Below are 55,954 nucleotides of genomic sequence, written 5' to 3'. Positions count from 1 at the left end.
CGCGGAATTTTACGCTCAAAAATCCCAAGCACTCGTTGATCAGCTTCCTTTAGCGTCCACGATTCATATGACCGTAAAGGGCCACCGGGAGGATTAGTGTTCTGTAGAGCGCCAGTTTTGTGCAAATTTGCAAACTCACATGTCACGACTGTACCAAGGTATATAAATTCCTCCACTACTTCATATCGTTCACAATCTAATTCCACCTCGGTACGCAATCATGTACTTCGTTTTGACGGTGTTAATGGCAAGCCTCGTGGTAAACCCCAATCTCGCCGCGCTTCCCTTTTAAAAGACCTGAAGGCCTCTTCCTCTGCTCTACGATTGATTCCGATGATATCGACCTCATCCGCAAAGCCAAGAAGCATGTGAGATTTCGTGATGATAGTTCCATTCCTTTCCACGTTTGCTTTTCGTATTGCACCTTGACCAAACTCGTGTTTTAGTCTTTGACCTTGCGGTCAGGCATTAATATTAATATTTTTTGAAACGATGGTTTTACAATTGATGGAGGGACGGTAGGGGAAAGTAATGAAAATTTTTTGGGAAAGGAAGGGGGGGGGGATAATAGGTAGGTACGCTTAACAAGTTGTCGTTGTGACTCCTATCTTTTGTCCAATGCTGGAAGGTGCATGGGTAGCAGATTATAACCGGATTTGAACCCACAACACCTGCCAGGGCGTGTGGCACCCTGGTACCCGTGTACCTTTAAACCATAGAGGCGCTGGACAAAAGAAGACTGTGCAATCCCCCTTATTAATGCAGCGACCTATCTGGTTTTTGGGTTATTTTTAGACACACAGGTTGCGAGAAGTTTTGATCTAACTTGTTTTTACTTTCAGGACGACGACACTATGCAGGCCCTTACGACTTACAAGGTACAAAATTTATGAGCCTCAGACCGTCATCATTGGTCGATAGATGAAGGCTATGTCTTTCAATGACTGTACGGAAAAATTTCTCCCTTCCGATCTGCGCATTTTCACGTCATGTTTTAGGCGCTCTCCATAGGTCCTCTCGAGCCTGTCGTAGAACTCGTACTTAGCATCATCGGATTTATCGTCCGTCGGTGCGTAGACGTTGATTAGCCTGTAGTTGAAAAAATTGCCCTTAATTCTCAACAAACATATACGGGCATCCACCGGATAATTCGTTGCTTTTGCTTTCTCAACACTACGAAACCGACTATATATTCTGCTTTTCTATCGCCACTGTAGTAGATGTGGTACTTGAAAGAAGTACCTGCAGTAGGATCTACTGCACGGAACTCCCTTTTTTCCGGAATTTGGGCATCGAACTTCCTGTATAGCAGTAATCCCACTCCGACTCTCGAGCAAGCAAGCCAGCTTGCACCGGTTCATGGAGTTCGAACATTCCAGGTACCATCCCGCTGATGGGTCTGCCATCTTAGGAATTGCTTGCGGGATACTGCATTTCATAATCAGCCGCTCGCTCCGAGACGTCGATAATTTAGCACGCACATGTACTGCCACTACAGTCCCTATAGGTAATGAACTGAGTCCATCACCGAACCCGCATAGGGAGCGTATGTTCGTGTCGGTGTGCAAGCCATGGGACCCGATCACTAATCCATACATTGCTTTCCTGCCGACCTGGGCTGGGAGTTCATATCTCCGGTGACGATTTTGATGTCCCGTGGTGAACAGCTGTCGTAGATCCGTTGCCTTGAGCTGCACCTAGAATGCTTCCTTCTTGTCGGATGGTGGATGGTGTCAGTGATTGGTGGAGGCTATTCGCATGGAATTTAGGGGCTGGCATTTTGCTGTTGGTGGCTGACGGGACTGAGGAAATTGCGAAAAACCAGTGGCTACGGGGAAGTGTTGCTTATTTATTAACAGGGTGGTATGTCAGGCATATCTCGGTTTGGGCGGTTTGTTCAGACATTGAGAGCATGAATCCTGTAGGTTGAACAATCGTTAATCGGGGAACTAACCCCCAGGGAGGAAAACAAATCGATTCGTCTCTTGTGTCTTGCAATTAAACGCTGAAAATTGCGGTTTTCTTCAGACCTTGGAAAAAACCTACTGCTTACTAATAAATCAACGGTTGTAGTAAGATGGAAGAAATACTTTCAACAATTGTTGAATTGTAATGAATATATAGATCAATAGAAGCTGGGGAAGGATTGCACTGCATTTAAACCAGAGGACTAATCATTGGGGCCAGTTCTGCGATGTGAGTGGCGAGACAGGCCAAAATCCATGGCGCTGCGCTGCCATTCGCATTTACTGCGATATTATGTGAATTACAAAATTATCACATCATTCGATTCGATTAATACTGAACAAAATGCAAATTAAAATTTGCCTTGTTCCGTCACTCGTCTTGCAAAATAAGTTCCATGAATCAAATTGATTGAACTGTTTTTAAGTTGTTAAAATGCATTTGATTTGCTAAAAAACATTAGTGAAAATTGTTCATCTAAAACAAAACGTTTGAGTAGTTTTCGACGATCCAAGAAAGTTATACGGATAAAGATATATTGCAAATATAGTTGAAGTCCTAATTGAAAGTTTTGATTTGCCCGGGACCGAATAAAGAAAATGTGCAAAGTTCGTAGACCTACAGTTTTATTTCCTGTATCACTGTGCTTCGTAGTCTAGTAATAATATTTCCGAATAACAACCGACCGGATAAAAATAATACATTTAAAACGTTCGCATAACTTATTTGAACTCCACATCGATTTTCTCTTCTTCCGGGAACACAAGATCCGTTTTACCGGGATATATCGAGAGAAAGTTTCCCTCTGTGTCGTGTAGACGAACTTGCTCGAGAGTGAGTTCCATTGGCTTATCGTAGTTCACGACTGTAACACCCTTTCCCTTCGATTTTTTCTTTCCTTCGGCATGGGACCGACTGACCTGAACATCTAGCAGTAGCATCTTCTTAACCAGAGCCAACATTACCCGCTGACAGCACTCCAGACTGACAGAGCTGGTTACCTCCAGCAGCAGATGTTTGGTTTCGGTGGATACCTTCGTTTCGTCGCAATTGGTCAGCGGAGGTAGGCTGACTACCTTCTCTGCATCCTTAAAGAACACGAACACTTTGCCTTCCAGCAAATTAATAAATTTATATATACCCGAGTAGGTGCTTCGTTTCTTCTCCTTCCGTATGGCTTCGGCTTGTTGGCGTAAATCTTCGTAATATTTAGCTGCAGTAACTTTGGCTTTCGCGCCCAAGGGCGTTATTTCAATAGTTTCTGATAAATCCGCTTGGTAGCTAACATCACCTTTGATTCTGGTTAGGTCATGGGTCGCGATTGTGGCTAACTCCCTTTTGCCGCACTCGTTGTCATGAAGATCGTTTTGTGCCTGAAGAAATCGCTTCATGTTTGTGATAGCATAGTCACGAACGATACAGTGGAGCACATACGGCCGCAAAGATTTGGCTTCCGCACTGATGCTCACCTTGCGAGATTCAGCCGATGGCTTAAATACAGTTATCTTCTGACGAACATCAATGACGATTGGTTCTTCAGGTTCGTCGGGTGAATGGCAAGATTCGTTACCAACGCTGTCGCTTTCCGATGACACGTGCCCATGTTTTTCAACGTAGTCCAAAACTTGCTTGCTGCGACACTGCTCAACGAGCTTTTTGAGACGCTTGTCCTTCAATGGGTTATCTTTGAGGTTGATTTCTGCGAAAAAATTAAATGTTTAACATTGTCAAACGTTGGTTAACTAAAGCATTACCTTTTAATTTGGTACATTTGGTCAAAAATTTAGGAACCAACTCGATTTTGTTGTCTGCTACATTCAGCACTTTAATGCCAGCTTGATTTGAAAAATTGGACGGGATTTCTCTGATCTTGTTTTTCTCCAAAATCACCTAAAAGTATCACGTTATAATATTGAAATTAAATCAACATTAAATACATATACCTCAGATAGATGGTGTACGTCCTTTCCGCATGGAAAAATCGGAAATTCCTCCAGTTCATTTGCGGCCAGATTACAAATGCTGAGATTGTCCAACTGACTCAGATCCACATGTTTCAACTTGTTTCCCGATAAATTAAGTGTAGTAAGCTGTTTCAGCAAGTTTAGTTCAGCTGGCATCGATCCAATCTGATTCCCTGACAAATCCAGCACTTTCAGTGCCGTTAGCTGACCAAGTTCTACCGGAATCGTACAGATTTTATTTCGAAACAAAAGCAGCGATTGTAAATTTTTTAGCTCTCCTACTTTAGGAGACAGTTCCGCCAAAGGAGTATCGTTAATGTCCAGCAAATTGAGGGCCGTCAACTGAAAGACGGCTTCATCCAGCAAACCATCATCTGCCTCAAACCGTTTTCGAACAGCTGCTCCCGACAGTTTCAATTCACGGCGATTTTCTTCCTTAGCGGTTTGTATTTCAGGCCACATATTGCGTCAGTTCTGTAAAATACGAAAGAACATTATGTATGATTGTGAAATAAACTCATAAAATTTATCTGTAGAAAACTTACAACAAAATGCGCAACTATGACGTGATACACCCGTTACCACGCGTTGTAACGATTTTATATTTTTATAATAACATGGAATCTTGTCAAACTTAAGGCCCAAACACAATGCATACGGATTTTACTCATTTTACTACGTTGCGGATATTTGACAGAAAACCAACGGAAAAACTGTCAAATTGCCGCAACGTAGTAAAATCCGTATGCATTGTGTTTGGGCCTTTACTCTTTTATAACTTCTCATCACCCAGAAGCAGTGATGTCAGATTTTTTTTAAATTGAAACCGTCTAAACCAGGGGTGTGAAATTGTCTATCCAGCTTTTTACGAGCCATAATGGCGAACGTGTTCGTAATATTTGAACAGCATTTTTGACATTTCTCTAATAGAGCTTTCTGACAGCTCAAGCACCCACACTAGCGAACACGAAATACGCGTGTATATACATGATATTTGCCTCATTTTGAGGAAGAGCTGATGCCTGTTTGCCTCATTTTCAAGCACCAACACACACTTGAATGGAAAGGTCTATCCAGCTTTTTACGAGCCATAATGGCGGACGTGTTCGTAATATTTGAACAGCATTTTAGACATTTCCCCAATACATCGCACGTTTTCTTTCCGCGCGTTCACGGTAAAACTAAAGGAATGTACGGAAAGAAAACGTGCGTTGTATTGAGGAAATGTCAAAAATGCTGTTCAAATATTACGAACACCTCCGCCATTATGGCTCGTAAAAAGCTGGATAAGGCTGTTTACGACGACAGTTTATGGTTTATATTCGAGCAGTGCAGTTTGTTGTTGTTTACATTGTTATGAAGAAGAAGAAGGAAACACTTCTGGTACCCGCTCACACTTACACGGAATCGCGTAAGCAATTTTCAGAGAATTTGTGACATCAAAACCAAATATATTTCTGTCTCTCTTTTACTAGTACATGTTGTCGTTACCAGTAAGTGTCAAGATCATAAACAAATAAAAAACATATAGTATTAAACGTCACGTAAAATACTCTATTGAGCTTGCTGACGTTTATCGTACACACATCGACGCGCGATTTGTTGTTGCTGTTGTTAGATTTTACATTGATTTTACACGTTTGTTTTTGTTTTCCCCCAGTTATACCCCGGTAAAAAAACATACGTTTGAGTGATAAACGATAAGTTTTTGTAGCCTTTTGCACTGGGCTTAGCAAGCTCTATCCAGCTTTTCACGAGCGATAATGGCGGATATTGAGCACAAGTGGGCACAATCTTTTGACATGCATTGGAGGAGCGTCGAGTTTGCCCTGACGGAGTTATCCCGCATTTTGCACCTTACTGGACACCGCAGTCTAAAAGTGCGACTGGCACAAAAAGTGCGACAATGCGAATGCTGTGAGTGAGAAAGAGAAAGAGTAACAACTGCAATGTTTCTGTTTTGTTTTGTCATATACATTGGCATTAGAGAAAATAATCTGGATTAATCCAGGTACAGCTGCAAAGCACAATACTATGGATACATTCATGATTGTTTGTTGTTCGAATGTAAAAATGTAAACATTGTTCAATTTTGCAGATCAGCTAAAGAGGAACATAATTGAACGGACAACAAGTTTTATGGATTGTGGCTTTGCAGTTTTCGCAAATTTGAGGGAGAATGTCCAAATACGCAACGGAAAGTTTCTTATCAAATCGAGACGCTGTTCGAGAGCAAACTTGACAACGGCTCGACCAACATAAAGTTAATGTTTGCGTTAATGTGTTTTGAATGTTTAATTCGCACGATTGTAAAAAAGTATTCTGAGCCAGTGCCTTCAGCAAATTATGGCCGCAAACCACTATAAAAGTTTGAATCCGTTTAATTATGTTCCACTTCTGCTGATCTGCAAAATTAAACAATGTTTACATTTTTACACTCGAACAACAAACAATCATGAATGTATCCATAGTAACTCCGTCAGGGCGAACTCGACGCTCCTCCAATGCATGTCAAAAGATTGTGCCCACTTGTGCTCAATATCCGCCATTATCGCTCGTGGAAAGCTGGATAAGTTGTTTTACAGTCGTGCGTGTCTTCATATACAATTCATGACTGTGAATTATAAAGCAGTATACGCGATTGCAATGTTTGATTATATCTTAAGGCTCCCATACACGTACGCATATGTTGGGTTGGAAATGAACAAAATGTTGGAGGGTCATTCCGGTCGAGCGGCGAGCCGAACATTTTCTTCTGTCAGCTAGGTTCGTGGCACTCACACTCCGGCGAGCGTATTGGACGAGCATGAATTCACCAACATTTTCGGCCAACATGTACGTACGTGTATGGGGGCCTTTAGTCATATATTCAGGAGTATTTAGTTGCGTGTTATAAAAACTACGCAAAATAGAATTACAAATAGTTGTTAAAATTTTCGCAGGTATATCGCCTCCACTTTGGTACATATATTTTCTTATATGGCGTGAAATATAAATTGTTTGTTCAGATATGATCTCGTATATCTCAGTTGCAATCGAGATATACAAACCAAATGGTTTACTGGGTGTTAACACAAACAAACGGTACGTTGCTCCCCAGGTAACCAATAAGCATTAATATAGGCAGTAAATCAATCGTTTATTAGCATCCCTGGCGTTTTATACTGCAGATTGCTGCTTATCAGCCTTTTGACTGCATAACTGTTGTAAATTGGCATCCACAATTCTATTTAAATTCTTGTCGGTAACTAGCTGCAAATAAGCTTTGTCAGCACTATAAGAGGGCTAACAGTAAAGTACCCAGATAACACAAAATCGTAATAGAAAGTTCATAATAAATCGTTTTCATGTCAATTTCACATTGGAATTGTATAATAATTAGAGTATGTCAAATCGAAGTAAACAATAAGTTGTTTTGCAGTCGTGCGTGCCTTCATATACAATTCATGACTGTGAATTATAAAGCAGTATAGACGATTGCAGTATTTGATTATATCTTAATCATATATTGTCAATTGCAAGGAAAATTGTACCATCCAAAGTGCGATATCGCTCATAAAAGTGCTATTTTGCATTAGATCGTTTCGATATCTTCGGCGCACTTATTGCTTGGAAGATAACGAAAAAGTGCGCCGAAGATACCGAAACGATTTAATGCAAAATAGCACTTTTATTAGCGATATCGCACTTTGGATGGTACAATTTTCCTTGCAATTGACAATATTCAGGAGTATTTAGTTGCGTGTTATAAAAACTACGCAAAAAAGAATTACAAATAATTGACAAAGCTTTCGCACGTATATCGCCTCCACTTTGGTACATATATGTTCTTATATGGCGTGAAATATAACTTTTTCGTTCAGATATGATTTCGTATATCTCAGTTGCAATCGAGATATACAAACCAAATGGTTTACTGGGTAGCTGCATATCTTGCCAAAATAGCATTTAAGCAGTATTTAAGGCAACTTAAATGTTTATTGGATTGCATTGCAATTGCATTGGAAATGCCTATCCAGCTTTTTACGAGCCATAATGGCGGACGTGTTTGTAATATTTGAACAGCGTTTTTGACATTTCCCTAATCCAGCTTTTTACGAGCCATAATGGCGAACGTGTTCGTAATATTTGAACAGCGTTTTTGACATTTCCCTAATCCAGCTTTTTACGAGCCATATGGCGGACGTGTTACCCAGGTAACCAATAAGCATTAAAATAAGCAGTAAATCAGTCGTTTATTAGCATCCCTGGCGTTTTATACTGCAGGTTGTTGTTTATCAGCTTTTTAACTGCATAACTGTTGTAAATTGGCATCCACAATTCTATTTAAATTCTTCTTGCTGGTAACTAGCTGCAAATAAGCATTGTCAGCACTATAAGAGGGCTAGCAGTAAAGTAGCCGCATATTTTGCCAAAATAGCATTTAAGTAGCATTTAAGGCAACTTAAATGCTTATTGGCTTGCATTTAAATTGCATTGGAAATGCTTATTGGTTACCTGGGTAGTAATATTTGAACAGCATTTTTGACATTTCTTTAATACATCGCACGTTCTCTTTCAGCGCGTTCACCGTAAAATTAAAGGAATGTACGGAAAGAAAAAGTGCGACGTATTAGGGATATGTTAAAAATGCTGTTCAAATATTACGAACACGTCCGTCATTATGGCTCGTAAAAAGCTAGATAGAATAAAAGCCATAAAAATCCCGAAGCAAATTTAAAACAACTATACTGCACTGTAATACAAAAAGCGATTTGAAGATAGAATTAACAAAAGGGCGAATGTCGCAAGCGTAAACAAACCGAGTGAGGGTTGATTTTCCAATTGAGATTGCTGACAGCTACCGTACGCACACTATGCCGCGTATACGTACACGCAATTTGTTGTTGCTGCTGTTGGTTTTTCCATGACGTTTTTCAAACTGGGGGAAAACAAACCACCAACACAACCGCAAATTAGCAAGCTCTATGCTGGTCCAGCAAAAAGTAACTCTCACTCGTTTTGTTTACATTTGCGACATTCGCCCTTTTGTTAATTCTATCTAGATTTGTGAAAACGGCGAAAACAGCTCAAGGGCGAAAACACGAACACACTTATTCTCTCTTTTTAGCTATTGCACTCTGTCACACGGGTTTAAACCAGGCGTATGAAACTGAAGGGTAAAGAAGTAGCTAACATCTTTTTACGCTTCCTACACGTCCGACACAAAAAGAAAAAAGCAAAAAAGTAACTTTGTTCGGGAGCTTACCAATACAGATTCATCCGAGGCTGAAGTTAGAGCGGGCTACTCACAAATACATTTTGTCCGAGGCAAAGTTTGTTGTGGGCTAGATGAGATGTTGGCTACACGAAAAATGTATGGGAATGACATTTGTGACAGTGGGGTGGTTTAAACAAACAAACCAAACGATCCGCTCACACTTGCATAAAGCTCCGTTACAAACTGTCAATTGTTGGAGACAACAAAAACAAAAATGTTTCGCTCTCTTTTTTCTTACGCAAAAACCGCAAAAACAACAGCAGCCTGAACAGAGCGTTGCCTTCTTTCGTTTGACTAACGGAACAGGCAGCAGCCCTGAGCAGATTTTAGTCCGCTCTCATTCATTCGTCAGTCAAGTTGCAAAAATAACTTTGCGGATGAGTTTCGCGCACGTTTAAATACCAAATAAAGAAGTTTAGTGAATAAATCTGAATTCCATTCAAGTGAGGATAGCTGCAAAAATCGCTACTTTGTTGCGTGTGTTGAACAGTGCTAAGGAAAAATGCTTTTGCTCGGTGGAATTTCGGTTTTGCAAGTTGAATAGTTTGATTTCCAGCTTCGAAGAGCTGTAAAAATTGATTGCCGAGAAGGTTAAAAGTTGAAAGAAGCTGGCGGAAGTGCGTAGTAGGAAGCAAACTGAGAAGAGAAGCAAGTGGCAATCAAAATAGTGGGATGTTTTTCACTGTGACCTCGGTCTGTGCCGTTGCGAAGTGTTAACAAGTTCTTTATTTGCTGCGCTTTGTGAGTGTTCATTTTTTTCCTCTAAAAGGAATTAGTGTCGGAAGGTATCCGTCGAAGATCTTGTGAAGCGACAGTCGGAGCTGGAATTTATAAAAAAAAGTAACACGGTCTCATCAGCAAGCAATTGAAGTGTAAGTGTTGAGCCAGTTAAAATCGTCATAAATAATGTGTCTAAATATACGAATTTTACGGTCCTCTCGGGATGTTTTCAATTTTGGCATGGCTGAACGAAAGCAGACGGGAAAAGTAACAAAATGACGCCGACACGCTAAAAAGCAGAAAAAAATGAACCACTGTTGCTGGGTTTTGTTTATCGCGTCTATAGGTGGTACCGTGGGGGGTGGGAGGGAACCCCAAACATGCGGAAAAGTAGTTCCTGCTGCTGAGCTTATTTATGCTGGTGCTTTTGCCCCATGCCCCATGATTGCCTTGCCGATGCCGTGCAATGCACATAGTGCGCCTAGTCAGTCGGTCGGTTGGTGCGTTTTCAAGGCTAATCGTTGCTTGGTGCATCGCGACAGAATTCAGCGCTAATAGTTTTGCCGAAGGTGATGTTATGTATTTGACGTTCAGCTGTGCAATTTTACGTATATGATAATGATATTTGGATAGGAAACATGTTGGATCGGTTGTGTAACAATTTTAAGTTTCGCAAACTATCTGCGATATGGGGAAAGTGAATGTGATTACAACAAGCTAAGAATCCAACTTTTTTCGACATGATTTTATTCCGAGACGATGTTTTATTCAACAAGCTAAAGTATTTTATTCAAATTATATTTTTTATGCATTCACTAATTTAATAATCATCGGATTATACGAAATAAGTTTTCATTCGATGATGCACATAGTGAGCGTTTTTTATAATTCGAAGTTAAACATGTTTAGAAACATAATTTTCTTTCTAATTCCTAATTTTCGGCCATCAGACTAATCCGTGCTCAAAACATTTGAATATTTAATCAAAATCAGACTCTAGGTTTGCTACCAATTTTGATTAGAAACCTTAGAAGTGTGTTATGAATAAACTACAATTTTGCTTTTGTTGCAGCATTACTGTAGAAATCTTACCAAATTGTATCTAAAAGAATATATGCTGACTACAGGTCTGGAGCACCTTCTAAACTTCCCAGAATTCTATGAACTTACAATAGATTATACAGCCTCAAATGTGCTGTATGATGCCCAACTGGAATAAAAGGGAAGTACATAAGGCCAGCTACTCACCAATAGCGATGAGCCACTAAGATTAAGGCCACACGTCGTCCAAACGATCTTCAAAATCGACATCAAAAAGGCTTTTAAGGTAGTTCAGAATACCAAAGAGAAGGTCTTCCTGATATCCAAACAATATTACAAAAGAATATCCCGAACTCTTGACGAGATCCTTTTTGACATAACTCAAAACTGGACGTATCATTCGCTGCATTGAATTATTCCTGGCTTATGTCAAGCACCAGATATAGCACCATGTCGAGCTGAAGACCTCCTGGCCTTCTCTCCAGACTGCGGATACCCAACGAGTACAAAGTACAAGTTAACCGAGGTTGCTATTGATTACCATTACCATTTGGCTGGTAAACGGCTGGATATTGCGTACCATTGGTGACCTGCGCATTGGGCGTTTAACAGATTCTACAGTGGTTCATAGCCTCTTATCCAGCAACTCCTAGTCTCACCTCCACGTGGACCCACTCGGGATACGTGCAATCTAGGTGAAGATCCCATAACCAACCCCTGTGGAAACCAAGGTCGTATACTAATAGAGAAGGAGGGTTCTTTCAAGCTACGTTGGTCCTCCAACGATACATTGTGGTTAGTAGCGCATCTTGCAAACCAGCACCACTAAAAAAAGCGAGTGAAAAAACGTCTTTGGATCCGATTACGAAGTTTTCCGTTGTAATCGGAACCCTAACAACAGCCGCAAATCTATGAAGCGAGAGCTATCGAGGAGGACTCATGGAACTGCGTAGAACAGGTTTGGGCAGCCATCAAGCTGAGTGATCGCTTCCTTTTTAATGTGCCTTATACATCCCACCTGATCGGGTCCGCGATAACGATCTAATTGACGCTCACTGCCAGTTAGTTAACTCAGTTATGAGGGACGCTTCGCCGCTCGATGAGATAGTTATATTGGGCGACTTCAATTTGCCAGATATCTCGTGGAAACCCGCCCATAGCGGTTTCCCGTATCCTGATTCTGAAAACTCAACGATCCACGCCGGTACAATAAATCTTCGTGACAACTATAGTGCTGCAATGCTTCAAGCTAATCATGTCGTCAACGAGAACAACCGTTTCTTAGACCTCTGCTTTGTGAGTCACAGGACAAGTCCCCATTCGTCTTAGCGGCTCCATGTCTGTTAATCAAGAGATTTCCACACCATCCTTCTCTGATCGTCTGCATTGAAGATAAACTCCTTCAGGACTTCGATGAGTGTCCAGCTGCTATCTCACATAACTTCCGTAAAGCTGATCAACAAAGCATCAATGATTTATTGTCCAGTATTGACGGGGCAAACACACTAGAGATCCTGACGACGTTGAAGCCGCTGCGCAGACCTTCACTCATGTCTTGATATAGGCTATCGATCGACATGTACCGAAAAGAAGTCTCCGCAGTATTTCTCATCCCTCTTGGCACACAAATCTTGGTGCTCTACAAAAGAGAAGCATTAAGACGATTCACGAAGTTTCGCACGCTTTCACTAAAACTCCACGATACGAGGATAAACAATTTATACAGGCAAGTCAGTCGCCAATGCTTTTCGCGGTATCAACGCAGTATTCAACAAAGATTGAAGCATCACCGAAGTCTTTCTGGAATTACTTAAACGAGCAATGTAGAGTCAGGGCTCTCATCATCATTGATATCGATGTCGAGATGATTTCGATGGCCGTAACCATGCACCGCTTAGTTAGTTTCGAGGTACGACGCTGGTGTAACAAGCCAGTCGTCGCATGTTCGAATCTCGGCTAGGCGGTTCTGCTAGATAGAGTCAGTAGGATTGTTGCGTACCTATCCTATACTCTAATAGTCGGCTGTGAAGTCTGTTGATAAAGAAGGGTTAAGTCTTAGAAAAGACGTTTAAACCCGAGATTTTGCTTTTTTTGACCATGCTCAAGTCATCCTTCAATCCTGGACCCGAAGGAGTACCTTCCGTATTCCTGAAGAGACACATGGAAATTTACACATATGTTTCCTGTACACAAAAAAGGAAGTAAACGAGATGTAAACAACTATCAAGGCATCACATCGTTGAGTGCAGTCTCGAAACTATTCGAGCTGGTGGTCATGGAACTTCTGCTTTCCCACTGTGAGCAATATCTAAGTGCTGATCAACATGGCTTCACCTCCCAGCGTTCTACCACTACTAACTAGCTGTGTCTTACATCATACATAACGGAGGGTAAGGCACAATGAACTCAAGCAGATGTTTTATACACTGACCTGTCGGCAGCCTTTGACAAGATAAACCACGCCATCACAATTGCAAAACTACATATATTGGGTGTTAGCGAAAATCTTTTGCAATGTTTTCGCTCGTATCTCACCGATCGACAGCTGGTAATTGCCGTTGAAGATTCTCGATCCGATAGCTATCCAGCTTCATCAGGTATACCTCAAGGAAGCCACCTAGGTCCTCTGATTTTTATGGCGCGTACAAAATAAATGCATAAAGATGATCCTGAACCTGCCCTGAACCTGGACGAGAACAAGCTAAGGGCATGAGCTCACTGCCCTGGATACCTTGAATGATCCAAGTTATGAATTCATTAGGTTAGGGCTTTAGTTTTAAGTTGGATAAGTAAGTACGATATGTTTTTAAAAATCCGAACAACCAAAAATGTTTCAACATTAAAAAATATTAGGGTTATAAAACAAACTAAATCAACCATATTGCCAACCAACCAACGCGCCATAGATTGTGATTGCAATAAAACGAAAGTTTTCTGCAGAAGAATCATCCAAGAGACAGAAACACTTTTGTCAGAGTACTAATACATTTGGGACTATCAGAGTAACCAGTTGCCTGCACGGTTTCCCCGTGAGCTCCGTTTTCATGGCCCAGCCATGTCTACAGGGTCAACTGATACATGTGTAATCGAATATCGATTTGTACCACCATTCTGTGTTCAGGTGCATTTTGGATTTTAAACATTTCGTGACTCGCAATCGCGAAACAATCTTCCATCTATCTTTCTGTTTGTACTTTTATGTATGTATATGTCTGAGGGACATCATTTTGCAGCCGATGTTGATTGCTGGGGAGTTATTTCCTCTACACATTTACCTCTTTTACCCATCACCATACTTGTCCTATCTTAGTCTGGCCGATGTCGTCATCAGCAACTATTTGTTACATGCATCCATGATAAAAAAAACAGTAGGCCTAGCATTTTCACAGGAAAACAAATATGTCAAGGACGCGTGTTCTAATAATAAAGAGCGACCCGCTCGGCCTTCTGTGCACCGCACTCGGCTACACTCGGCACGGAGTGCCATTTGGCGTCCTTCCTGCTTCTGTCCCATTACCAGGAGGCGAAGGTTACGTTATCGCTGTCCCTGCATTACGTGGACAGTCAGTCTACGTGTATTACATAAAGGGTAAAATGAAAATAAAAAATGCAAAATGCTCTATTGCAATATTTGCGTTCTATTGATTGTCCCTGCAAAGACGACTGTACTAATCTGTCACGATCCCCGTGCATGTAGCAGATTTAGTTTATTCTGTCGTCATCGTTAGGTTGATTCCAGTTCAGATGCAATATGAAACGGTGCTTTTTTCGAATCACTAATTATGCTTTATTTCAATCGTTTTTAGACTTCTGATTTTTCGCGTATCTCCTCCTATCTGATGTGCCTGATTGGATTATGAAATTTTTATATTTGAATTCCCGGTAATTGCACGGAGCTCTCGTTTGCACTACCGCCTCTATACGGCAGCAGAATGTAATATCAAAAAGCTATAAAAATTCTTCCGTGTGTGTCTAGCGCTAGCGCTAGCCGCGGACGTCATCGTCATGGGACGCGGCTGTCTGGTTACTGTTTGCAGAAGCTGAATCTCCGGATCTGTTTGCCACTGTTTGCGAGTAGTAAATCAAATGGCTATAAAACGTCCATCTAAACTGGCAAGTGGGCAAAAAAAATGGATGGATGAAATATGGTTCCCAATAGAGCACGGATAAAAAATCACAGTAGAAACGGAAACACCCTGGAACGTTTGTTCCACTTTACTTTTAAATAGTTGAAGTGCTCATGAACATTAGTTCGGATACATTTACAGACATTATATATTTGGAAAAATTCTTTGTTTTCCTAAACTTGTTATTGTTGTGGAATTATTATCTTATTCCTCGTGAAGAAACTATAGTTTCTACCTGGGAAACAACTTTCATATTCTCATTGCTTGTCAGCAACCTGCATTTTTTATCTATTTTAACCTGTTTTTGTTCAACGTTGTTCTGACGCCGGAATTATCAAAAATGCCAGTCTGTTTTCTGCGATGTGATTCATAACATTGGGTGGTGGATGAAAGATCTGCATGGTTGTCTAGATAAATTTGAAAGCTCAAAGCTCTACATACTATTAAAAACTGCAGTCAAAACTGTTTTGGAATTTTTTTTTCTATTTAAAAACTAGCTAAGAAAATTATAAGACATTAGTGCCATAAAATCTGTTTAGACATTGGTGAATAGTTCTGCAATAACCGCAACTAGTTTAAACTGAGATTGTTATTTATTAATTTCTGACGACGCCGAGTCTAGGGCTAAGATTATAAATTCTGCTCACATGATAACACATGATGCAATATCTTCGAATCAAATGAAACGTTTTCTAGGAGAAGGTTTATAAGTATGAGGATGTTGAATTTAGATTATGAATATAAAAATAATTACTGTTCAACTCGGTTCTAAGAATTAAAATGAATTGTTTTACTGATGGGAATACAGGCTTTAAGGTGAAATGAATCGTCTTCGATTCTGCCAATTTCAAAAGCTGTTTTTTTGTTTGAAACAAAAATTTTGTTCATGAAAATATATTCGTTGTGTTCGGATTGGCAAGAAAAATGCAGTGAATACACTTCTGTAAACACAACTCCGCTTTTGGGCCCAAAAGCTGCTTCCGAAATTGGGCTCTCCGACGAAAAGTTGATGACTGCTAGTTTCCCGTTAATGGTGGTAAAGCAAAGCAAAGCCTAGGTGCTACATTTCGTTATCGAAACTTAACCTTCTGTTTTATACGACAGATTTTGCAGCCAGCTGTTAGAATATAGGACAATTGCAGGGCCAGTTGCTACGATCCTATTGATTACAACAGTCTCTCCCAGCCGAGATTCGAACATACGACGACTGGCTTATTAGGCCAGCATCATACCTCGAGGCCAACTGCGGGGTCATTAATGGTGGTAGTCAATCTACTTTTAACTATCTGACCCGATGAACTTCGTATTATTAGAAATTGAATTGAATACAAAACTGTAAATTTTCAATTGATCAATTGATCAATTGATTACCATTTCGTAGAATGTATTCCAACAACTTCGTAACATAGAAATGGCAATCTGCAGAAATTTTAAAATTTATTGCTGAATATCTGTCCGTTGGAAAATTCCTGCTGAAGTTTGGTTTTATTTAACGTTCATGAGCTGGAACATCTGAGAAAATCTGGAATTTAAGAGAAGTTGCTGTTAACCTGGAAAAGTCAGGGAATTTCGTTTCGTTGTATTTTGGAAATATGTATACATGTTTGTGTACCTCTAAGTTTTACGGGGCAAGAAGACACGATATTACGAGACTTGTGTCACTGAACAATAACGCACAAGTTGCAATCAATTTTTGATAGCGGAGCTTTAAAAAACATGACAGGGATATCCGTGGCCGGAATCAGGTTCGATTTTTCATTGTTGACACTACTAGTTAGAACGTGAGGGTTAAAATGCGCCCAAAACTCTGCGTTGTGAACAACATTCGGTACCGACGACAGCCTCGGTTAAATCTCGCGCGGCTGAAGTAGCCAGACGTCGCCGTACACTGGCGTAGTGTTGACTCGAAGCTATGTTGCCGAATGAAGTCACTCTTGAGAACTGTTGGAATATCATCAAAACAGACATTTGCACTATAGTGGAGATCTCCATCGGGCACGTGGCACGGAATCAGCAGAACGGCTGGTTTCACGCTGAATGCAGGAGGGTGATGGATGAGGAGTACACTGCGCGGGCAGCCAAGATGCACAGAACGTGGCAAGATATAAACAGAAGAAGATGAAGTGAACCCAAATCTTCCGGGAGTATGCGGAGTTGGAGCGGCTGCATTGTTCGTAGGAAACGCGAAAATTCTACTAAACCGATCTCGCAAAACAGCAGGTGCGACGACGACCTGAATGACACCCAACCGGAGAATTTATCAAGCCGGTTTCAAATAAAATATTCACACTGCAGCAGCCCCTCCAAAAAGGCGTGTATACAGAATTTCTACGCAACATTTGTTCGTTGATTTCAAAGCTGCATATGATACCGTCGACCGAAAAGAGCTATGGAAAATCTTGAAGGAGAGTGGCTTCCTCAGGAATGGTACGCGGTGTTAAGTTCGGATTCCGGATTGATTGTTGAGTTCATTCGAACCACACAGAGGCCTTCGTCAAGGTGATGGTCTCTCATGCCTGTTGTTCAACATATCGCTACAAAGTGAACCGAACGGATATCAACAAGCAGGGAATGATTCTCAACAAATCTAGCCAATTCATCTGCTTTCCAGGTAACATGAATATTATCGGTTGCATCTGTGGCGATGGTTGAAGAGTATACCAGACTAAAGCGCGAAGTTGAAAAGATTAGGGTTAAATAATTACGCGCCCGGTGAAACTAAAGCAAACTAACGCCGCTGGGATAGCAGTGTAACAATCGACGACGATGAGTTTAAGGTAACTGACGAGTTTGTCTATCTGGGCTCACTGGCAGGCTTGCAAAAACACTTCAAACTCACAAGAGCAGTTCCATGGCTCACTCTGAAAAAATTTTCATCTTCATCAATACTGAAGTGCAAATGCAGCGAAGAACATATGCATCATGCCTGCTACGTTGTGCTACCATATCGCTCTGAGTAGAAATAAAAAGCTCCTCCCGATTGCCTTGAAGTGCAAATTCAGAGTTTTCGGGAGCGAAATATTTCACGCTCACACAAGTCAGCTCAAAAGCTATCAAACTCAAAATTGTGCATCTTGCTAAAGTTGACTTTGGGTAATATGTGCACAAATCACGAGATGCAGAAATTTAAACTTGTTTATTGAAATCATGACCTTCATCAAAATTAACCGTTATGTGCTCGACAAGCGTACCCGGGTACCACAAATTAAAATGCTTGAAACTTTGGCAATTTTCGACCAATTTGAATTCTCTTAGTACCCAAAGATTCACGAACATATCCACTTCTAGTATGGTGACAACAGAGTCGGAATTGGTTCAGCTGGTTTCCGGAAATCTGATATTACGAGGATGTGTTCCGGAATTAAAACATTTGTTATGTTTTGGATATAATCATAGTAATATGGGCAGCAAGGTACCAAAGTTTGAAGAGTAGTATTTACAGCAAGTTCGAAAATCCTCAGAGAGCAAAACTCAAGCTGAATTTGCATAAATTTATCATCACATTATGCGTTTTATCGCTATAGTTTTTTTATGTTGTTTTGTGAAATTCTGCTGCAACATTATTTTACCAAATATACTTATTTTTTACTAGCAACTTTCAAGAATGATCTATGGACTAGTACAGTTTATGTTTATAATATTCATAGTTCAAAATGCCAAGTATGCTTTATCACCTTAATTTTTTTTGATAGGAATTGCAAATGTACGTTGTATATAAATGTAAATCAATAAATTACGATTTTCTTATACGAATGTTAATCATAAATTTACCTTCAAATTTATTTTTGCAATCATTTTTCTATCAGTTTTCACTATAAAAGCAAATAATGGTTTATGAGATGAGAACGGTCAGACCTATAAACCAGAGCATGTAGAGATATAGAAGCAAAACCTAGGTGGTACATTCCAATGTTAACACTGAACCTTCTGTTTTTATACGACAGATTTTGCAGCTAGCTGCTAGAGTGCAAGGTAATTACGGCGCCAGAGTTATAATAATTTGACTCTAACAGCCTCTCAAACCCGGGATTCGAACATACGATGACTGGCTTGTAAGGCCAGTAGTGACGTTAATCATAGAGGTGGGCGAGTATTAGCAATAAAATGTTAACATCACTAAATTATCTGAGGACAATTACAACGAGGGGTGAAAGTTGAGCGATCGATATTGGACACTTTTGATAAAAACCGGTATTGGCAAATTTATCCGAGATTAAGGAAATAATGTTATTTTTCAATAATTTTTCAAATTTCAACTTCTAAATTTCTGTTTAGAATAGTAAAACAACAGTAACAATTCATTTCTCAAACCAGAACGGATTTCAAAATACCTCATATTACAACGGAAGGTAATTTTTCATTGCTTTGGAATAATATGATGATTGGTACTTGGAATGCCTATTTTGCAACGGTTTCCCTTAGGGCTTCATGCGGCCATAGAAGTATTTGGCTGGCAACACCGGCAATAAGGGTATACAAATTTAAAAATTTACCCCTGAAGATCGTTTTTCATGGTTTTGACTCTATCTGATGATTTGTCCACGGTAGGACGATTCTGGAACAAATTTCCGCGGGACTTTTATCAGTAATAAGCAAAGCCATGGGTATAAACGTCCTGTTGAGAACTTGACCCTTATTTATCGACAGACTTTGCAGCCGACTATTAGAGTACAGGACATTTACGGGGCTAGTGCAATGATCCTACTGACTCTATAGCAGCACCTCCCGGCCGAAATTCAAACATACGACGACTGGCTTGTAAGGCCAGCACCGTATAGTTCGATCATAAATCATCAAAATGTCTCAAAACAATGATGAATTTTGATATCCATATTGTCGGTATTCTATCCAAAAACATCCATGACAACGCGGATCCCTACGGGAACCCGTTGCAGAATGGCCATTCCGAGGACCAATCATCAAATTGTTTCAGAGCAATGAAAAATTACTTCCCAAAATAATTTCAAGAAATTTGATGCTTTTCATAATCTTTGTGTTGTGTAGATTTTCAAAAAATAGCTTTCGTATGAAACATAAAAAGTGAATGTAAGTAACTGTGCGTAAATAAATAAGATTTGAAGAAGTATCTTCTAAAGCAAATATTCCATTGAAATTTTTCAATGTGCAATCCTCAATGTGTAGTAAAGCTGCTCTTCAAGCGCTCTTCAAATGGAATATTTCATGAAGTGCAGTTTTCCAATGATTCGGGAGCTTCGTGTTGAAACACTTCAAGGCTCACTATGAGGTTAAAAATAACGAAGTGTTTCGTTGCCATGCTCGCCTCAAATACAGCACATGAGTGAGGCTCTTGCAAGCCTGCTCACTGGTAACGGCGGACAATCACATCGGCCGTGAAATTCCGAGGCGTATTTTCAGTGGAAGCCATGCTTAAGTGTATAAAATGGTCCCTGTACAACACGCTCATTAGATCGGTTGTTCTCTACGGGCCTGAAACCTGTACATCTCGAGAAGGAGTGCGCGAGTGCTCGGAGTTTTAGAAAGACGAGTGCTAAGAACGATCTTCGGCGGTATACAGGAGAACGGAAAATGGAGGTGGATGACGAACCATAAACTCGCACAGCTTTTCGACAAACCCATTGTTCAAATTGTGGCTAAGGTCGAACAGATGCGATGCGTAGGGCATTGTACTAGAATGGGGGAAAACTACCCTGAAAAATGGTGGCGAGCAAGATGGTTACAACCGGTGAAGATAAAGCGAGAGACAGAAACAAGCAAGAAAACTATCTAAAGAATACAGTTGTTTTTTTTTCATTAGTACACCTAGAATAACTTGGAAAATTAAGGAAATTTTCATTTTCGTTGGCTAATCGACACCTTAGAATTGTTTAATTCTAAAGGTATAAGATGATATGTTTTCACTGACCGAAAAGCAGTCCGATCAGCACCAAGCTTACGATTTATGCTTTTTGACCTAAATGCGTAATTTGATCACATTTGGTGTAAATCTAACAAGGTCTATTGCACGCTTGATCCATTTCTCGGTTACCTCACGTCTGTGGAATGGCAACCAATTTATTGAATTGGAGCCTCAGTTGAGGTTACTCATGGTAGTACCTAAGGTCTTTTGTTGTTTGTTGGGTTTGGGGAAAATCTTGACGCTCGGGTTCTTGGTCTTAACTTCATGATAGACCTTAACGTTCTCCTTTATCCGACGTAGGAAGTCTTTACGGCACCGGGTGGGTTGATGTGATAACTGGTATTTGGAGAAAAGTTTGAGTTTTCATCAAAACCAAAACCAAATATTTTTTTTCACAATTTTTCCTTGAAAATGCTATTGATATAATTATTTTTATTTTATTAATATGGTTCGGAGTTAGATCCTTTTTTTGCATCCAGATATTAAATGACTCAAGCTTCATTCGCCGGAATCTCAATATTCAATAGACAACTACCTATTTATCAATTTGTCACCAAAACACTGAAGAAGGTGGTGAGTTGCAAACGAAATACGCATACTCGCCAAAATATTTGTTTACCGTATATTTTCCGTTATGAAATATTCTATAGTGAATATTTTTGTGTGCGAAGTATTTGTGAACTGAATATTTTGTAAATTCCGTAGTAGTTAGTAAATTAAATGAAGGAAACTCTCCTTTACATTTTAGATTCGTTTAAAATACTCAAAAAAATCTCAAAAAAACGCGTTTTCTATTCAGCAAGAAGCATCCGCAAAACGGTATCGCACGTCTTAGAGTTATCACTTTTTACTAGTACTCTGTGGTTCAAGTGTTACGCGATATCTGATTCTTGGCGGCTCAGGAGAAAAATTGGATTCGGATTCGGATGAATTCTAATATTCTTTCAACGCTTCGTGCTTCGTTAGTGTCTTCTTCAAAGGAAAAATTGCTTTATTAATAAAGACCTCTGCAAATGATGCTTGTTGAGCGTCTCACGATTAGGTAATCAACTGCGATCAGGCTACGTAAGAAGATTATCATTATTACCAATGCATTAATCTGCCAGTTGGTCTCAAGATGCGACGCTGGTCTAGCAAGTCGTATTTTCGAATCTCGACTGAGAGAGACTGTTAGAATCAATATGATCGTAGCACTAGCATCCGAAATTATTCTGTACACTAACAGTTGGATGCGTTGTCAATCGAAACAAAAAGCAGAAGGTAAACTTCCGAAAGCGAAATGCAAAAACGAGACTTTGATTTGCTTGCTATCAACATAGACGAAGAGAAATAGATATATATTCAACATTTTCGCTATGAATCAAAAAAGTCAAACGCAACAGCCATTAAAAAAGATAATCAATAGCTCACGTGTAAAATATCATATGCCTGCGGTATGTTCTCGATCTGCTAGACATAACTCATGAAGGTATGTGATTCGAATTAAGGTGAGAAGATATAAAAATAAACACACAATCCTTTTCAATCAACTTCGCTTTATTTACATCTCTCTTGCATTCACGCATGCTGAAACTGCTGACTGACTGGAGGAGGCGAGGGTTGCCGTAAATAGCATATTATAAACACCCATTGCTGTTCTATTCGACAGCAGCACCGACCGACTGACTGATATGCGGGGGGATCGCGTGGCCTTCCATGAGTCACGATTGAGTGCCTCTGGAGCGTTTGAACTTGACCGTGCACCACCGACCGTTGCTGGTTGTACAGGTGCGCATCGTACAGCCCCCTTGCAAGTTTTATCTGATAGCTGATATTGTATTTGGATGATTCGTTCTTCAGTTCTACTCTACGACCGACACGCCGTTCGTCAGGGTCGCTTTCGACGGAATCTACTGCTGTGACGGATGGCACTGCGGTGACGAGGTTTGTCTATTTTTTTTCTCTTTTCTGCGTGCTAAATTCCACACTGAATATAACCGCAAAAACAGATCACTGTCAGCTGATGTCTTTGAGGATGCCGTAGACCGAAGCGCACACAGACGTATCAGCATGACGACCGTGACGATGATGGAATACCTCCGGTGGCGGTATGTGTTTAGCTGCGTTCCGGTTGATCAGTTCTTGTCTTTTTTGTTCGTTCGTTGTTTGGCATAGAGAGTTACGCCTGTTTTTTTTGTATGAGATTCAGAATTCGCCTCAGTTGGTTGTCCTCTGCTGAACTTTGCTACTAAAACATACTACAGTTCTAACTGTCTTTAAACCTGAGTATTGGCATATAAGTCAAATTTACAAGTAAGTTTATCCGACGTGGAACGGATGAATTTTTATGTGCCTAACTTATATTCCTACCAGAGTTATTCAACCGGTGACTGCAATCTAAATTTATATTTTGAATTTGCGTGATATTGTGTTTCCGTGTGCAATATAGTTACCTAATATGGCATCTCGGTTGGCAATGTGTAGAGTACTAAGCAAAATACAATTGAATACGGTCGGTTCTCCGGTGTGCAGCAGCGGAAGAAGGCAGCCGATCAATTTCCTTTCTGGGACTGTCTGTCTGTGTGCTGAAGGCGCTTGTGAGTGAACGCTTAGCTGCTCGGCGGACGTGGACTCGGGGGACTTGGGGGAAGCAAATTAATCATCGTCACCAACGAAGCGCATATGGAATATTTACTACCGAACTTCGCAAATATCATCAACGACAACAGTTACAACGAAACTCGGTCTCTATTCTAGTAGTTGAGTCAAATTTTAGAACGAATACAATCGCATTTTTTTATATTTGACTGAGTCTCTTCACAGCACTACGTTTTGGATATGGACGGAAATCATTCGCTAGCTATTACGATGATAAGTGCGCAAAAGTTGCTACTGCTTGCCGTGTACTATTTTTGAAATTGTTGTGATATTGATGTTGTGACCGCCTTCTGCTGTTAATTTATTCCGAGGCACTAGACTACAATAATCTTGGTAAAATAATCAATAGAAATTGCGAATAACGTGACAATGACATAAATAGACATCTGTGCATCTGGCCATTTTTCAAGTAAGTAGTAGTCAGCTAGTACGAAAAATACTATGCTCGTAAGTCCATCGAACCATGAGCAATATTGTACTAACGAATATATTGACTATGTAGCTGACTATGGAGCTATGTAGCTCTTAAGGCGCGTTTTATGACCAAAATCGATCATATAAACCGTAATAAGAGTACAAGAAAACTTACATTGTTACTTGGGATATGCTCCAGTGGTTAAAAAAACTATTTTTTTTCATCGCATCATAATGGATGATGAAAATGGATTAATCACAGCAACTAAAAAAAAGAAAGTCATGAGAACCACCCAGTGAGGCTTCTTCGTTGTCAAGCCAGTGAAATATTCACCCTGCGAAGCTGGGTGCTGTGTGTTTAGTCGATGTTATCCATTATAAGCTGATGAAACTACCACTGGAAAACGGTATCGTATTCAATTGATGCCAATTGAGCCGAGTAATGTGCGAAAAATGGCTACAATATGAGTAGAAGCACTAAAAATTGATTTTACAGCATGACAACGCTCTGCCTCACATTGCCAACCCTCTTAAAACCTGCTTGAATACATTCAGCTATCCTCAGTAATCCTATTCCACCCGTCGACGCAGTCGTCGTCGTTGTTGTCAGCTTAGAACTAGGATGGCTCATGTTATTTCAAACAGTCGTCTCCATTCAATTCGCTCTTAAACCACTCGTCATTAATTTATCAGGCTTCTGAGAATTCGCAGGCCGCTTTCGACCTAGTCGAGTCATCTTGCACGTTGGGCCCTCTGTTCCTAGTTATGTTGCGGTGGAGTTCTAGGAAAGAATCATTTTTGTTGCAACTGTCGTCCGTCATCCTTATGACGTGTCCGGGTCACCGTAGCCTACCGTCCTTCACCAGATGTACGGTGGGAATTTCTACGAGCAGTACCTGTGACTCGTGATTCATACGCCTCCGCCACTCTCCGTATTCAGCTTATACTCCACTAAACATCGTCCGTAGCAACTTCCGCTTGAACACCGCAAGGGTGCGTATGTCCTTCGTGCGTAGTGTCACACACAGCTACCGGTCTAATGAGGCTTTCACACATTGTCAGCTTCGTACGGCGGCGAATGCTTCTTGATCGTAACGTTTTGCCCACCCCGTCGTATTCTCCAGATATTGTACCATCTGATTATTTATTAGTTTCGTTTAATTGCTGATGGACTGGTTGAACAGTAATTCCACTTATGAATGGATTTCACGCCACTCGTTTATGTGGTTGGGTGTACCATCTCTGTACCAATTTTGAATGATTCATATGTAACCATTTTGTCACCATAAGGTTGCATTTTTAAACAAAAAACAGTGAGAACTTAGTTGCGCGCGTTATATTTCATGTTTAGCAGGTTGTAGATTTCTTCATATTTTTCAAACGTAATTGCACAGAAAAGATGGGCTAGTATCGAGTGACCGAAACACAAATGACCGAATAACAAATAGCCGAAATCCAAATGGCCGAATTTCAACAACTATCACAGAAGGTCGAAATTATATTTGGCCGAGGGGCCAGTTAGCATTCACGCCGAGGACTTGGCCTCAAATCTTAACCCCGTAGGAGTTACGAATGACCCAAGTTGTTAACGTGACTATTATCTGATAAAAAAACCAAAAATATTCGGCCGAATCACGAAAGGCCGAATTTCAATTTGGCTAAATCACGAAAGACCGAACCGCTAAGCTCCTCCCTCGAAAGGCTCAACATGAAAAGACGAATTTTCTCGGAAGACCTAAATAACTATTCAATAAAAAACATGAATTGAAATAACTGCTTACAAGTAACTTAAATCGAACAAGAACACAATAAGCAACGCAACTATTAACTTCAAAATAAAAACAACTTACGGTTACAGTAGGTTACGTTCCGCGTAAATTAAAATCGCGAAAAAAAACCGCGTAAATTCCGAAATTTGCGGAAAAAACCGCGTAAATTCCAAAATTCGTGTAAAAAAATCAAAATTTCGCGTAATTTTTTTTTGTAGATTTCAACACTACGTTAAAAAATAGACTAATTGAGCACATCAACGTAAATTTCGAAAATCGCGTAATACAAATTTTGTAGATTTCTTTTCGAAAACTAGTGCCACAATTGAGTGCCCTTAGTGTGTAGGAGCTGTGGTTTCAACAAGACGGCACAACATACCACACCGCGCGTTAAACAATTGATATTTGTCGAAGTGGTCTCCAAGATCATGCGATCAGCGTTGAACCAATTTTTGTGTGGTCTGAAGTCTTTAATGTACCCCAGTATTGAGTCGCAGACGATTCGGGCCCAGACGTTTCTTTTCATCACATTACATTGCTGATATATGACCTCCATTGTTGTATAAAGGAGATTCCTTAGGTGTTTGCGCGCCAGCATAATTTCAGAACTTATTATTAAAAACAATATTTAATAAATTCAAGGTCTTCTCTTTTCCCAAAAAAGAAAGAAATTTCCCGATTTGCTCGGATGTTTATTTTAAATGTTTCTAAACTCTTGAATCAAGTGTCGCAAATCAAGTTTTTTTTATGAACATGCATAAAATATTTCTCAGGAATCTAAGAAAATTATTTATTTTCTATTTATTATTTATTTAAAATCGGAAAAACCATTTGCTAATTCTTAGATAACTTTTGAAATATTATTTTCTTATTTGCCAATTATAAACTGTGATAAAAGTTTTACTTTTTTTTTGTTATTCTAGAGCTCTGGCCGAAAAACTCGATTTTTCACATTTACAAGTATTTACTTCAAAAATTCATATCTCAGGCACCAAATATCGCTGAAATTTGTAACTTTTTATCGTAAGACGAAATTTTTAAGAATAATGCGTCAATTCAATTTACGATTAGAAGTTAACATACAAATAAGAAAGAATTTACGCTTAGAAGCGTGGTGAAGCTAGTTGTATGATCGTATGATTAACGTTATCTCTTCATGCGTTATCTGAACTGTGCTAAATTTAAACCAAAAACGCTGGTAAAATCTTGTGAGGCATGAAAGGTCTGGTCACACCTTTCATTGCATAAGATAGTGGTTCTGGTGCCACTACTGGTCCATTAGTCAATGTCCTGATTGTAGTCGCCTCGTTCGAAGCCGTGTTTGTGAATGTCGAACAGAATTTCGGAAATAATGTTCCAGCACAAGCTACTTATTATATCCGCTCTTCGTCATTGAAAAAATCTTACAATCAATCGAATTGGCGTGTTCCGCTTGACTGTGCTTCCATATTCATTTGAAATCAAAAGGGTCAATTTGTGTTAGCCGTCCTTTGTAAAAGACTGTATTCAATCATTTTGTACGGGAGCTGCACATCCGCACATACTTAGTTTTTTGTGATAAATCATGAAACGTTTTATAATGAAATTTAATTTTATGTATTCATTTAATAACTTTCTTTAAAAATAGAATTCTGCTTTCCAAAAAACAACAGCAACAAATTTATGTAAAAGTGCTACAGTGAGGTTTATTTTTACAATAGACGTCAAACACTAAGCGACTTTTATGATTTGTTCGGTGGAGAAAGTAATTTTAATTGCCCAAATTTCCAACCTCACGTATTATAAATGGGTATCGCCTGAGAAAATAAAAGGTTCTATTTATACGGCGACAGCTACAGGTCATAAAAGTCATTATTTTACTATAATTTTAGACTGTCCGTTCAAAAATAGTCAATCAAATGCACGCACTCTTGTTTAAAATGGATTGGGATGGATCTAGATGGAATTGGTTGCAAAACTGCCTATCTAATGTACTTATGTGGGCAGCTATAAAACCCATACGGTGAACTTTGAATGGGTACTTTTGGAATATCGCAAATTTTAATCAGTATTGTAAATTTTTGCCGGTACTTTTATCACGGAATGGGCGCTCGCTCGTTGTCAATTACTGCTCAATCATGCCACTGCGCTGACTGTTATCAAACTTTTGTAACTTAGCACGGTCAGCTTAGCCCGATGTACCGTGCATTGTCAGCAGCTGGTTATATGATTTTCCCATTGACATTCACTCAGTCTCTCCTATAGTTAGTTAGTCAAGTGCAATCCTATGCGTGGCACCTAAACCATGAGTCAGCCCATGGGAAAGTAAACAATAGCATCGATTCTGTCTGCTAGGCGATGGAGTGCGATGGGACGCCGTTCTCCATGATAAGCCTATTAGTCATCACGTAGTGGCGGTGGTGGCGTCGTGACGCTCTGCGCTACTGTCAGCGGAAAATCGTTACTTTGCACCAATCAGCGTGATCACATTGCTCTACGACGAGAATGTTTCGATCGGAATGCCCCCCTTTCTAGTGTAGGAGATAGCGGCACCACCAGAATTATCGGCGAAAGTATTTGTTCAAAGAATTGCTGTCCTGATTGGGGTGGTGAGCGGAATAAACATTGACGCGTAAATTCGATTTCGCCAGCCAGTCAGCACTCAATAATCACGTATTGTGCTGTTATTATTGTGTCGTAGATTTACCTTTGTTATGGTGGAAAAGTTGCAAGTTGTGATGTTAACTGAATGAAGGTGCTCGATATAACATGCATGAAAATGTAGTCTCCGTTAGGTTGGGGAGTATTCACCCTGCTAGATTTCTACAATAGCTTATGGCTTCCGGTCGCTGTCATCGTTTGTGGCTAGTTTCCATTCATGCACAGTTTGAATCCATAATCGTAAGCAATCTAAATCCAATCCAATCGAATACATCGTTTTGTGAACTCAATTTCGCATTGTATGCTGTGCTGTGCTGCATACCAAAGGATATCCAACGGTCGCTATGGGTGAATCGTCGCTTGTCGCGCCGATTGACTGTTATTGGGTCATTCAACATTGTTCTTGCGATGTGCCATTTGCTGGAAATTTACACATACAATATACACACTTACACAGTCAATGAACCAGTAAATTTTGATTAGTCTTGGCATTACCATCGGGAAACCATACCGTCTGGTTCGTTCTAGTTCGAGGTGATAAAGTCGACGACGTTAGTAGCAGCAGCAACAGCAGCAGCATAGTCGTACTGTTAGTTAGGTGAAGTCGTGATGGCATACGCGCTGTTTCCTATCGCTTCAACTAACTTTGTAGCGTGTCATGCCAACCACCCCCATTAGATCGGGCCCCATGAATACGTGTGCTTGGTGTATTCAAGCAGATATCTATGAGATATCCAATTGCGCTCGGCCTGTGTAGTCATAGATCCGAGGAGCCATTAATTTACGAACAAATAGTGCACTTGCGGCGAGTGCTCTAATTGAGTCATCAAACAGTGTAGTTGTGGTTCAATTCTGTCCCGCTAATTATTCTAACTTGGCAGTTAAACCGATCGACTGCATAGAATGTTAATTGTTATTGACTTCTACGAGGAGCCATTTTTACCAATTCTTAAAATTGAATAACCTTTTACTTGTAAAACTAAATTCTTCCGAAATATCCGCAATCTAACAATATAAGCGCCTTATTCTGTTTGTTATAAAAACCAAACCCCTGACAGGATGCCATGTCTTCGTAGTAAGAATCACATCTCTCTCTGAATGCTTTACACAATTGCTCAAACTAATAAATGTGCACTTAAACTATAGTTTAAACTCTTCTGTTATCCGGGACAGGATTAGTGTGTGCTCGAAAAAAAAGGCGTTACAAACATAACAATATACGTGATACAACATTGTTACATCATTTGTTGGATGGATTTAATGAATACTCCAAAAGTTCTTGTGCTGATTTGACTAAAACACACTTAGCTTCCGATCCGTGAACTTTGATTTCACTGAAAAGCGTTAATATTCGCATATTATTGAAACTACGCAACTGATTTTATTTCTTAAATTCGTTGTTCCGTTTTAAAATCCGTCCATCAAAATTTTTCATCGTCCGAACTAAAAATCACAACAATGTTTACGAAGCTAACGCGCATGTATTTGTGTAGGATGGCATGACAAATGTTGTTCTGCAAAATCTCTACAGGTCATGCAAGTTTTCCCGACTGCAGAATAACGACAATGCGTGGCGTGAGTTATTTTCGTTTTATGAATGACGGAAATTGAAACGATTAGTCGACATTTTCTTCTTCGTCGCACGAAAAAACGTAGGAAAGGTAAGTGTTTTTAATTCAAATCAGCAGCAGAACTTTTGGAGTATTCATTAAATCCACCTAAGAAATGATGAAAATTAGAGTGGCTTTCCTTACTACGACGGGAATTAGAAATAAACCCTACATTTCGACTATCTTCGTTAAAGTGAATCTAAAATATCAGGCAAAATAGTGTTTTTCGTCGGAATTATAAAAAATCTGGTTAAGTACCTCTGATTTGCTCTCAATTAGATGTAAAGTGATGCACTAATAAGCGCACCAATCACATGTATAAGCATGTTTTTCGTTTCCCAGGCTCGCTACAAACATTTTGTAGTTTTGAATTCAAAAGCCGGGTCATGAAATAAGGAATATTATTCCGACAGTAAGATTATCAGCAGAAAAAGAATTTTCACCCATGCCAAAAAAATCCTAGTCGAACAATTAAGAGCACAGGAGATGTTGTCTAAAAATTAAAATCATTTTGGCAACATGAGCGTGACTAAAGAATGGTTTCGTTTAACATAACGGTGTTGCTTCCTAGTGGTCCAGTGAATGACGGTTTGTTCCTTCTGGCTGCTTTTCTCATATAGTGAATATACTTAGAAATGCAAAGTTAAAGCACATAAATTCCACATAAATTAATACGACTTTGCATGGGTGAAAGGATTTTTCTGTTGCGTAACTTTTACTAGCAGATCACGGGAGCACCCATGGGAAATCCCCTTTCTTCTGAGGTTTGATTCAAGGAGCATATTTCAAAGATGAATAAAGCGAAGACAGCTTCAAAAGTGATTTACCATATCATTTTAAAATCAGAAGCAGCTGAACACAGTCTTCTTTAACAATTATATACCTTAGCATGTCCACCTCTTCCTCCTCCTCTAACAGCATAGAGCCAGAGCAGCTTGTCCCTGTTAAACTCGGTCTTGGACTACTTGTTAACTATTCGTTGAGCATCTTGACACTCGCAGGTCGGCTAGTACTTGGTCGAGCTCTGTTTTTGATGCCGGCGGCGTTCGTGAAGAGCATAGATTTCGCTGCACATACTTCCGTCATTCTTACGACGTGACCGACCCACCGTTGTCTCCCAACTTTCGCCTTGTGGTTCATGCGCCTTCAACACTCTCCGCTTTCCGTTTGTACTCCGCCAAAAATAATCCGCAACACCTTTCATTCAAATACAGTAGTTGCACGTATATCTTGCGTAAGCAAAGTACAGCCTCATGTCCGTAAAGGACTACGTCAGCTTTGTGAGGCGGCGTATGCTCCTTAATCGAAACGTCTTACGTTGGGAAAAGTAGACCAGGGCTTCCAGGTTGAATGCGTCGTTGAATCTCCTTACTCGCGTTATTGTCCAGAGACCTCAAATTTATGAAGTCGTCAACCATTTCGAGCTCCTCATCGTCATGGCCACTGTCCGTGGGAGACGAACCTTGTTTTCTGTAGAGCTTTTTCCTACATACCATCTACTATATTTGGTTTTTGACGCATTGATTTGTGATCAAAGCTTACTCTTAATTCATATTTGGTCCATTTCAGTCTCCTTGTCCCAAAAGATAAGGAAATCTTTATTTTGCTTGAACCAATTTGATGTCCTGGTACCTAGTGGTAAACCGTGTTTAGAAACGCAAAAAAAAAAAATTTTCGGTCAATGGTGGAAAACTCCATAGAAAAGTCAGAAAAGCTGTGTAATACTTTTTTGAACATAGCTTTTCCAAATTTTCTATGGCGGTTTTTGCGGCATTTTATCGTGAAATATCAATTTTCTCCAGATATTATCTTTCCCGGATTTACTCATTTATCCAGGTATTGTTAAAATTTCATAAACCAAACTTTGCTACAGGATGCTTAGTTAAAGAGTTTTGAATTTTTAAATTGGGTATGCGCGTGAGTATCGAGACCTCGAACCTTTTAGATATTGCTTTCGTTTGCGTACAAAATTTCATAAAATTATTCGCAAGTCCTTTCACAGAATGATTTACTTTCGGGACATCAAATTGATATAGGTTCAAACAAATCAAATGCTTCTTGACTTGTTGGGACCGGAGAACTCTATCACTTTTTTTCTGAAATGGCAGTAACAAAACGGCCGAAAGGTCCGGCTTTTATCTGCAATTTTGCCGAAGAGAGCATTCAAACTCGTCAAGACAGTGCGACGTTTTTAAGATTTTCAATTTTGTCCAGACCCTTTTCGAAAATAAAGCGGCACTCCAATTGCTTAAATCAATATATTGAACTGCAAAAAACAATCTTTTAAATTTTTCATTGAATCGAAAAAGGAATAAAATATGATTTTGTCGTCTTTTACGAAGGAACGCTTTTATCAAAAACTGTTTAAAGCGTGGTTTTCTGGTAACGCAAATCAGCTAATTAAAATGTCGGATCGCATTTAAAAAGTTTGAAAGTATAATACTTTCACTTCATTACCCAGAACAAAAGCTACATATTTTCGTACGTAACCTCCATGTTAGTTAGAGCTCAATTTAAGTTGAACAATTGATGCAATTCAGTCATTTTTCTTCTTCCGTGCCAGGACTGTATTATTACCATAAACCCGGTCCACAGGACCTAAACTATTATGTTTTCGCGTATCTTATCATAGTTCAATATTGACTTCCCACAATCCCTGCCTCCCATGGCCACGTGCATTATGTATACATTGGACAATGTATTCATAGCTGCATCTGCATCGTCTGGCACCTGCACTGCATGCGCTGTTCGCTCTGTTCAGCCTTTGGTCGGCCACAGGGCATTCCATCGTCGGCTCTTACTTGCACACGTGGTGGTGACAAGGTGCTAACAAACCCCACCTGTACACCGGCTTCGTCCCGGCGTACGTCCTGACTAGCTGTTCTGTTGCAGCTATTATAATATTTCTCCACCACACTTTAATATACGGCACAATGGCGATTGTTTGCCGTCCCTCATCGGGGACACTAGGCGCCGCAATGTGGTTGAATTTTTCATTCGATTCGCTAAATCTTCTCGACACGACAGTGGAACGACGAATTTATCACACCCAGGAGAACACGAGACATACGGCCCGGCCTGGCTGTTGCCGGCTTGTTCCGTTTCCGCCCGACGACCGACCGACCAGCTGAGATGGGAGTGGGTACATAATAATGCAGTTTCGACCGGTGGTAGATAAATGGAAAACTGTGCATCGCGTGCTCGATCACAGAGAAATTTAGCCGATTGGGCGGTCAAAATAAAGCAAGGCGAAACATTAATTTTGAATGCATGTACAGATTTTCAATTTTTTTCCGCTGCATTTTAGAAGTATACAATACAATACTTTAGCTATAAAGCAAGTGATAAACTAAGGTTTTTATTTGGGAAATTTGATAAAGGGACTTCCTTTATTTACGGAAAAATTTCATTATTTAGCTTTCATTGTACCAAAAGCCAGAAGAACTTGGTAGAATTTATTGAGATATATTTTTGGCGATTTTTAATTTACCTCTTTCAACAATATAAGTGGTGAAAAAATGGAGTCAATCACATCCTTGCGTTTCGTCCAACTGTGCCTAATTTAAGAGACCCAAAAGCACTCTTTTTTTGGAACCCTTGATGGAAACAAACGACCTGCAATGAATCAATGATGGAAGTGTCACCGGTTTGGTTCGCTTCGCTATCGCTTGTTTTCACCGCTTGGACACCGAAATAGAAACAAAAAGCCTACCACCATTCGCCGGTGCATAGAACGAAAACAACAGCAGCATACCGAGGTGATGGCAGCAAATATGCTCGACCGTGCGGTTGCAGCACAGCAGGTAGTAGCATATTGTCTTTTCTTGAATATCCTGCAGGGCAAACCGACCATGATACCGGTTAGATACTCACTCCTGTCTACATATATGCATGCACAACAATAGTAAATGAAGGCAAGAAGGCCGTTTTGTGGTGGCTAAGTCTGATAGTTTTGTTCTACGCTTCATGCTGCTGTTATTGAGTTATAATACGGTCAACAACCACTAATTAACTTCTGCAATAGCAGGACATTTTTCGAACCGAAAACATTTAACACGAAGTTTTTAACTGAAACGAAAGCTGCTTTCCATTATCTTCTATCGAAACGGTAGGTTTTTTTTGCGGAATAGTAGAGCAATATAATTAGTATTGATAAGTATTGTAAAATGATTCATATATTCTTGCTGGATCTGCAACTTATTCTTTGTGGTATGCGTATGGATGATTCATGGCTTATCAGATATGGCGAATTTTAGCGTTGATAGGTTGTTTTTCTTGCTTACTCAAATGAATGGACTATACGCCAAAAAACGTAGATAGGTTGCTAAGGTAAATCGATTTCGTTTTAATTTTAATTGATTTTGTTTCGCTGAACTATGAATACCAAATTTGACTTGCTTACTTTAATATCGATCCTGTGCCGAACGAATTATGGTTCTCCAGTGCTCTTGGATACCAGCTGAACGTGCATCACCCTCTACAGTGCTCATCCACCGGGTGCGGGGTCTGCTCCGGAATCTTCGGCCCCATCCTGGTTCTCTGCTGAATTTGGCTACTTTTTCCGAGCTTTCTGCAGCCTGCAACATCGTACTACCTTCACAATATCAGCAAATTTTTATACTTGATAGAGCTCGTGGTTCATGTGTCTGCGTCACACTCTATTTTTTTCTGTCACCAAGTATTGATCTTCTTACTTCAGTCCATCCAACGTCATGAAAGCGACTGAGGTCTGTTCGGTATTCTGATGCATGAGTTTGATCGATCCACCATCGCATTAATCAGTTTAACTAGTTTCACCGAAAAAGCATATTTCAAGATTATCTGCCTTGTGGAAAATTGTCGTTTGACTGAATTGTACGTTGCCTTAAAGTACACAAACAGATGATGAGTCTGCAAGTTGCACTCCCGATGCTTGTCTACTAATAGGCGCAGAGGAAACATCTGTTTCGTCATGGAGAAACCCTCAATAAAACTAGTTTGATATTTACCGACGAAGAACTCTGCTAACGGTCTCAGTTTACAAAGCAAAATACGGGAGAGCACCTTGTAGACATAAGTGAGTAATGCTTTGCTTAGTTTTTGGACTGGAGTCGAAGTCCTTCTTAAGAATACCAAATCATACTGCCAAAATTTACAAATCTTGTAGTAAATATTCAATTTGCTCGAACCACATAACCAGTGATTTTCGTAGCATTGAACGTTGAAATTACGGTGCATTTCTTTTCCCTTTAATTTTTATATAGATTTTAGTTTCTTCATTGCAGAACGCGGCACTGCACTTTTCACCAACATCAATCTTCCCTCCATATTCCGCTATAGCAAAAGGTCATTTCAAAATATTATCCACATAACATTTCTCGATTTCCTTCAAAATTAATGCATGGGTTTAACAATTGCATTTCAACTATGAACCAAATTATTTTTTGTTAAATGGAGCTATTGAACCAAATTCAAGAATATTAATCTTACAACATCTGCATCTGCACGCATTGAATGGCAAATAGGCTTATAACTTTGCATAGCATCACAAGCAATACTTACTTACTTACTTACTTTACTTTTTCGGCGACAATCCGCTTATCGAATCCATGCCGAATTCAGGAGCCGTCTCCACATTACTCGGTCTTGGGCTGCCACTCTCCAGTCGCCCCTAACACCCGCTGTTCTAGCATCCTGCGTCAACAGCGCTCATCCAACGGGTATGGGGTCTGCCTCGAAGTCGTCGGCCTCTGTCGGGTTCTTGCTAAATATTGTTTTCGCTGGTCTCTCATCCGGCGTCCTTGCTACATGGCCAGCCCATTATAGCCTGCCGTATTTTAGTCGCTTCACAATATCCGCATCTTCGTACACTTGGTATATTTCATGATTCATGCGCCTGCGCCACACTCCTTCGTCTAATATGCCGCCAAGAATTGGTCGCAGGATCTTAGGCTCGAAAACACCAAGAGCTCGTCGGTCGCTCTCTTTCAGCGTCCACGCTTCGTGGCCGTAGAGTACTACCGGGAGAATTAGCGTCTTATAGAGCGCAAGTTTTGTACGGAGTTGTAGGCTACGGGACCTCAGCTGGTTACGTAAACTGTAGAAGGCCCTGTTGGCAGCTACTATCCGCCTTTCTACTTCACGGCTTACATCGTTGTCACATGTCACTAACGTACCAAGGTATACAAATTCATCGACCACTTCAAAAGTATCTCCATCTATCACCACCGCAGTTCCAACACCCGAAGGGCTACCACGCTCTCTACCAGCCACCATATACTTTGTTTTGGTAGAATTTATGATAAGCCCTATCCTCGCAGCTTCCTCCTTAAGATGCGTGTACGCTTCTTCCACATCTCTACGGTTAACACCGATGATATCGATGTCGTCCGCGAACCCTAGGAGCATATGAGATTTCTTGATGGTGGTACCGCTTCTCTGCACGCCGGCCCTTCGAATAGTACCTTCCAATGCAATGTTGAACAGCAAGTTCGATAGTCCGCCACTTTGCTTCAAACCATCTAACGTCACAAACGAGTCCGATGTCTCACCTGCTATCCTGACGCTTGATTTTGAACCATCAAGGGTAGCAAGTATCAGCCTAATCAGTTTTGTTGGAAACCATGTTCAAGCATAGTCTGCCACAGCTCGTTTCGTTTAACTGAATCATACGCCGCCTTGAAGTCTATAAACATATGATGAGTCTGCAAGTTGAATTCCCAGAATTTATCTAGGATCTGTCGCAAGGTGAACATTTGGTCCGTCGTGGAGCGACCCTCTCGAAAACCGCACTGGTATTCGCCAACAAAGGTTTCCTGTAACGGCCTCAGTCTGAGAAACAGGATGCGGGAGAGAATTTTGTATGCAGAATTGAGGAAAGTAATACCTCGATAATTGCTGCATTCGAGTCGATGGCCCTTTTTGTAAATTGGACATATGAGACCTTCCAACCAGTCCATAGGTAATTCCTCCTCAGTCCATACCTTTAGTATAACCTGATGGACTGCACAATACAGCCGTTCGCTCCCGACTTTCAAAAGTTCGGCGGGGATGCCGTCCTTTCCAGCTGTCTTGCCGTTTTTCAGCTCTCTTGCTGCTTTCCTAACCTCGTCCAAAGTTGGTGGATCCACAGCTTGTCCATCCTCAATCGTTATCCTGTTTCTATTGACCGTTCCATCTTGTTCACCACCAACGCCTAGCTGCCTCCGATCTTTCGGTAATCAGGTTCCCCTCCTTGTTGTTGCACATAACTGGAGTTGGCACGATCCGGTTCCTGATTGCGTTGATCGTATTGAAGAGGCTTCTCGTATCGTGCCTCTCGAAGCAGTCTCGCCTCCGCAAGAACGCGATCCCAGTGCTGACGTTTCTTACGACGATGAAGTCTCTTTTCGGCAGCTCTAGCATCTCGGTATCTCTCTCTGCTCTGCGTGTCACAGTTGCAGCCAAAATGTGACTTCTGGCTCGATTCTTCTCATCAGTCACTCGCTGGCACTCTGCGTCAAACCACTTACTGGAAGTGGCTGCAGCAGTAGTACCCAACACTTCCCGCGCTGTAGTACTGATCGTGTCGTGGATGTGTCTCCACTGTTCGTTCAGGTCTCTCCGCTGAGAACTACCGAATGTTCAGTCGTATCTTCCTCGTTGGCTTGAATACCTTGGACAACCGGGCGCGGATCTTGCTTACTACGAGATAGTGGTCCGAGTCAACGTTTGATCCCCGGAAGGATCGCACGTCTGCGAAATCAGAAAAGTGCCGGCTATCAACCAGAAAGTGGTCGATTTGAGAACAGGCCTCTCCATTAGGGTGTTTCCAGGTGTGCTTCCGAATGTTCCATCGTGCAAAATGGGTACTACAGATAACCATTCCTCTGGCTGCAGCGAAGTTGATTAGCCTCAGGCCATTGTCGTTTGTGGTAGGATGGAGGTTTTCTCTACCAATAACGGGACGAAAGAACTCTCACGTCCGTCCTGTGCATTTGTATCCCCGATGACTATCTTTATATCATGTCTTGGGCACTCTCCATATGTCCTGTCGAGAAGATCATAGAACGACTCTTTTATGTCACCACAAGCAATACGTAGTAGTAAAATGAACTAGCAAATATCGAGTAGAAGTTGTTCACATTCTGTTTTTACCTCCTTCATTAATTCCGATTTAGCGCCGAGAACAATGTGTTGGTATGCTTGTTCAATGAGATCGCTGAACCAACGCTCTCGTCATGTTGGACGTTTTATTCATCAGTTTCGAAGTTGAATAAATTGGAACCGAAGGTCATAAGTCATAGGAATATGTAATAGTAAGTTGTTTTGTTTAGTAAAATCTTTGAACCAGCTAATTAATTCCATACCGAGTTTGAAATTCCATACCGTGTTTGTAACAATGAAAAAAACGAGCATTCTAATAAGAAAGTCTACTTTCTCGTATTGTGTGTGCGTCAATGCAAGCGAAATCATAAACGAGCGATGAAAATAATTTTATCCGGTTGAGTATCCGGAAATCCTCATCCAATACATCATCCATAGCGGCCTTAATCAGACTTGTTAGCTTCCCGGAAAAGTCTTTTTGCGTTTATAATCTTCCATAGCTCTTCACGGTCGATAGAATCGTAGGCGGGCTTGAAATCTATGAACGGGTGGTGCGTGGGGACTTGGTATTCCCAGCATTTTGCCGGATTGAACGGGTGTAGCCCATTGGGCAAATGCTCATTTTCCTTCATTATTTGTTACTTTTCTAAATCGCACGAACATATCTTATTTTGACGATAGCTTAATCAACTTAACGTTGACTTCAAAAGCATTATTTTTATCAATATTTTTTGAGAAAATAGTTTTCAGCGAGATTCTGCCAAGTAGGGCTTCTGCCTTTCGTAATTCGGCCAAACACTATTTCGGCCTTCTGTGGTAGTTATTGAAATTCAGCCATTTGTAATTCGGTTATTCGTTACACAGCCATTCGGTGCCTGCCCGGTGGGTCAGTCGATGCCAGGGCTAGGCAAAACTAACAAGAGTCGATAAACCTAGGAAAACGAATAAACCTAGGCAGATGTGATTTCTACGGGGAGCTGCCCCTACAGTGGCCATCAGCATTTCCGACGGCGGGCCGCCGGCAACACTCATTTATATAGTCATAACATATTTTTTACGGAATTATGCCAAGAGGTCGTTTTGACAAATGTTTTTCGGCCATGAATATACCGTTTGAGGTTCGGTTCATATATTAAAATGGCGACTTTTCCTACCTGCGCAAAGACTGTAAAATAAAATAGATGTGAAAGTTTCCGAAAAAGTTTCAGGCTTGGTATGCAATGTGTTGCTACGGGCTGAAAAGTGACTTTTTTTGTAACTTCTGGTACTAACAATCCGGAAAGTTATCAACAGGAGTTCGTTCAGAAAAGTTTGCAACCTTTTTTGGAGCAGCATAAGCTTCCGCTTGTCAAGTGGAGCAGATGCAACCAAACAGCGGTACAATGACAATGGGGTTATGGCGGTTGCGGCAGATTCCGAGAAGCGAAGGCCGATTAAAGAATACTGGTCGATGTGAATAAGCCACCTGAAGAAGGAAGGTGTAATTGCGAGTTGCGAGAAAGAGTTTCAGCAAAAATAAAATACGACTGCTATTCAAGACAAATAGCGGCAAAAGAGTTTGTTGTTTGTTTGTTTAAATTTGAGACCTGTTGACTTTTTTGCGGCAGTAAAGCATGATGGGCCGTGTGTGTGGAAAAAACATTCTTTATTTCATTTTTAATTACGGATTTATATTGAAATATTTCTGTTTATAAATTTTAGAACTCTTCCAGTCAACAGTTTTGTCCTTTAGTCAAAATATCGCCTGTACTATAGGAAGTTTCGAGACATGTATGTCTTAAAACAACATCATCAATCAGAAGGAACCCCGATTTATTGATTTTCAGCATGCAGTATTTTTACTGTTCGACTGTTCCGACGCGCACATGTAACTCTTCCTCTCCAATGGTTTTCCATCTATTTTTATGGCTCCAACAAAACCACTCTGCAATATCTACTAATAGAGAGTGGATTTATAAATAACCGACATCCTTCGCAAACATCAACCTCTGTTACTGACAGGGCAGCCAGCAACCGGTGGCGTGCGTTGTCAAAACTGATTGTGTGCCTTTGGGTTCATAAAAATGTTATTCTGATTGAAGTTGTATCATAATTCTAATATGTCGATTAGGTTCGCTCTGCAAACAAAGATAAAACTCAGCTCAAAATCCCCCCACGGTATCCGTTGCTGACCACGCTGCTGGAGGGTATGCAACAGTTTTTCATCTTTCCCGCTGCACGATAGGCGATATGCGTGGCTAAGCCGTGGTGCAATGCTTGTTTTGCACTTTTATTCACCTCGATAACTGGTCAATCACTGCTGCTGCACCAGTGAAATGAAAGTGCAACCACTTCACGCGTCCCTTTTATCTGTAATATAATTAACCAGAGTGGAGCCGGAGTGAAACGTTCGCTTGTCTCAAGTTGTTCGCTTAATAAAACAAGAAAACATGCTCTGAAACATGCAGCTTGGTCGTCGCGTTGATGTTCCAAAGCTAAATGTTTAATTAGAAAAATCAACAAACAGGACCAAATTGAAAACATTTCCGATACAAACAAAGAAAACCCTGTATTAATATTGTTCAACTATTTTTCTCCTGTTCTTTTCCTACATGTTACTACTTTGTGCACTTTCATCGCGTGGGCCTCTCTGGTATGGTGATACGGAATCGTCACGACGCTCGACTATCGTCGTGAATTCATCTTTCACAACAACACACACCATCATCTCAAACCATCGTCACCGGCATCACTCTGACAAAACAAAACATCATGTGTCGAACTACCCACAAACATCCACCCACACCGTGAACCGGAAAAATATTCTCACGACTATTCACGTACTAACAGAAACCATCATGCAGTGAAATGGGTTGGTTTGGTGGTTTAACACGCGGCGAAAGTAGGATGATCTTGTGAAAAAGAAACTTTTTCTAGAACAAAGTTGCAAACAAAAGCTGTGTCAATCAGCATACATATATCGTCCCGTCGTGGAAGAGTTGGAGAACCCCGAAACCGCAGTGCTAAGTTCGGCCTCAAGCAATCTGCAGAGTGGAAGAAGCAAAATTGCCGGTGCTGAATGCGGTGCTAAGATCGCTACCGAACGTTGCTGTTCCGGTGCCGGTGGTTGTACGCGGTGCTGTTGCTGCTGTTGCTGCGGCGGATGTTGCGACGATTCGCGCAGGCAACGCTCTAAACAGCGGGCCAGTGTTTCTGGCCACCGGAGGACGCACAGTGGCGGCGATAGCGTCGGCGGCACTGGTGCTACTATGGAAACGACGCACCTGGTGACGGAATTCATTACGCATACCGGTGCGAACGCACAGGACGCCGTCAGCTGTCTCAAGTCGTGGGAGTGGGATCTGAAGAAGGCCCTCATCGATTACAATGGTAGGATACTGGTTCTGGAGACGGATATGATATTTTTTTTGTTCGTTTACCTTAGTGAGCATTGTACATAAATCATTTTCCGCGATGAATATAATGATTTCATTGTCGTTTTGAAATTTTACATTTTTTAATGAAATCGAAAATAGATTGAATTAGTAATGATGAAATAATTACAACGAGCTTGAACTATTCAACTTGTGATTTGGTTAGTGCAGTCTCTAGTTCTAGATCTATTTATAGCCATTTGATGTGCATCGCACTAGATTTGCAATTTTTACGGTGTCGGTTTTTATTTTTTTGTGTCTTGCATCTCCTAGCTATATTACACATGAACATGAAATCTCGCTCATATTTTTTCATTTCTGCACCTTTTGGCATCACTTCCCACAGACACATCAACGACCGAGTATTTTAACAACAAGCAAAACGACAATGAGATAGTAATGAAAGCACAAACCAGTACATCACCTGCATTACTCCCATCGTTGGTGGCTACAACAGGCACTACGTCAACACTACTGCAACAACATCAACAACAGAAACAACAACAACAACAACAGCAGCAGCAGCAACAACAGCAGCAATCGCCATCTGCCAGTGGCTCATCATACAATAATCAACATCTACCGCATGCCAACAACGGCTCTGTCGGCTTTCATCTTCCCCACAAGCACCAGCCGGTAGGGGCACGATCCAGCAACAACAGCAATACCAGCAGTAGTGGCGGCGGCGGGTACGGCGATTACGGATCGTCCGCAGGTCATCGTCATCTGCCAGTCGTGGTTGGCCACAATCGCAATGGAACAACCGGTCTGCTGAAACCAATGCTCACCAAAACAGACTCAATAGACGTTTTCGACTGTACGTGTGTTTCTCTCCTATTATCTCTCGTTTGTGTTTTTTGTGTGGCTATTAGGGTGGTAGACTGAGATGTGAATCTTTCTGGGAAAAAATTGGCAATTTAATTTTGCTATCCAGATAATCTAAAACCAGACAAGTAAGAAGTATTAAAAAAATTAGTTTTAGTGATTTGAAAATTGAGCCCAAAGTTTCACATCTAAGTGACACCCTACACGTAACCTATAATTACTTTTTTTGGCGGTGCACTATTATATTAGGTAGACTAGTTTTCATTTCGCCTAAAAGCATCTGCACGTTTCACGTAGGAAAAGCCATTATTTTTGTCAGCTGTATGTTTACTGTTATTTACTAAGCGTATTCGCCGTCCCGTGCCATCCAAGTGGAACAAAAAAAAACGGCTGGCATGCAGTCAAGTCCCACTAATAGTGCATCCTTCTGTTTGCTTTTTATTTTCGTTTTTTTTTTGCTTTTTGGTGGAATGTTCCTGTTTATCACCACCGATTTGCGGTTGGCAATGACATCCGGCGGCAAAATGTTATTGATTTCCGGTTTCCCTTCTTCCCTTTCCGTGTGTGTTCGCAGGTAAGAAACTGGAACGTGGCATCTCGCGGGCAACGGAAAATGTAACCCTGGTGTCCCGGGCTCGGCAGGAGTTCGAGATGGACTTCCACACCCACTGTCACGAGCAGAACGAGAAGAATCTGAACTTCATCGACACTCCGGACTACACCTTCACGCTGCCGGATCTGACCAAATACTCGGAGGAATTTCGGTGAGTGTCGTAATTTTTTCCTCCTCGAATGGTGGCGTCATTTAAAACGGTGCTTTTTGTGCTTTCTTTCGTAGGAAATTCCTTGAAAAAGACCTTATCGAAAGTTCTACGCTTAACTCACTCGAAGCAACTAATCGTTTGAATTGGTGGTACGATTCTGGCGTCTGTCGGAAGCTGTGGCCGTTGGCTACAACAGGTTAGTATTTACTATAAAATAGAGCGGTAATGTTTTTAATGATTTGGTACTATGACTGCATTAGTTTTATTATGCCGCAATGGTTTCTTTTCATCTGCAATTCATAAATTTATCAATCTTAGCTTGAGGGATTTCACCGTTGCTGACATGAAATGCAAATCACATTTAAAATGGGATTCTCTTTATGCTTATCATATGGGAAGTACCGTGATTAATAGACTAAAGCCCTATGTAATTCATGACTCTTGATCGAAAAACTAAAACGTGTGTATACAGTTTGTCTTTTTAATTTAATCGTTCAATAAGCAAAATTGACATTCCTGATTTTGCATTTTTGGTGCTTGTGCAACGGACATAAATTATGTGCCCGATGGGAAACCACCTTTTCTGTGTGAGCTTTTCATGAAATTTTTTGCACTTTTATTTAAGAAGAACTTGAATCATTACAACAGTGCGATAACGGTATCGGTTTTAGTTTCTCTGAAAAACGAAAACAAAAAAGGCTGCATATTACTTCCCTGAGGAACGCCAAAAACATTTCTTAATGCTTCAGAACGAGGAAGTTGCAAACCAGTATTAACCTAAAGAAATTGGTTGATCAAAAAAGATCTGTCTAGGTCGAAGGCTCAATGCTTAGTTCGATTTTATCGTCATTGCGAACGCGTTTTATTGTTTTCGAATGCATTTGTTTCGATAAATCCGTATGTGCCATGTTCAACTATTTTATTTTTGCACTGTAGCCGAGCGGATGGTATAGGTCTGGCAAGCAGTGAAATAGTAGATTGTTCTTCTTACTGTTGACGACGGCGAAATTGATTTTTTTTATGAAACAGCTCTTCGTTCCTTCTTCATGTATAAATCCCTTAAGAAATTTGCTACATGCACCTACAGGACAAGTTGCAACAGCCAACCCGACGAGTATTGATTCGGAGTGATCGGCTAGGTTTGTAATTTGTAATTTATTTAATATGTGATTTAATTATAATATGAGGTTTTCTTCATCAGTTTTCTTCGTCAGTTACATAATTTTTACTCAGTTCAAGAAGAACACATTTATCAAAACTATTACTGGTTCAACAAAAATTAAGTTAAACTTCGTGGGTTGTGCTATTCAAGAAGTATTGAATGTGATGCGAATTTCACAGAATCTGACTAAGCATTACTCGGCCGTGATGATCAAGATTTTGAAAATTCGTCAGAACAAACTACATCTTTCAATCTAGAGACTTAAGTTAGCAAACGAGATTACTGATTGGTGGCGTTTTTTTTCGCGGGAGTACCTTGATACATGTTCCTGCCAGCCTGTGCAATGGAAATTAACATTGAACTCAGCGATCCCCGTCTTACGTCATGGACCTGTTGGATTTTGGAATTGGCTAATTCAAGGTTTTTAATGCTTGGCAGGTAAAGATACTGGACTGCAAGCAATTGCATGAACTTTATGCCATAAAGTATCACTTGACAACGGTAGAAAAGTATATATATACGTTTCGGGTGACCGGATCAGCTTTGCCTAGCTGTTTGTGCGTGAGCAAACCTTGTCTGCCCTTAAGCTTTTTTATGCCGCCGGATATGAACTGCTTTAATTGCAAGCACTTAGGCTTGGCCTCCTGTTGAATCCTGGCATTGAAGTTATCCCAAGTCGACTAACAATCAAACTTATTCTGTATTCAGACGGATATTGATCTCGCTTGACTTATTTTGTACGAGTTGTTTCGCCTATTTGATTTTGCTGGCGGAATGGAGAACATCGCTCACTTCAGTTCGACAAACCGATTTCTTTCGGCAAATTTCGATTTCGGCTGAATTTAAGGCAAAGTATAGGTACATCCCTCCTAGAGCACAGATTGGGTAACTATTTGAACTACTTCCCTCGTCACGCTTGATTTTGTTGGATCGATTCTAGACGCAACGTTATGTTAGTCCAAACGTAACGATATCCCGGTGGGACAAAGAGTGCTCTAATATCTCTACGAAAAGCTCAGTTACCTTTAAGGTCTTTTGAAAAAGAGGAAAATCCAAGTACTTTGAACAGTGCACGACACTTGAGATCCGGTGTAAAATTTCAGCCCAAGCGAGATAACGTGTTTATTGGCATTGGTTCGTCAACAAAACGTCGAGAGAGAGAGCCCTCAGATCTCCTGCTCCAATCAGACACCATATTCTGAATTCCCATCGGTATGCATATGGATCGCTCGGTGTGCAAAATAGAGGTGATCGATGAGCACTCTTTGGAACAAGGAGAATACGAAATCGGTCAACGAAAGCGAAGGGTCTTTAAATTCGTGGATTTCCGGGCTTTGAACCTACCCAAAATATTTTTCGCGTCGAGCATGGATTCTCCATTTTCGATTTCCGAGCATGCTGTTTCTCTCCTTTCCTGTAACATTAGTGTCCCCGCAATAAACGGATTCAAATTCAACTTATCAAAAAGTCTGCCTAGTCATGACGCTTGAGAAGATGCATCGAAGAACGTTTGGTGTTCAAACACTATTCTTCCAAGGTTTACTAAAAATTCACAAACCTGGCAATGAGTAACGAAAATTGTGTCGGTAATAGGAGCACCGGTGATAGGTAATTGCTGCTTCCGATGTAGCTTCTTCGATACCGTGCGTTCCTGTGAGTGAAACCTTGACTATTTTAAAAGATTGACTATTTTCCCAACACAATTATAGTAGTTGAAACTAGTAAGATTCGTGTGTTATTTATAAATACGTTAAAATTCACTAGGAAAATTCTAGTTACACATATTATTGCACATCATTGCACATATCACAATCAATTTTTGGCAAAGGTACTTCTCTAGACGTGGTAAATGTAGCATAAACTGGTTATTGAAGTTACAGAATTTGATGACAGAATCTTTAATGGTTCTCAGGGTTTTTTTCTGAAAAACTACACGTAATTTAATCCTAAATGCAGCATCTTTGCTGATATCATTCTTAATTAAGAATTGTTCATATACTTTACCTCTTTGTAAAACCGAAATCAATCCAAAATATTTAACCACATCGTTTCCACTTCCTGTCCTTTTCCAGGCGATGGCAACTGCCTGCTGCACGCTGCATCGCTCTCGATGTGGGGTTTCCACGATCGGCGGCTTACGTTGCGCCGTACCCTGCACGACATTCTCTCGAAGGAGGAATTTCGGGACGCCCTGTACCGGCGATGGCGTTTTCAGCAGACCCGCCTCAACCGGCAAGCCGGATTTGTGTTCTGCGAAACCGAATGGGCCAAAGAGTGGGAGGAAATAGTGGCGATTGCCTCGCCCGAACCCCGACGCAACTCGAAAGCGGCCTCCCGGAGGCGATCGTTGCTGATCGAGAAGAGCCTGGATGTCGGAGGTGGAGCTTCGTCACTGGACGATGAAAGCGCTACTTACGAAAGCTTGGAGGAAATTCATGTGCTTGCGTTGGCACATATTCTACGGCGGACGATAATCGTGGTGTCGGATGTTTTCTTGAGAGACATGAACGGCGAAGCCTTCTCGCCAATTCCCTTTGGCGGAGTGTATTTACCATTCGAAGTACCGTCGAACGAGTGCCATAGAGCGCCACTGTTGTTGGCGTACGATATGGCGCACTTTTCAGCTTTGGTAGCAATGGAAACGGCTGGCGATTATCCACCGGCGTTGATCCCACTGGTTGACGCTAGCAATCAGTTATTGCCGATTCAATTCTGCATTGATCCTGGACCGGATTTTGATTGGAGACAGTATGATGGAAGCGACGGTAACTGGGTGCTTACTGACAGAGAGCACGTTGCTCTACTGAAGGAGTATTTGGATATAGTTTATGCGCCGGCGGCAGATAATAGCCCTGATGATGACATCTATGATGACTACTCCGATGAAGAGTACGAGAAAAAGATTGCTGACGGAGAGATAGTTTTCTCCGACGAGAATCATAACAGTGGGACGAGCTCAACCAATTTGGCGGCGATGAGTGCATCGAACCAATCGCTTCCTCCGTTCCCGCCCGGTTCGCAGAGTGGTAGCGGAAGCAGTTCCAGTGGGAAAAGCAAAGCGGCAAAACAGCTTCAGAGTGTTGCCAAACAGTTCGGAAGCATCGGAAAGAGTATGAGCAAGAAGCTGAAGAAGAATATTGGTTCGATAACGAGAATTGGAAGTAAGAGTGGGCAACATAAAAAGTCCAGTCTTTCGTCGGACAAGTCCTCTCGAGGAGACTATACTAAGTTTCGAATTCTATGTGCTACGCTCAAGGCTCGACGACATGAGTACCAGGAGGAAATGATCAAAAATTATTTGGAGTGTGCTCAGGAACGGTTTTTGGAAATGGAGCGATTGCGAGAACGTAAAGAACTGGAAAAGTTGAGCAAATATGTTGATCCCGGCCAGGACGTTTGTGACTATGGTGGAGCGGTGGACAATGGAACAGATCTGGTTAACTGCATCAATGCGGGTTGTCTTAATTATGGCACAGTTGCTACCAGCTACATGTGTTTAGATTGTTACGAAACACAGCGACAACGAGAATCTCAATCGTGCAACGCCGTTGATTACATGCCACGATATGGAACCGGCAAATCCAAGTTCTATACCCAAGCGGATATGGAAAGCCATGACCGAATTCAACGATTGCCTTCTGTACGGCGTTTGAATGAACTGGATCAGACACTGTACTTATCACGTTCAACATTCTACAATGACAAACGAGCTCAGCCAATCAGCACTTCTGCTGGGCAATCTTCGTCCAATTACCGACACGGATTCAGTCCTACGGAACGAACACCTACCACACCAGTAACAAAAAGCAATCCCGCTTCGGACTACTCCAACTGTGCCAAACAGGCCACGGCTACTTCGGGAGGAATAGTCGCCACACTCTACTCACCGGGAAGCACCATTCTAAACCGGGCTTCGTCCAGTGGAATGTGCGTTTCCCTTCCTCCCGTTTCGGCCATCAGTCCCGTGCTTCAACACCAACCGCCACAACTTCCCAGTGCATCTTCCTCGTCCGGAATGTCATCGTCCTCGTCTTCCGGATCGAACACATCGGAAACAACGCTGCAGCGACAACAACAGCAGCAGCAGCAGCTGCAGCAACAACAAGCGATAACCAGTAGCCACTATGGTAAAAATCAGATGTGCCGAACCGAGGGCTGCAAGTTTTACGGCAGCATCAATACGAACTTCTACTGCTCCAAGTGCTGTCAGGAGTATAATATTTAGAGTCAAATGTACGTGCCCAGTCTGTTGTGCCAGGTAAATGAAAGAATCAGAACGAGAGAGAGAGAGAGAGAGAGAGGAGAAAGATTGTTGTTATACTTATCATGCATTGGAAATTGTTCAATTCTTTTCTATTTACGCAAGCTGGAAACGATGTTTCGTGTCAATCCGAAACGAAATAATGTTTTCTTTGTTTTGGGATTTGTTACTAAAAGCATACTATGAATGCGAATGTTGTTTTGTTGATTATACAGAAAGGCATTCGGAAACAGACCACAGTACCAGTAAAAGTGACCTTTTTACCGGAAACAAAATATTATATCTACTTGAAAGATGTTTTTTGCGTCAAAAGTTTTTATCGTTTACTGCTTTATTGCTCTTAAACCATCTTCATATGGATGTTAAGATTTACTTAAAGATTGAGAGCTAGGACTGAAGCACTTCGTTCCAGGGTGCCAGGAGGTGCTTTTTATTGTCATCTCTTGTACATATGTAATGGACTGCAAATCTTCAAGCCCTCTATCAGTTAATAAGCATTCAAAAAACTATTGCCAAGGAATGTTATATTTTTTGAGTTGTCTTTCGATTTCTTAGAAAGATGATTTTAAAACATATTTTAAGGCAAAATTGCGTTTTCTTTTTGTTTCTTTCATCACTTTTAAACTTGCTTGAAAGTTTTTTTTAATTTTTTATTGTATTTCGTTAGACAATATCTGAGAACCTGTCTGTGTCTGTTTCCCTCTTTTTATAACTGTTTCTGTGGAAAAAAAAATATTTTACTCTATTCCTGTTACTTGTTGGCTGAAACTAAAAATAATGGTACGCGATTTTCCAACAAAATCGCAAGCAAACTGAATTTATGGAACTGGTTTCAGCTGAATTTCGAACTTAATCGTGGTCGTTCAATACCAGAGCTCATATAGTAGAGTCTATTTCTGCCCAGTGTTACAACCTCCTTGTATGTTATGCCTTGTACAGTTATTATATGACAGAAATCTGTTGAAAACCAAAGAGCTGATATTACACTACTATGCTTCCAAAAAAGCTTCTTCTTTAAGACATAGTAATCAACGCCAGCCTAAACGATGTAAAACATATCTTGAACCTGTATTGGAGAAACCATCAAATATATGAGATAATTTAATAAAAAAAATGCTTCGACGCTTGAAGGAACAAAAATTATGCATGAATATTCGTAAGCCAAAACCAAACCAAGGACAGCAGACGCAATGAACTGTTGCATGAAAACCCAACAGTGTGTGACATTTGTTGAATATGTATAACTGCATGTGTTAGCGATGCTCTCCGTAGTACAGAGTGAAACGGTCCAGAGGAGTGCGAAACGACGGTTATGATTTTTAAGTGTGCCTTTTAGTTTCTAATTCGACGTGTTTACTAGCATAGTAAGATGTAATAAGGTAACAAAAGCGATTTAACCAAAACAGCCAAAAAAACGAAATTAAACTTCGAAGCGAAGGTGTCATTTCGACTACTACATATATAGGAGTTATCTATTTTGGAGCTGATTGCCCTTCAAAAGACCAACAAACAAACAAACAAAATAAATAAAGCAGTCGCTGTTTTTCATCAAAATCCAAGCTAGTCGCCCAATTTCAATCGTGCAAGCAATCAACGCAAGAAGTCATGATTTCAGCTTTGAGTTTATATGGATATTTATTTCCTGTCTCATCACAAACTATTGATTTGCCGGTGGATGAAAGTGCTTGTCGAGTAAACGGATTTTGTTAGCCATAGAAGCAGGAAAATTTGTATCTTAATATACAGCCGAGCGAGAATATGTAGAACCCATGTACCGACTAACAATATAAACAGAAATAATATTTTCAGCTAGTTGCGATGTGTTTTTAAAATACAATCTAACAATAACAGGAAACAAAAAAAATGATCAGATGTAGCAAACCGTAGAAGCAGAAAGCGAGAAGAGAGGAAACTTCCGTATATGATGCATATAGAATAGAGTCAGTAAGTGATACTAGGAAAAGCAAAGAAAAGCGTAAATTATACATACATACTATATTTATTGTATTTCAGCGAAAGGAAATCAAAGATGACAAAAAATAGTGTATAAGAAAGAAATTAAATACAGGAGCGAATGAATCCCTTGTTGAGCTACCAAATACTAAAAAAAACAGAAGATCATGATTGAGAGACGATGTGATATTGATTAAAAACATAACACAACAAAAATGGTGGAATATAATGATTGAAATCCGAACGTACACCTTTTCAGTAAAGGATTCGAACTATGTGGAATCAAAATGTTGCTCTTTCTTCGTGGGATGGAAGGATTTGGAAACACGAAATTGTGAAGAACCCTATAGAGAAAATGGCAAAATTATTTACAGCGAGGATCTAACAAAATGCAGCATTCATCATATCGTAGCCTAACTTGAAAGAATGAATATTTGCAGCCATCGGAATAATCAAAAGCGGCGTATTATTAAATGATTTTTGGAAATGAAGAACAATATGTTATGGGATAAACAAAACTGTCTGCAATGTCTCTATGTAGCATTATTGACTGTGCCTACTGGATAATTTCAACCGAAACCGTGAAGTCAGAAAAAAATCAATGCTGGTTGTATTTGTATCTTGGACGAAGCTGAAAGTTTTCTACACATTGACGGAGAGCAATGAAAATAACTTTTTACTAATATCCACACTAGAAAGAAAAAGAAAGAGGTGGATGCAAACGTAAAGAGGAATGTTACAATTTAAAATAAATGATTGGCGCTAATTACAACTTTGAAGATTCAGTCGTTATGACAGAAAAATTCTGGAATATTCGTTGGAGTACGTCACTTTTTCTTGCATAATTCTTCTTGATAAAGGAGTACTTGGGGTAATGAGCTCCGTCTATCCTTTCTGTGACTCCGTTAATATGACAGTTCTATCTCCGATTCCTTGGTTTCCATGTACTTGCCGTCAGATTTCGCTCCACCTAATCGGACCATCTTCCTTACTGTGCTTCTGGAAAACTTGCTCCTACCGGAACAAACATCGTTTTCGTGGGATAATTGTTCGGCATTCTTGCAACATGGGTCGCCCACCGTAACCGTGTTCAGTTTCAGCCACTTTCTGAATACTGGGTTTGCCGTAGAACTGCGTGAGTACATTGTTTATCCGTAGCCTTCATATCCGTTCTTCTGTACTCCTTCGAAGATCGTTCTTAGTGTTCGTTTCTCGAAAATTTCGAGCACTTGGAGATCCTTTTAGAGCAGTGATGGTCAAACTGCGGCCCGCGGACCGCATGAGGCTCTTCATTATGGTCCTCGCGGCACGCGCACTGCACTATGGGCAAAAACGAATGCAATTAAAATACGGCAGGCTGATAAAATATAGGTGATTTTCCGGAGAATCGCATGGTGCCAACCCCTTTTCTGTTTGTCAGCGGGAAGTGCCCTTTTGGCTCATTTTTCCCTATTTTTAACATATTTTTGCACTTATTGGATTATACCAAGCAAGGCTTTGAGGAAACAAAATTTAAAAATCTAATAATTTTGTGTAAAGAACTCCACAGAATCGAATTGGGTTTATCCCATTTGGTTTAGAGCACATTACTAATACAGTAACGAATCTCATGGCTGATGCTATTGTCTGTCGTCACCACTAAGCCAGTTAGACAAATTCGTCAACTGCTTCGAATTCACCGCCAGCCAGCCGTCTGCCAGCATATGCTTTGTTTTGGAATGATTTACCATTAACCCAGTGTTCTTTACCCAGCACTTTAGTCTGGTGTTCAGCCTCCGCCACAGATATTCTGCCTTCTATGTACATCCATGTCATCATCTTGACGAGGCCTTCTGTGAGATTCGAGTGAACCCGAAAACCGAACACAGAACTGCGTACCATCTATAGTAGATTTAATCAGTTTCATTAGCTTCTGGTCCATCGTCAAGGCGTAGCCGTGTTCATCCATGATTTTTCGTAGATCTTTTTGGTCGATGGCATCATATGCAGCTTTGAAGCCGAGCAAACACGGCTCTTTTGTCCTTCGACAAAGTAGGTTTTATAAATTACCATACATTTGTTCGTAATTGGTTAAAAAAATTCCGCAGTCGACGGTAAATGATTTACGAGAGAACTACGAGAGGTGACATTGCGAACGATGAGCGCACGATCCAGTTTCTCGCCTCCTTTTTTTATAGATCGGGCAGATAACATGATCCTTCTACTCCCCCGGGAACTGTTCTGTATTTCAAATTCTAACGCCTCCGCAGCTTCATGTTCGGACTTGTAGGTCAATACATAGGGGAATCGGGGGTAAAATGAAAACCCTTAGCAATTTTGCCATTTGCTCCCCCAGGAAACAACCAAATGCTGAACGTATTGCATACATTGAAAGTTAGATTTATCGAGCCTGATATTTTTTCGTGTGGGTAAAATGAACATAAGTGTGCGCATAATGGACATGTCATAGAAAACGAAAGATAACATGCAGTTTGGATAAATTAAACATTTTTTTACATTATCCTCGTTCTACATATGCTGTATAATATCAAGAAAACGCTATTACACAAGATGTTCAATGCTCCGAACATTTTCCTTTTGGGCTTAAGGGCCAAACAGAATGCTGCGTCAACGCATCCGCCAGCGTCAATTTGACAGTAAACCCATGGGAAAACTGTCAGAATAACGCTGACGGACGCGTTGACGCAGCATTCTGTTTGGCCCTTTATAACGCGCTCGTCGTCGTCAAAAGCACGAACCGAATTGGCTAGTGCGGTTTCAACTCAAGACGATCTTGGGTCATACAATGCCAATTTTCCAGGCGTTTCAAAAGTTGCTGATTACTTTCGACCTAGTCAAGCCATCTTGCCCGTTGAGCCCCCTGTTTCTAGTGGAAATGTTGATGATGACCGTTTTCGTCGACCGTCAGGCCTACCGACTTTCGCCAGATGTACGATGGGAATCCTTCTAAGTAGTGCCTGTAGCTCATAAGTTTTACACCTCCCCCACTTTTCCCTTTCAGCAAGGGCGCGTTGGTCCTCTGTGAGCAGCGTCGCGGCTTCAAGTTCATAAACAATCGCAGGTCTGATAAGCATTTTGTCATCGCGACAAAATCTGGACACCTCAATTTTGCAATAAAACAAATTTGCTAAAAGTTTAATCCATGAAACAATTTTATATCATTTATGTATGTATCGTTAATAATCAAACAAATTAACATTACTTATTTTGGTCTGCATGGAAAATTGGCGAACTTTTGAGTTTACCCTTGCCATGAGGGTCAGTGCAGACTTGTTGGCAACCAATTTAGCTGCGTTTGTCCAAGATTTTCGAAATTTATCTATAGTTGTTGCTTGTTATTTGTGTTGGGACAGCTCTCTCTTCACCAAAGCCCAATACCGCTCGATGGGGCGTAACTCTGGACAGGTAGGTGGATTCACCTCCTTCGGTACAATATGGACTCCATTAATTAGCATCATACCATTCCAAAACATCTTTGGCGTAGTAACAGGATGCCAAATCAGGCCAAAACACCGAGGGTACATCATGGCTGTGTAGGAACGGTAACAATCGTTTCTGCAGGCATTCTTCACGGTATATTTCCTTGTTAACCGTTCCCGTAGTGATGTAACTTTTGCTTGCTCGACCACAGCTGCATATGGCCTGCCATACTAAATATTTTTTTGGGACCTTGGCTTTTTTCTTTGTCCTAAAATGCACTGCAACGCCATTCCGTTTCATAGCAGTGTAAACAGATATACCAGGAAGCTGTTTAAAGTCTTCTAGGACATACGTTTCATGGTCCATTATAACGCATGGAAACTTCGTTAAATATTCGCGATAAAGCTTACGAGCGCGTGATTTGGCCGTCGTATTTGCTTATCATTACGGTTTGGCACAGTCCTCACCTTGAAAGACTTCATGCCTTGTCGTTGCTTAGAAGTGTGCACGAATGCACATTGCACTGCACTGCACATTATGAACAGTGCTTGGAGGAAATCCAAGCTTTTTGGCAAGTTTTCTTAACGAAAGATCCGGATTTTCATTGCGACCGCACACAATTGCTTTTCGCACCTGCTCTTCTTTCGACGCCATTTTACGCTGGGCGCTTGTAATATAAACAAGTGTTATATTTTCAGAAAGAACAGACATACGTCTACCGCTCTGCAAAATATTTCACTCATTGTTAATATATTTCCAGAGATGTGTGTGTTTAGTGTCCAAATTTTGTCGCGAACAAGCCTTACTTTTGCGTTTTGCGAAGTAGTCCGATTTTTCGGCTGAATTTGCCGCTGGATTTTCTTACAAGTGTTGTACTCATCTGCTACTACTACTAGTCGTCGTCAACGGCTACCATCCATGGGAGGCGGGCGTTTGAGCCTCTTCCCTCGTCGCAAAGAGTCTGCCATAATATTAAAGTCATCTGCGTAGACCAGGTGTTTTCACCTTTGGTGAAAATCGTGCCTCTCGTTTCAATACCCGCTAGTCGGATCACCACATCAAGAGTGATGTTTAACAGCATCGTCACCTTGTGTCAACCCTCGCCGCATCTCTAAGGGATTTACTCGGGCCAGTGTAGTTCTGATCAGTCGGGTTAGTTGGTCCGGAAAGCCGTGTCCGTGCATTATCTACCACGATGGTCTCAATCGACTGCATCGTATGCTGCTTTGAAATCAATTAAAATGTGATGCGTGGGTACGTTGTATTCCCGTAAAAATTCGGTCCGTAGTTGCGCGTACCCCTATGAAGCCCCACTAATAATTCCTTACGAAACCTTGTGCCACCGGTGACAGCCGGCGTAACAGGATCTGGGAGAGTACCTTATAGGCGGCGTTTACCAGCGTTATGTCGCGATAGTTGCAGCAGTCGAGCCGATCGCCCTTTTTGTAGATGAGATAAACTGCAGTGCTTTCATCCATTCCTCCGGTATCCCAGCTGCCAGCGTTTCCCGGCGACGTTTACAAAGTTCTAGCGGTAGACGGTCCCTACTAGCCAGCGGCTTTGCTGGTCTTCAGCAACCCGCTTTCTCGTTTGACTTTTTGGAGATCAAGTGCTGTGACATTACTATCTTCCATGGGCACTCGTAGGTTACCTTCCGTTCCGCTCCTTCTGCAAATTCGCCTATAACCACATAATTATTAAAATTTATCTCTACAACAGTGGGCAATAAACCGCTTAGATTGCTTGTAAAGAAAAAGGGGGCGCTTGGTTACCGTTACCTGCGCAATATTTCAGCTGTTTCTCATGGGACCTAGAACAGTTCAGGAATTTATTTTATTTATTCACTTTTATTCTTCATTTTGACACGAATAACCTCCTATTGGTCCCCACCCCAATTAATCGTAATAATTTGATAGCTGTCATGTTTACACACCGGTTCCAAACGGTTCCACAGACACTAAGATGACGAAAAGCTTTTTTACCAACATCAGTTGCATAACTGGTTAACAACAGATTGTTTGTTCTGAACGATACCGAAAATGAATAAAGTTAGACGGCAGATAGGCT

General features: G+C 40.8%; 2 protein-coding genes across 5 annotated transcripts; one reads left to right on the top strand and one right to left on the bottom strand.

The window, feature by feature from the left end:
• Positions 1-2,594: 2,594 nt before the first annotated feature.
• LOC128737084 (leucine-rich repeat-containing protein 47-like) lies at positions 2,595-9,270 on the bottom strand. Of its 2 annotated transcripts, none has more exons than XM_053831642.1 (4): positions 9,178-9,270; positions 3,909-4,403; positions 3,720-3,855; positions 2,595-3,664 (listed from the first exon to the last, which is right to left on the bottom strand). In XM_053831642.1, the coding sequence occupies exons 2-4, from the start codon at positions 4,389-4,391 to the stop codon at positions 2,688-2,690; spliced, it is 1,596 nt and encodes a 531-aa protein (XP_053687617.1). In that variant the 5' UTR covers positions 4,392-4,403; positions 9,178-9,270; the 3' UTR covers positions 2,595-2,687. The 2 variants fall into 2 exon arrangements, with proteins under 2 accessions (XP_053687617.1, XP_053687616.1); XM_053831641.1 differs by lacking the exon at positions 9,178-9,270 and adding an exon at positions 4,475-4,566.
• Positions 9,271-9,537: 267 nt separating this feature from the next.
• LOC128735108 (OTU domain-containing protein 7B-like) lies at positions 9,538-50,642 on the top strand. Of its 3 annotated transcripts, XM_053829600.1 has the most exons (6): positions 9,538-10,061; positions 40,919-41,458; positions 41,849-42,319; positions 42,902-43,091; positions 43,166-43,287; positions 46,326-50,642. In XM_053829600.1, the coding sequence occupies exons 2-6, from the start codon at positions 41,338-41,340 to the stop codon at positions 48,476-48,478; spliced, it is 3,057 nt and encodes a 1,018-aa protein (XP_053685575.1). In that variant the 5' UTR covers positions 9,538-10,061; positions 40,919-41,337; the 3' UTR covers positions 48,479-50,642. The 3 variants fall into 3 exon arrangements, with proteins under 3 accessions (XP_053685575.1, XP_053685576.1, XP_053685577.1); XM_053829601.1 differs by lacking the exon at positions 40,919-41,458; XM_053829602.1 differs by lacking the exon at positions 41,849-42,319.
• The last annotated feature ends 5,312 nt before the right edge of the window (positions 50,643-55,954 follow it).

Source organism: Sabethes cyaneus, chromosome 2 (genome assembly GCF_943734655.1).
Source record: "Sabethes cyaneus chromosome 2, idSabCyanKW18_F2, whole genome shotgun sequence".
NCBI classification, from domain to species: Eukaryota; Metazoa; Arthropoda; class Insecta; order Diptera; family Culicidae; genus Sabethes; species Sabethes cyaneus.
This window is presented reverse-complemented; position numbering and strand designations above follow the sequence as displayed.

Excerpts from the sequence above, each read along its gene's own strand:
- LOC128737084 (XM_053831642.1), bottom strand. The coding sequence starts at position 4,391 with ATGTGGCCTGAAATACAAACCGCTAAGGAAGAAAATCGCCGTGAATTG. Across the intron at positions 3,856-3,908 it reads ACGTACACCATCTATCTGAG|GTGATTTTGGAGAAAAACAA; the intron begins GTATATGTATTT and ends TGATACTTTTAG. Across the intron at positions 3,665-3,719 it reads CAAATGTACCAAATTAAAAG|AAATCAACCTCAAAGATAAC; the intron begins GTAATGCTTTAG and ends ATTTTTTCGCAG.
- LOC128735108 (XM_053829600.1), top strand. The coding sequence starts at position 41,338 with ATGGAAACGACGCACCTGGTGACGGAATTCATTACGCATACCGGTGCG. Across the intron at positions 42,320-42,901 it reads CTCAATAGACGTTTTCGACT|GTAAGAAACTGGAACGTGGC; the intron begins GTACGTGTGTTT and ends GTGTGTTCGCAG. Across the intron at positions 43,092-43,165 it reads AAATACTCGGAGGAATTTCG|GAAATTCCTTGAAAAAGACC; the intron begins GTGAGTGTCGTA and ends TTTCTTTCGTAG.